At 50.8% G+C, this 70,332-nt stretch overlaps 2 protein-coding genes across 2 annotated transcripts; one reads left to right on the top strand and one right to left on the bottom strand.

The window, feature by feature from the left end:
* Positions 1-13,099: 13,099 nt before the first annotated feature.
* Positions 13,100-39,377, top strand: LOC149522220 (killer cell lectin-like receptor subfamily F member 1). Its single transcript, XM_089770628.1, has 6 exons — positions 13,100-13,407; positions 24,196-24,294; positions 25,312-25,473; positions 32,385-32,539; positions 33,530-33,642; positions 37,358-39,377. The coding sequence occupies exons 1-6, from the start codon at positions 13,323-13,325 to the stop codon at positions 37,479-37,481; spliced, it is 738 nt and encodes a 245-aa protein (XP_089626754.1). The 5' UTR covers positions 13,100-13,322; the 3' UTR covers positions 37,482-39,377.
* Positions 39,378-47,021: 7,644 nt separating this feature from the next.
* On the bottom strand, positions 47,022-58,991 carry LOC149522219 (uncharacterized). Its single transcript, XM_089770627.1, has 6 exons — positions 58,836-58,991; positions 57,801-58,463; positions 57,242-57,325; positions 53,828-54,003; positions 53,081-53,184; positions 47,022-48,182 (listed from the first exon to the last, which is right to left on the bottom strand). The coding sequence occupies exons 2-6, from the start codon at positions 58,306-58,308 to the stop codon at positions 48,032-48,034; spliced, it is 1,023 nt and encodes a 340-aa protein (XP_089626753.1). The 5' UTR covers positions 58,309-58,463; positions 58,836-58,991; the 3' UTR covers positions 47,022-48,031.
* Between the last annotated feature and the right edge of the window lie 11,341 nt (positions 58,992-70,332).

Here is a 70,332-nt window from a genome sequence, read left to right as displayed (position 1 = left end):
GACAATCTAATGTAAAATCATCAGTGCTTTTCCAGAAAAACTATGCTGCTCCCGTTCGGGCAAAAGTCTTTTTCCAGAAAACTGTTCCGGAAAAGGGCCAGTGTAGACAGCACAGTAGTGTTTTCCGCAAAAAAGCCCCGATCGCAAAAATGACGATCTGGGCTTTTTTGCGGAAAAGCGCATCTAAATTGGCCACGGATGCTTTTCCACAAAAAGTGCTTTTCCAGAAAAGCATCCTGCCAATCTAGACGCGCTTTTCCAGAAATACTTTTAACGGAAAACCTTTTCCGTTAAAAGCATTTCCGGAAAATCATGCCAGTGTAGACGTAGCCAAAGTGTTTAATGCCGGTATTCTTAATCTTGCTTATTTGCTTGCTTGGAAGTTTACCCTTGTCTGGACAAGATAAAGGCCAATACATTTTCCATTGCTAATATTCAGGACTAGAATCTCAGAGGGGTAGCCCTGTTAGTCTATAACTTTAAAAATAAATAGTCCTCTGGCACCTTCGAGACTAATGAATACATAGGATCATGAGCTTTCATAGGTAAAACTCACTTCATCAGATGAGCTGGAGTGAAGATAACAGAATTCAGGGTATATATAACTGCAAACAGAGTTTCCTGTCAATTATGGGACCCATGTGATATCTTTATTGAAGGCCAGGTTGATAATGTGAAACTTGTAAATGAATTCCAGTTCTGCAGTCTCTCTCTAACTGGGCAGCAAAATTCTTTGTAGAATGACTACTTTTAAATCCGTTATTGAATGTCCAAGCAGGAGAAAATGTTCCCTTACAGGTTTGTGCGTGTTATCATTTCTGAGATCTGATTTGTGTCCATTTATTCGTTGTCACAGAGACTGTCTGGTTTGGTTAATATACATGGCAGAGGGGCATTGCTGTCATTAGAGTTGATCACATAGATCGCATTAGAGGTTGTGCAGTTATAAGGGCCACTGATGATGTGACTCTAGTACATGGGTTCCCAAACTGTGGGGGCATGCCCCCCTGGGGGGCATAAAGAAATTCCGGGGGGGCACAAGGCATCCCCACCCCCTTTTTCTCCCATTAAGTTTTGCTGCTATTTTGGGGGATGGGAGGGCATGAGGGTTTTTCAAAACTCAAAAAGGGGGGCGTGATGCCGAAAAGTTTGGGAACCACTGCTCTAGTAGTTAGATCCTAAGTTGTGTCACTCGTATAGATGTGTGGGCAGAATTGGCAACCGGGTTTTTTGCAGAGGTAGTTTCCTGGGTGAGTATATCTGAGATGTGGTGTGTGCCTGTCGGAAGTATTTGCTTCAGTCTGGGGGGGTTGTCTGTAGGTGAATATTGTCTGTCTCCCAATATTCAGAATGGTGATTCTTAGCTTTGTTAGTAACTCACTTCACCTTAGCTATAACAAGTTGCTTAGAAATAGAACTATTACAAATCGGAAGCTTAACAGCAATTTGAGGCCTCATGTTCATGTAAAGGGATTATAATTCTCCTAAATCCTGCTGAGCAATCCAAAAGTAACAACATCTAAATAAGTGATGTTAAGTGTTCGCTACCTGCCCTCCAAAGGCCAGGTCTACATTAGAAACTTCTGTCAGTGTAGTAGTGTATCAGTGGTGCAACTTCTGGTGATCTCTACACAGTGTACAGGCAAAAGCCAAGATACAGATGCAGTTATCAACACACATGTACTTTTGAGTGTACAGGTTGGACCTCCCTGTTCTGGCATTCTTGGGACCTGACTGGTCTAAACTTTCCATTCTTTAAGCCCTGAGAATTTTTGAAATTCCCCTTTCTGTTTGCTTGGTGTGGAGGGCTTATGTCACATCTTCCTGATGACCATGGTGGCTCTATGCACAAAACACTCTCCTGCTTGGAGCACTGCAGAGCTTCTGGATCTGATCAGTATTTGGGGAGAGGAGGCTATGCAGTCCCAACTGGGCTCAAGCCACGGGAATTTTGATCGCTATGGGCAGAGTTTATGCAGCTTCTTAGGACAGAGCTATGGCTGGGACATCCTGCAGTGCAGAGCCAAAGTGAAACAAACATTACTGGTCTCCTTTTTCAAAGTGTTACCTCAAAGCCTTTCTGATTCCTGTTGCCCCAGGTTGTGCCCCTCTAGTAGCTCGGGTTCTGGCTGCTCAAAATCAGCAGCCAGGCAGTCATTGCCTTCATAAATGAAAGAATAACTCTACTGTCATTTGTGATGTGCTGAGTGACAGCTAGCAGAGCAGTGGAGAGTGCTGCAGGATCCATTCCTGCGGTGAAAGATGGTGGGGTGAGCTGAAAACAAAGGATGTTGAAAAATGCTGCAGACTGAAGAAGGAAACACATGAATTGCTGGGATAGAAGGCAATGCATCAGGGGACAGTGAATGTGGACTCATGAATTGTGGCGAGCTACTCTCAGGGTCAGAGCACTGCTGTCATATTGATTGACCACCCACGTGTGTACACACCAGGTTGGCAGAGGGAGACAGCCAAAGCACGCAACAATGATTTTCTTTCAACACTTTTTGACCATCAAACTTTATTGAAAAATATTCTGCTAGGTCTGAGTCCATTCTCTCATCCTGTAACTTCCACCCAAGTGGGTGTTACAACCTGTTCATTTAAACTTAGCTCTGCAATGCTTTCTGTGGTTTACTTTTCAACTAAAGGACATGCAAGGTGCCCAATTTCTTCCTGCTCGTACCCTGCACTGCATTAAATGGCCGTGACATCATCATCGGGTGCCCCGGGTCGGCGGTGCCCTAGCGACTGCCAAGTCTGCCTAGGCTTACGGACTGCCCCTGAACACGGAGGATCCACACCTCAACCACATTCTTGTGGAAGAAAATCTAAAGAAGAGAGGAGTTTTTGTGCAATAATTAATCCTCTTTCTACAAGGAATAACTCCTTTTTGTGCAAGAGTTCTTGCGCAAAAAGGTGTGTGTGGACGGGGAACTGCCTCTTTTTGTGCAAAAGCCCCTAACGAAAAAAGCACAGGTGCCCTGGTGGCCATTCTGTAGATAGCTATCAGTGCTATCTTTCGAGAGAACATCCATGCAGTCCACTTTTTCGATGCACTTTTGTAGTGTGGATGCGCTCTTGCACAAGAAGTTTTTGCAGAAGATCTCTTTGGCAAAAAGCTTTTTGTGCAAGAAGCCTGTAGTGTAGACATAGCCTATGTGACCAGATCCTTCCCCCACCTCTCCATGTGCAGTCTGGGGCTCTAGGGCCCACTGTGCACCCCTGGTTTGGGTGACCCTTCTTCCAGGAGTCCTGCGTTTTAAAAAAAAAAGGGCAAATTGTCCAGTCTTTTTTTCTCCCCCACTGGCCAGCCAGCAGTGAGTGCAAACTCTGATCCTGGGAGCTGCAGGGTTGAATACACAAGCCCTGGGGATCACTGTGGGGCTTAAGACAGGACCGTAGGGCTGAAGCCCTGATCCCCAGGGTCTCTCCCACTCCTGCTGAAACCCCAGTCCCTGGTGCTTCCCTTCCCCCTGGGCTAATGCCAGGGCCAATTAAGACATGCTGAAGCTCTAAACCAGGGGTGGGGAACTTCAGGCGCAGGGGCCGGATGTGACCCTTGGCTTGCCAGGATCGAGCCCCCTGAAGTTCAGAGCCCACCCAACATTAGGAAGCCTGCACTGGTGTTTCAACTCCCCTGCTGCCCCACTGCAGGGCTGGAGCACTCAAAATCTACTAGGCTGGGCCCTCCTAGGCTCTGGTGGGCAAGGGGAATGTGGGGAGTGTCTTACTCCTCAGTTGGGGGCCATGTCCGTGAAGGGCCAGGAGGATGGAAAAGCGGCAGGTGGCTCAGCTGGGACGGGGGTGTGGGGCAAAAAGCAGAGCACTGCTCAGCTGTGTGTGTGTGTGTGCAGAAAAGTGGCCTGCATATCTCAGGTGGGCACGGGGGGCAAAAAAGCAGTGTGTGGCTCAGCTGGGCTGGGGGTGAGCTCAGGAAACTGATACACCACTCAGCTGGGCTTTGGGGGAAGGGGGCTGCCAGGAAGTCCAATATGGTGGGTGGCAGCAAGGGTGCCTGAAATTACCTCTCCTGATCTGGAAAAATTCCTCAACTGGGACCAGTCAGGTCCAGAGGGTACCAGACCAGGGAGGTCCAATCTCTACTCCCTGTCTGCTCCTGCATTCACCACTGCTCCTGCACCCTCCCTCTTACCCACACACTGCACCCTTCCTTGCTCTTGCTTCCTTCCCCTGGCCAGAACCCTCCCACCCAGACCTTGCAACCTCTCCCTCTTCTGTTCCCCACCTCCCTTCCAGATCCTATACCACATCCTTATCCCACTCACCGGCAGCCTTGTCACACACACTGAACCCCTCTTTTTTGTCCCCACCCCAGAACCTAAGGGGGTTCTATAAAATTCACCAGAAAAGTAAATCTGACCTATGGGAAGCCATGAACCTCAGTCTTCCCTGTCTCTTCCCCTTGCCCTTAGGGCTGGAATGCCAGAAAAGTGAGATGTCTCAGTTGAGGACCACCTGAGTGGGGTTTGGGGGTTTTGGGAGGAGTTCTTTTGCTTCTTACTGGTGTGGTCCCCAACTGATTTCTCTGTAGCTCAATGGCCCTTGTCCCAAAAAAGGTTCCCCATTGTTGCCATCAAAAAAGAATTTGATCTGAGGAAGTGGGTCTGGCCCACGAATACTCATCATCTAATAAACCATCTTGTTAGTCTTTAAAGTGCTACATTGTCCTACATTTTGCTTCAGCTACCCCAGACTAACACGGGTACATTTCTATTACTATCAAAAAAGAAAACACTGAAACCTTTTATGTTGACATAAATTAATATTTTATTTTATCTAAAATGAAGTTTGATAAACTAACTGTGATGTAGTGGGCAGGCAGTATACTCTGTTTGGGCATTCACTGGTTGCTGTGTATGGGCTGTGGGTGACCCCTACTGGCCTGTATCGGTAAGCACTGCCCAGCAGGGAGAACCGCCTGAGGTCAAGTAGACAGTAACCCAACTGGATACTACCTGTTGAGGGCAGGGACTGAACAAAGGGAGTGAGTGTTTGGGGGAAGGGTCAGTTTCGGCTGGGGGAAACCATGAAGGAACAGACTAAGCAGACGGTTAGGAGTCTAGGGGCCTAAGCTGAGGCATCCTGGGGTCTGAGGCATCCTGGCCCTGACTCCTATAGCCACATCATGTCTATGCTGTGTTGTATCCTGCGGTATGTCTACACTACAGAGTTAATTCAAACTAACGCACGTTAGTTTGAATTAACTTTGATAGGCGCTACACTAGCGCTCCGTTAGCTCGAACTTAATTCGAACTAGCGGAGCGCTTAGTTCGAACTAGGTAAACCTCATTCCACGAGGATTAAGCCTAGTTCGAACTTGCTAGTTCGAATTAAGGGCTGTGTAGCCCCTTAATTCGAACTAGCGGGAGGCTAGCCCTCCCCAGGTTTCCCTGGTGGCCACTCTGGCCAACACCAGGGAAACTCGTCTGCCCCCCTCCCAGCCCCGGAGCCCTTAAAGGGGCACGGGCTGGCTACGGTGCCCGTACCAGGTGCAAGCCTGCCAGCACCCAGCCAGCAGACCCTGCACCTGGCACGGCTCGAGCCAGCCACCCACTGCCCCCCAGCCCTTCCCCTCTTCCCGGGACCAGGCTGGCGGCTCTCGGGAGCCTGCCCAGGACCGCAAGAGGCGGGCGTCCGCCTGGTCTAGTGCAGACATCGTGGACCTCGTCCATGACCTCCGCACTAGGCACAGGAAAGTGGCCGTCTAGGGCAGGAGAGCTGCCAGCCTGGCCACCCAGGAGCAGGTGTGCATGAAAATCAGGGTGGTCCACTGAGACCCCCGACCCTGAGTCCTGAGCTTAGAATGGCCGTACTGGGTCAGACCAAAGGGACATCTAGCCCAGTAGCCTGCCTGCCAACAGCAGCCAACACTAGGGACCCTGGAGGGGATGGACCAAAGACAGTGACCAAGCCATTTGTCTCGTGCCATCCATCTCCAGCGTTCCACAAACCTTGGCCAGGGACACCATTCCTACCCCCTGGCTAATACCACTCCATGGACCCAACCTCCATGAATTGATCTAACTCCCCTTTAAGCTCTGTTCTAGTTGTAGCCTTCACAGCCTCCTGCAGCAAGGAGTTCCACAGGTTGACTCTTTGCTTTGTGAAGAACAACTTTCTCTTACTAGTTTGAAGCCTGCTACCCATTCCTTTCTTTTGGTGTCCTCTAGTCCTTCTTTATGGGAACTAATGGAGAACTTTTCCTTATGCACCCTCTCCAAACCACTCATACTTTTAGAGACCTCTTTCATATCCCCCCTCTGTCTCCTCTTCTCTAAGCTGAGAAGTCCCAGTCTCTTTAGCCTCTCTTCATATGGGACCTGTTCCAAACCCCTGATCATTTTAGTTGCCCTCCCCTGTCCCACCCTCTCTCTTCTCCTCTCCCACCTCCTTTTCCCAGTCTCCCCGAGTTTTGTTCAATAAAGAGAGTTTCTATTTTTGACCACACGTTTTCTTTATTTTGTACATCAGGAAGGGGGGCTAGGGAAGGGTAAGTGGAAGGAGGTGAGGGAGGAATGGGACACGAGCCCCCGATGGGGAGGACTGGGGTGGTTCTGTGGGCTACTCGGAGTGGAATCTCTCCTGCAGCCCCCCGATTACCCCCCCCCCCCAGATGGCAGCCTGTGGCAAGTGCAGCCGGGCTGATGGCCGAGTGCTGTGATGTGCCCAGTGTGGGCACTCAGGGCACTCCAAGCCAGGACTGCTTTGCAAGCGGGGAACCCTGAGAACTGTCTGTCCGGGGTGGGGGTCGGGTCCCTTTAAGCACAGCCCTCGGCTAGCCTGAGACAGCAGCTCCACGCTCTAAGTCCTACCCTGATGCCCTGTCGGCACTGCTTCCGCTAATTCAAACTAGTTTTTAAGTCTAGCTGCGCTAATTCGAATTAGCTTAGTTCGAATTAACTAATTCGAACTAAGTTAGTTCGAATTAGCGCTGTAGTGTAGACATACCCCTGGAGAAGCAATAAACACTCTCTATTCTACTGGCCGGTAGAGTTTGTTCTTGCCATTACAGGGGTGCAGGATCGGAGGGTCCCTAATGCACCGTCACACTAACAAAGTTAAAATGCTTAGTGTGTTTAATAATTTAAATTAAACCATTCTTCCTAGCTGTATCACTAAAAAACTGGAATAATTGTGTAATAAACTGTGAGTTTCTATTAGCAACTGGTGGTCCATGGGCCAAAAAAGGTTGCGAATAACTTTTGAAATAAAGGTATCCCTATCCTCTCCCCCCAGAGACGGCTCCAGGCTCCCTATTACTCCAGAAGAGCCCACAGAGAGATCGAGTCTGTTACCATGGTGGTGAAATCACTCTGTCACTCTGGTGCAGATGATGAACAGACACTTTGAGTCTTCGTCATCCAAGCAGTTGGTGATTTAAATGCTTTACGATGCCACCTGAAAACACATGGGCTGTGTCTAGACTGCACCCCTTTTGTGGAAAAGAGATGCAGATTAGACACAGCGCAATTGCAAATGAAGCGGGAATTTAAATCTTCCCCGCTACATTTGCATGAACATGGCTGCCGCTTTTTTCCGGCAATTATAATTAGGTATTATTTACATAACATAGGCATTGCCATCATGGTATTGACACATAAATTTCTCAATAGCTTTCCATATAAAATAGCCCAGCCCCATTGATATCTATGAGAAATTTAAGTTGCAAGCAGTGGTGGTGAAAGTTAGTGACGTGGTCTTCTCCACCCTGCAATTGTCATGGGTAGTTCAGTATTGTCATTTGGTTGTGGAAACAGAGGACAGTTGATAGTTTTGCCATAACTTCTAAAAATGCAGTTGCAGTCCATCTCATTAAGCATGCAAATTCCCATGCAGTGGTTAACCAGTTAATGTTAGGTCACACTGGGGCTCACGCCAACTTCCAGCCCCCTCTGGAGCAGCCCCTGTCCACAGCAAGCTTGACTCCCCAGCTGCTCTGGACACTGGCGCAGTCCCTGCCTGCAGGGCCCCCTGGTTTCCCAGATAGGGACTGCTTCCAACATGAACCACCTCTGTCTGCTTCAGCCCCCCTCTGATTACCAGTTAATTGGAACCAATAAGCATCATCTGTTAAGATGACTAAGCAAGTTGTCCCATGAATTGTGAGATACAGTAATTACTTGTTTAACATGTGCCCACTTAACACATTTTCGCAATAGCATGATTTTTTTTTTAGGGAACATTTTACGAATAACATGACCGTCCCTGAAATAATACGAAAATAATCAAGTGGCAGACTGCTTTGTGTGGTGGTATAAGTTGGTGAACACAGTGGTAATACACATGAGCGGATGAATACACATGGTCACAGCGCTCCTCCGCTCCCTCACGTGTTTATCTTTGTGTTTTAACAAACCACAGCGACTTGTGTTGCTAGAGATCTAATACTGACAACCCAGCACCAACAAAAAATTGACTTTGCCACCACCACCTGAAACGCAACCCCCACCTTTTCCATTGTTTTTAATGGGAAAATTGACTCCACATAGCACGTTTTCGCTTAGCATGAACATTTTTAGAAACGCATCTATAGTGTTAAATGAGGAATTACTCTAATTCTGGATGAGTCCCAGATCCCAGGCTAAATGGGGCTGCATCTACACTGCAAAGTAATAGGATCTCCTCTTGAATCGAGGTTGGACCCTAGTGCCACAGTGTCATGGGACCGTAGGTCTGGGGCCTGGGTTAATGTAATTGCTGTATAGTTATACGGGGGGCTCCTATGAGGCCCAAGCCCATCCCTATTGGTAGAGGATGGATGGAGAAGTTCTTAGAGAGGGTGACATGACACTCTTCTGATCATGTGTCCATCTTGATCCTGGAAGTACTGCCCCAGGGGTGGGATTTCCTGTGGCAGGTGGGTGGGCCTAAGGGGTTCAAGCCACATCTCCTGTGGAGACTGGGATCAGCTGGGGATAGTTGACCAGCTAGCGATGGCAGGGGCTAATGTGTCCCTGTTTTTGGTTCTGAAAATATGGTCACCGTAAGCATGGGGGGCACACACACAGGGCTCTGGGAAGGGGGATTTTAGTAGCCAGTTTCCAACACTACCTGCACCCCAGGCACTGCTATGCCATTCACTAAGGAACTTACGCCGGGCAGTTCCTGCCTCTCTATGCAAACAGCGCGCTCCACTGGGGTCTGCGCTACCTGCACAAACTTCCCACAGCTCTGTCCTCACCCTGGGGTGGAGCAAACGCTAGAACACTTTCTTTCCATTGGATGAGACACAATCCCATTCCAGGAACATCTCATTTTCCTGACGCAACCAAACCCTGACCTGGCTTTAAATTAAAAAGGAAGCTGCCTGCCAAATTTGGTGGCCCTATCTCTTACCATCTAGATAAACCATCCCAGTCCTGTCTAGACATGATAGCAGTTTTCAGGTATCTGAAAGGGTGTCACAGGGAGGAGAGGGGGAAATTGTTCTCTTTGATCTCTGGTGATAGGACAAGAAGCAATGGGCTTAAAATGTAGCAAAGGAGGTTTCAGATGGACATTAGGAAAAACTTCCTACCTGTCAGGGTGGTTAACCACTGGAATAAATTGCCCAGGGAGGTTGTGGAATCTCCATCATGGGAGATGTTTAAGAGCAGGTTAGACAGAGACACCCGTCAGGGATGGTCTAGACCAGGGGTGGACAACCTACGGCTCGCGAGCCGCATGTGGCTCACAAAGAAAATGTTGTTGCTCTTGACAGAACCAGGACAGAACCTGGAGCCACTCAGGTCAGCCGCTCTCATGGCCGGGTCGCTGTGAGAAGCATGCAAACTCATGGCCTGTGCCATTCTGCCCATGGCCTCCAGCGCACTACGTCATATCCTGCATGTGCAGGCCAGGTCATGCACAGCGTCTCAGCCTGCATGTGCTAGTAGCTGAGGGCAGGCAGCAGCTCCGGGTGCGGTGGCTCCAGGACTTGGACATAAGGTTAGTGTGGGAGGGGAACTGGATTAGAGCTGGCGGCGGGGAGATGCCTGGTTCGAGGGGAGGAGAGGGTGGAGGGTGCGCATGGTGTCCCAGATACAGTGGCGGTGGCACGGTTCTGGCTCTGGGACCCGAGCATAAGGCTGCGAGGGGAGGGTGTGCATGGTGAGCCGGCCGCTCAGCGCGCGTGCGTCACCTGAAGGGAGACGCACGTCTGTAGTGGCAACTATAGGACCCGAGAATTAGGTTGGGGATGGGGATTGGGTTGTGGGGGTGCCTGGCTCTGGGAAAGGGGATTGGGTTGCAGGGGTGTGTGCCTGGCTCTGGGGAAGGAGATTGGGTTGGGAGGGGGGTGCCTGGCTCTGGGGGAGGCAAGGGGGATTGGGTTAGAGCGGGGGGTGCCTGATGGAGGGGAGGGGAAGAGCAGGCAGCGCGCTTCCAGAGACCCAGGATCCTCAGGTACTGGGCCCAGCTGTCTTGAGACCCTGCCCCCACCAGCACAGGTGGGGCCACACTAGTGAGGCTTGGGTTTTTTTGTTTTTTGCATCTCATCTGTGTGGCCCCCACAGACTTTTTTGTGGGTCAGTAACCCCTGACTCAAAACAGGTTCCCCGCCCCGCTCATAAATAAAGACAATGTTGAAACATTTTGGCTGTGTCTACACTGGACCCCTTTTCCAGAAAAGGGATGCAGATTAGACAAGTCGCAATTGCAAATGAAGCGGGGATTTAAATTTTCCCCGCTTCATTTGTATAAACATGGCTGCCGCTTTTTTCCGGCTCAGGGCTTTGCCAGCAAAAAGCACCAGTCTAGACGGTGATCTTTCGGAAAATAAAGCCTTTTCCGAAAGGTCCCTTATTCCTCTTAAAATCAGGAATAATGGATCTTTCGGAAAAGGCTTTATTTTCTGAAAGATCCCCGTCTAGACTGGCGCTTTAACCCTAACCCCCTCCAATCCCAAACCTGAGCCTATCATGCACTGGAAGCCCCTGTCCTGAGCCTCTCACATCCCCAAATTCTTGCACCCCCACATACCCAGTCTTCTGCCACAACACTCCTGCACCAGCCACACACCGTAAATCTGTGTCCTAAGCCCATCAAACTCTCAGCCTTCCTGCCCTGAGCCCTTCAGGCATCCCAGCCCAAACTCCTGCACCCTCAGAGCCACAAGCCTGAGGCTTGCTCAGCACCCCAACCCTCTCCAGCCTGGATCCCCCACCCTGAGCCAGCATCCTCTTCTCTACTTCCTCCTGCACCCAGACTGACATTTTTGATTCACTATTTGGCTCTTCCATTTTCTAACCCATGCCCATCCCACCCCCATTTCCTGTAACTGCACTGGTCCCGGCAGAATCTTCTGCCCCCCCCCCCCACCCCACTGTCCCTAATAAACTGCCAGGCTCTGCCCCCAAAGACAGAGCCCCAGTCTTGTAGATCCCCCACATCCCTGACTGCCGGTTTGTTCCCACACAGAGCCCCATTATTCTAGCCCCCCCCATCCCTAACTTTCTCTGTTATAATCAGCTGTAATAAAGGAAAGAACAAGTGATTTGATTCCCCCCTCCCGCCCCGCCCCCAGACCCTCTTCCTGTTAGTGCCAGGGAGATCCCAGCAGATCCTTGCTCCCTGATGATTGCTTTACACACTTGAGCCCCAATGCCCCCAGCTGAAGTCTGCCCCTTCCTTCTGCTGCAACCTCTGCTCTGTTGGCAGAGCCCTGGAGTCCTTTCCCCCCAAGCTTAGAGAGATTTAACCCTGACCCCTCCCCTGAGACTCCCCCAGCATTAGGAGCCAGGCACTGAGCAGTGTGTGTACGTGGAGTGATGCCAGGGGAGATGGTCCCACCGATTAGATCAGTCACAGCTGGTGTGGTGAGGTAACCCAACCCACTCAGCCACAGTCAGCACTGCAGGCTGTTTTGCCTCTAACACTCCTCCCTTTCCTCTCTCTTCATCTCCAGCACCTGCAGTGCTAGACAGGCCTGCCAGCCTGACCTGTGTCCATGGGCCTCTCTGATGCTTCCACAGAAACCAGACTTAAGAAAATCCCTCTGTGCCTTGACTAACCACCCCCCTATGGAAACCCAGGTCCGGCTCATTCTCTACAGCCCTTCCTCCAAAGCTCTGACCTGCCTTGTCCTACGTGTGCCCAGCCACAGGAGCTCAGCTCTCCCACCTATGGGAGAGTATTGCACAGCCCAACAAGGCCCATCAGTCACTGAGTCTTTCCTCAGCCACCCCTGTAGGGACAGACCCCGACCCACATGGGAATAGGAGGAAAAGCTCAGACCCTGCAGAGAAAAATGGTTCCCAGGAGCAGTCCTAGACTAGCTGCCAGCAATTGGCGCCCTAGGTGAACCGTGCAATCGGCGGCCCCACCTCCAAACCCCTCAATGATATTGCGCTTGAATTTGGCGCCCCATTTACCTTGGTGCCCTAGGTGACTGCCTAGTTCACCTATGTGGATGGGCCACCCCTGAAGGTTCCCCCAGATGTGGGAAAGGGCAGGAAGAAAGGCAAAGACACCACCAGACAGACAGGGCCCCAGAGCCTAGTTCCCATGGGGGAGGGTCAGACCCTGGTTGGAGTAGCAGAGGCTCCCCAGATCCAAGTCAAACATGGGAGGTTATGGAGAGGAGCTCAGGAACCCCAGAAGGAAAGGCCCCCTGGACTCTGGCTCACAGAAGAGGCGGGAGAAACACCCCAGTCTTAGCACAGACATTGGGGGATGCTGGTAGAACCTCTGACATAATAGGTGGTATAATTGACCAAATTCATGGGGCACTGTAGCACCTGATTGTAAACAACACAGGAAGGAAACATTAGATTTGAGAGTCACATTATGATGGGTTTGCCCTTCAGATCCTGGCAAACCCATGAGAGGGGAGAACATGGGGGTGATAGATGCTCCACCTCTGTTCTCCTCCAACCCCCTGCCACTCACCCTCATGCCTTCTCTTCCATTGTCCCACTCCTCTATGCCCCACCTGTTCTCCCTTACCTGTATCCCACCAGCCAGTTCTCTTCATTTCTCTAGCACCCAACCCCATTTACCCTCTTCCCCATAACTCCTCCCCCCTCCTCCCAGCAAGCATTGGCTCATACAGTTTATTTTCTTTTCAAACCTAATTTAAGCACTTTCATGAGAGAAGCAAGCAGGATCTAGTGATGGGCTCAGACGTGTGTGGGGAAGGTGGAAGAGCTGACTGTCACTTATGTTCAGAGTCTTCCCTTCCTGTGGTTTCTCATGGGGAGAGTCCGTGCTGCATTAGCATGTGAACTCTGAGCGGCAGAGCCTGGGGGTCAGTCAGTAGCTTTTCTGCTCCCTCCTGAGTACTTGCTGAAAAGGATTCACAGCCGGGACTAGCCTGGCCAATGGAGGATGAAGAGGGTTATACGGCATTAAACCTTCGCCCGAAGGTGAGAACAGCAGAGCGCTCACGTCAACCTGAGACCCAAGGTAAGTGACTCTCTGTCTCCCTGGGTGTCCATTCCTGATGGTACCTTGCAGGGAGGGGACAAGGAAAAACATCTCTTATGAATGGAAATTCTGGATGTGTTAGTGTGTGTGCAGCGAACTGCAGGGGCCGGTGGCTACAGAGGACAAAGTGAGGGTGGTGTTGTCTGGTGGAGGAGAGATTGCACAGAAAGGCTGGGCTCTGTCTTAATTAGAGTGGGAGCAGACTCTTGCCACATGCAGTAAGTAGGAGTTGGGATGATTATTTCATGTAGGAGCCGGGGGAAAGCTAACGATTGTGGAGGAGTCTTCTCTAAGGTCAGACATCCATCTACTGGGGATGTTAGTAATATCAAGGGAGTGGGATCCAATAAAGAACAGGATGTACAGTGCTGCTTCTCAGGAGGCTGGGCAGGGTAAGATCAAAAAAGTAAATTATACAAATGGGGATCAAAGGATTTAAATAAAAATAAACAGATGGTCAAAAGTAAAAATAAACAGATGGTCAAAAGTAAAACTTGTACAAGTCAATCCACAAAGGCGAAAAGTATCAAAGCAACAAGCTGGTGAATTGGAATGGATGCTGGCAGAACCCCAGATATAATATGTGGGAACATTTACTAAATTGAGAGGACACTGTAGTGCCTGATGCAAGCAATTCAAGAAGAACACCTCAGATTTGGTAGTCAAATTACAACTGTGTAATCCCAAGTACTCATAATACAGATACACTTATATGCACACAAGTGCACCAGATTCCTGACTTTCAAGGAGCTTTTGATAAAGTCCCTCACAACTCACAAGGAGCTATTAAGGAAAATAAGGACTCATCTACATGGCTAAACTGACCAGGATAGTGATTTTTAAAGTGATTTTTTTCAGAAATAATTACTTTGCTTTGAAAGCACATTGATTGTTCTGGAATAAAGTGAATTTAATTGGGATAGAGCAGCCACATGGAGAGCAATTTGAGAATAACCATCTGGTCAATTTTCCTGTGTAGACGAGCCCTAGGTATTCATGAGCTGAACAGTAAATTTCTAGTTAGGAACTGAGACTTGCAAGAGACACGAAAGAAGCGGTAGGACTTAATGGTCAGTTTTGTCATGACAAAAAGTTAGCAGGGCGCTGCCACAAGTTTCTGCATTAGGCTGGTGTATAATATACTCATGATCTGGAAAGGAGATAGGTCATGAGGCTACAAAGCTGAAGCATGTCACTAGATTAGTTAGATTAGACTGAATTTACTGCATCTGTTCAGGAGCAAGGTCTGTGCTCCAACTCCAGATAGAATTGAGCTGGTTCTCCTCGCCCCTGTGAGTACACAGGGCTTCAGAGTCTTGTCTCCCATCTATATTTAAACCCTCTGGTTTAGCTCCCCTACAGAAACATCACTCCAGCCTCAGAGCTATAAAATCAGACACCAGCGAATTCCTCATGGTCATGTTCTAAAATGAAACATTTGGCAGTGCAATACGAACAGGTCTCATGGACGGAACTCACCATCACTAGGGACAGGAGGCCACATGCAGTGGTAGCTGAGGTTGAAAGGGCCTGATTCTGCATGTCCTGTGATGGCAGTTCTGGGAGTCAGGAATCACATAAGTGGGCTCTAACTTGTTTCAAGCTGCCAGACAAGGCTTGGAGCTAGTGGGAAGTGTCAGAATCTTGCATTACATCTACACCAGGGTTACAGAAGTGAGTTCAGCTTGGGCAGATATATCCTCAATAGATTAGATGAGCTAGTGCACTAAATATAGCAGCGGCGCCTGGTTGAGCCACCTGCAATGAAATCTCATCCATAGTGCTACGTACATTCTCACGCAATTACAATAACAGGAAACTCAGAAATGGCAGAAGTGCTTAACAACTTCTTTCTTTTGGTTTTCACCAAGATGATTGATGGTGACAGGATGCCTAACATAGTAAATGCTAGTGGAAATGGGGTAGGTTTAGAAGTTAAAATAGGAAAAGAGCAAGTTAAAGGTTACTTAGAAAAGTTAAATCTCTGCAAGTCACTAGGGCCTGATGAAATGCATCCTAGAATACTCAAGGCGCTGATAAAGCAGGAATCTTAGCCTTTAGCTACCATAATTGAAAAGCCATGGAAGTCAAGAGAGATTCCAGAAGACTGGAAAAGTGCAAATATAGTATCCACCAATAAACAGGGAAATAAGAACATCCGAGGAAACTATAGGCCAATCAGTTTAACCTCCGTGCCAGGGATGATAATGGAGCAAGATAAGGAATTCATCTGCAAATATGCAGAAGAAAATAAGGTGATAAGTAACCACCAGCATGGATTTGTAAGGAACAAATCATGTCAAACTAATCTTATAGTGTTCTTTGATAGGGTAACAAGTCTTGTGGATAAGCAGGAAATGGTGGAAGTGGTATACTTAGACTTTAGTAAAGCATTTGATACAATCTTGCATGACCTTCTCTTTCATAAACTAGGGAAATACAACTTAGATGGCTCTGCTATATGGTGGGTGCATAACTGGTTTGATAACCATTCTCAGGGTATGTCTACAGTGCCACCCTAGTTCGAACTAGGGTGGCTAATGTAGTCATTCGAACTTGCAAATGAAGCCTGGGATTTAAATATCCCCGGCTTTATATGTATGTTCCTGGGCGCCGCCATTTTTAAATGCCCTGTATTTCAAACTCCCTGCCCGCAGCTACACACGGCACGGACTAGGTAGTTCGAATTAAAGCTCCTAATTCGAACTACCATTACTCCTCCTGCAAGGAGGTTTAACGGTAGTTTGAATTAGGAGCTTTAATTCGAACTACCTACTCCGTGCTGCGTACAGCCATGGGCAGGGAGTTTGAACTACAGGGCATTTAAAAATGGCTGCGCCCAGGAACATGCAAAAAAAGCCCAGGATATTTAAATCCTGGGCTTCATTTGCAAGTTCGAATGACTACATTAGCCACCCTAGTTCGAACTAGGGTGGCAGTGTAGACATACCCTCAGAGAGTAGTTATTAATGGTTCACAGTCATGCTGGAAGGGTATAACAAATAGGGCTTCGCAGGGGTCTGTTTTGGGACCAGTCCTGTTCAGTATCTTAATTATCTATTTTAATATTTCATAGAGAATATGCTTATTAAGTTTGCAGATGATACCCAGCTGGAAGGGGTTGAAAGTGCTTTGGAGAATGTGCAAACAATAATTTACACTGGGTTTATTAATAAACAAAAGTGATTTTATTTATTAAGTATAAAATGTAGGGTGTGAGTATTTGCGAGTAATAGCACACAGTGCATTAAGCCTAACTACTGTGTTTTATTTTGCTTAATAATTTATTTTGCTCTAAGAAACTTATTACATGCAAATTCTTACCTTAACATAGTTCTAATCGCCTTTTCTCACAAGCGAGAAAATCTCACAGTTTTGGCCTGATCCTTCCCCTGTTCAGTTTTAGATGCTTCCTGGAGTCATCTTGGGCGGTAATCGGGTGAAGGTGGGGGTGTGGTGGTGGTGTTCCTGGCATATCTCAGGAGCCCCTATTTTTTGGTTTCATGCCTTGATGTAGATTTTGCCCCATGGAGGAATCCTTTGTGTTCAGTTCAAACTTTTCTCATTCTGAGTGAAAAAAATATCGTGTTGGTTTCCAGTAGCCAACTATAGTTGAGGCTTACAGGAGAAGCAAGACTATTCACAACTCATTGTCCCTAAGACCTGGCATTAAGGGTATGTCTACAAAGCCATGTAGTCTAGACATACCCTAAGATCCCTAAATACCACTAATGGTCCTCACATCACAGGTCTAAATCAGTGTACAGGTTTATGCTTCATATTTCTAACTTCAAATAAGGGCATGATTCATGGACACAAACAGGACAGGCTCAGCATTTTTAAATGATCTTACCTACAATATTTTGCATAAAGCATATTTGAGCTAGGAATATTCCTGTTCCTAAGCATATTTCTGTGAGGAATAAGGGATGCAGTGTCACAAATGTGTTACAATTTAGCTTAAAGCATATAAACATATCATAGAGAATTTGTGAGTCCCCTTAAAAATTATATTAAATGAGTTTAAAATCTTGGTACTTCGGAAATTGGGGGGAAATAATCTAACTATTAAATAGCTATTGTTAGAATACATTTTTTCACGAGTACAGTGAGGCTACAGATTTACATGAAGATAAAATTTTCAAAGGTGCCTTAGTACAGTAGACGTCCGATAATCTGGAAACTATGGGACCTAGGTGGTGCCGGATTATCAGATATGCCGGACTATCAGAAGGTACTATAAAATGGTTATATATATGCTGTATACATTATATACTGAATATAAAGTGTTCTTAACCCTTTTTATTGTACATACTGTATACAGTATACTGTAATGTTTTCGTTTTTTTAAGCCTTTTTTACCCTTTTTGCTCAGTTCAGCTGCTGCCGCTGTTACCTTGTCACTCGTTTTTTGCCGAAGCTCTCTCACTAGGCTCTTGCCATTTTGATGCTGGACTATCAGCAGTGCCGGACTATTGGATGCTGGACTATTGGAGTTTTCCTGTAACAGGTGTTTCTAAAAACCTCACTGTAATAGCCCAGGGTATGTCTACACTACAAAGTTCATTCGAACTAACAGCCGTTACTTCGAATTAACTTACACAGGTGCTACACATGCAAACCGCTAGTTCGAACTTAATTCGAACTAGCGGAGCGCTTAATTCGAACTAGGTAAACCTCATTCCACGAGGACTAACGCCTAGTTCGAATTAAGTAGTTCGAATTAAGGGCTGTGTAGCCACTTAATTCGAACTAGAGGGAGACTAGCCCTCCCCAGCTTGCCCTGGTGGCCACTCTGGGCACAGCCAGGGAAACTCTTCTGCCCCCTTCTGGGCCCTGGAGCCCTTAAAGGGGCACGGTCTGGCTACGGTGCCCATGCCAGGTGCAAGCCTGCCAGCACCCAACCAGAAGACCCTGCACCTGGCATGGCACGAGCCAGCCACCCGCTGCCACCCAGCCCTCCGCCTCTTCCCGGGACCAGGCTGGCAGCTCCCAGGAGCCTGCCCGGGGCCGCAAGAGGCAGGCACCCACCTGGTCTAGTGCGGAGATCGTGGACCTCATCCAGGTTTGGGGGGAGGCCTCCAATGTCCACAACCTCTGCACTAGGCACAGAAAAGTGGTCGTCTAGGGCAGGAGAGCTGCCAGCCTGGCCACCAAAGGCCACATGCAAATCCAGGAGCAGGTTTGCATGAAAATCAAGGTGGTCCAGTGAGACCCCCGACCCTGAGCCCTGAGCTTAGAACATAAGAACATAAGAATGGCCATACTGGGTCAAACCAAAGGGCCATCTAGCCCAGTAGCCTGTCTGCCAACAGCGGCCAACACTAGGGACCATGGAGGGGATGGACCAAAGACAATGACCAAGCAATTTGTCTCATGCCATCCATCTCCAACCTTCCACAAACAGAGGCCAGGGACACCATTTCTACCCCCTGGCTAATACCACTCCAGGGACCCAACCTCCATGACTTTATCTAACTTCTCTTTAAACTCTGTTATAGTTCTAGCCTTCACAGCCTTCTGCGGCAAGGAGTTCCACAGGTTGACTATGTGCTGTGTGAAGAAGAACTTTCTTTTATTAGTTTGAAGCCTGCTACCCATTCATTTCATTTGGTGTCCTCTAGTCCTTCTGTTTCGGGAACTAATGAAGAACTTTTCTTTATGCACCCTCTCCACACCACTCATGCTTTTATAGACCTCTCTCATATCCCCCTTCAGTCTCCTCTTTTCTAGACTGAAAAGTCCCAGTCTCTTTAGCCTCTCTTCATATGGGACCTGTTCCAAACCCCTGATCATTTTAGTTGTCCTTTTCCAAGGCCAAAATATCTTTTCTGGGGCGAGGAGATCACATCCGTACACAGTACTGAATATATGGCGTACCATAGTTTGATTCTTCCGCTCCTCTTTCTTCCCCTGGCTTCCCTCCTCCCAGGTTTCCCCGTCCCCTCTCCCACCTCCTTTTCCCAGTCTCCCCGGAGGTTAATCCCCCCCACCCCAGTTTTGTTAAATAAAGAGAGTTTCTATTTTTGAACACACGTGTCCTTTATTTTGTACATCAGGAAAGGGGCTAAGGAGGGGTAAGTGGGAGGAGGTGAGGGAGGAATGGGGTACGAGCCCCTGATGGGGAGGAATAGGGTGGCTCTGCGAGCTTCTCTGGGTGGAAACTCTCCTGCAGCCTCCCGATTGATCGCCTCCGATGGCAGCCTGTGGCAAGTGCAGCCGGTCTGATGGCCGAATGCTGTGATGTGCCGAGTGTGGGCACTCAGGGCACTGCACGTCAGGACTGCTTTGCTGTCCCTCATCAAGGTTGACAAGCAAACGGGGAACCATGAGAATTGTCTGTCCGGGGTGGGGGTTTGGTCCCTTTAAGCACAGCCCTCGGCTAGCCTGAGACAGCAGCTCCACGCTCTAAGTCCTAACCTGATGCCCTGCCAGCACAGCTTCCAGCCAGCCTTAACTTCGGTTTAGGATCCACTCAATGTGGACATGCTAGTTTGAATTAGCAAAATGCTAATTCGAACTAGTTTTTAGGTCTAGATGCACTAGTTCGAATTAGCTTAGTTTGAATTAACTAATTTGAATTAAGTTAGTTCGAATTAGTGCTGTAGTGTAGACATACCCCCAGATATTTAATGAAGCTACTTATCAAATGGGCTTCCTTCATTTTAAAAGTTTCCCTTCTTGATATACACTTACATCTTGTGAACATAACTGAATTACTGTACAGCTTGTTGAACTTCTTACTGAAATGCTTTATAGAGTTTTATTAATGGTCGATGTTTACATCACAGCAATATGTAGCTTAGTATGTGGCTGTTTAGTTAAATTTAATTCTTGTCGTGAAATGGCATGAAGTTGTTTCCAGGCACTTTAGATATTATTTTCAGATAGGATCTGATCTGCTTTTGAGAAACACGTTAGGACTTAGATTCTGCTGGTTACATCAGTGTAAATCCACAGAGACTTCATAGAGGTCAGTGAAGTTGCTCCAAACACACATCACTGTACCTAAGAGCTGAATTTGACTTTACATGGTTTATTTAGTCTTCAGTTATATTATTAATAAATGGAAATTTAATCCCCAATCCTGTGATTTTATCTGATCCTTTATAGGTCAGACCCGAACAGAATCCCATTGAAGTGAATGGACACTTGGATGCAGCTGCAGGACTGGAACCTTTATTCACAAAGTCCAAGGCCAGACAGGACCAGTGCGATCATCTAGTCTGATGTCCTGTGTAATAGAATTTCCCCAGAACAATTCCTAGAGCAAATCTAGAAAGAACCTCCAGTCTTGATTTTAAACTTGTCAGTGATAACGAATCACAATATTTCCTGTCTTACAACTAAGGGCCTCATTCTCCAAATGCTTTTGACCAGGGTGCAGAACTTTGTGTTGGAGAAAACCTCAGGGGGAAGCCATGTGAGTCTGTAACAGAACAAACTTTAAAAAACAACCACTAGTCCTGCAGCATCTTAGAAACCAACAAAAAATGTAGATGTATCATGAGCTTTTGTGGTCAGAAACCACTTCCTCAGATGAATGAAGTGTCTAGGGTACAAATAAATAGAAGAGAAAGAAAAGGGGTGGGAAAGGAGAGAGAAGGAAAAAAATAGAGGGAAAAATTGTCAAGTCGATCATCCATGCTAACTGAGGCTAACAGAGTGGGCTGTAAGTACCCTGGGGCTTAGCCTTTTATTTCCTCAGGGTGTGGAATGTAGCGGCCCATCTAGGTCAGGTCTTTGTTCAAACCTTGATTGCAGGTGTCAAACTTGTATGTGAAACCAAGTTCTGCAGCGTCTCTCTCCAACTGACTTTTGAAATTGCTTGATAATTAGGATAGTCCCTTTCTGATCCACTAAGGAAGGGGTGGAGAACAGTTTTTGAGTGGAGGCGGGCACTAACCCGCAGAGATCTCAGTCAGGGCCCGTGCGAGAATGAGAATCAAAAAACAAAACAGACCAAAACAAAAACCACACACACACACACAGGCTGTGTCTACACTGGCCCCTTCTTCAGAATAGCATGCTAATTTATAACTTTGGAATAGGGAAATCCGCGGGGGATTTAAATATCCCCCACGGGATTTAAATAAACATGGATGCCGCTTTTTTCTGGCTTGGGAAAAAGCCGGAAAAAAAGCGTCCAGACTGGCGCAATCCTCGGGAATAAAGCCCTATTCCGGAGGATCTCTTATTCCTATTCCGAAGAAGGGGCCAGTGTAGACACAGCCACCGAGACAGAAATTACCCCCTTGATGTGGTGTGATTTTTTTAAAAAAAAATTTAATTTAGTATTTTTGTGTGATGGCTGAGTTTGCTTTTCCTTGCCCAGCTGTGACCACCCCTTCCTCCCTTCAAGGCACCCCATGCAGGGTAGGGGATTTCCCTTCTCTCCTGTTCCTAGAAGGGATTCCCCCCTTCTCCACACACCTCCTTAACTGTTAAAGAGACACTGCTGGCGGCATGTGGCTACCCCGTGCAAGGGAAAGAGTCGGGGGAGGGGGAAGAAACTGGCCCACAGTGGCCTCCCTCATGCAGGACAGGTACTCAGGGACATCACTTCCCTCCCACTCTGGGATGGATTTCCTGCTCCTCCTTCCCTCCCAGTCCCTGACTGTCTCCTTAACAGCTCCAGCCTCTTTGCAGCTGCCTGGTGCAGGGGAAGAGCAGCAAGCACAGAAACCCCAGAGCTCATGTTTATGCAGGAGGTCCAGCATGTGGAGCTTTCCCACTCCAGCCAGGCCTCCTGCACGCACCTCCTGTGTGCAAAAGAGCAACCGGGAGTATCTGGCCGCGCTGCAGGAGAGGCTGAGGGAAGTTTTTAACGTAGCCCCCAGGACCTCCCACAGCATTTCACAGCTCCTGGACCCTCCAGAGAGCTGGATTAAATTGCTTTGTGGGCTGGATCAGGCCCACAGTCTGGAGGTTCCCCACTCCTGCATTAGTGAGTACCTGGGCAAGTTACAATGTTCCTCAGCAGATTTCTACGTGTTACCTTTTTGGTTATCTGATTTGTGTCCTTTAGGCCTTTGTCATAGAGACTGTCCAGTTTGGCCAATATCCATGGCAGAGGGGCATGACTGGCACTTGATGGCATAGAGCACATTAGTGGATGTGCAGTTGTGTGAGTCTCTGCTGTGGTGGCTGATGTGGTTAGGCTCTGTGATGGTGTCGCTTGTGTAGATGTGAGGACAGAGTTGGCATCAAGGTTGATTGCAGGGTTGGGTTCCTGGGTGAGTGTATCTGAGACGCGCTGCATGGTTGTTGGAAATAATTTGTTCAGGTTTGGGGGTTGTCTGTAGGTGAGGATTGGCCTGTCTATTGTGAGAGTGAGGGGTCATTTTCCAGGATGGGCTGTAGATAGTCAATGATGCACTGGAGGAGTTTAAATTGGGTGCTGTTGGGTTCTGTTGTTTTGTTTATTGGGCCTGTCTTGAAGAAACTGATACCTGGGTACTCGTCTGCCTCTGTCGATCCGTTGTTTCACTTCTCTGGGTGGGTATCTCAGTTTTAAGAACGCCTGATAGAGATCCATCAGGTGTTTGTCTCTGTCTGTGGGATCGGAGCAAATCCAGTTGTATCTTAGGGCCTGGCTATAAACAATCGATTGAGAAATGTGTCTGGGATGGAAACTAGAGACATGTAGGTAAGTGTAATGGGCAGTAGGTTTCTGGTATAAGGTGGTGAAAATGTGGCCATCTTGTAATTGTACTGTAGAGTCAAGGAAGTAGATCTCTTGTGTGGACTGGTCCAGGCTGAGGTTGATGATGGGGTGGAAGTTGTTGAAATCCCTGTGGAATTCTTCAAGGGTCTCCTTCCCATGGGTCCATACGATTAAGATGTCATCAATGTAATGGAAGTAGAGGAACGGTATTAGTGGGAGAGAGCTGAGGAAATGTTGTTCAAAGTCAGCCATAGAGATGTAGGTGTATTGGGGGACCATGCGAGTGCCCATGACTGTGCCGCTGACTTGAAGATATAAATTGTCCCCAAATCGGAAGTAGTTGTGAGTAAGGACAAAGTCGCAGAGCTCTGTAACCAGGTGTGCAGTACTGTCATTGGGAATGGTGTTCCTGCCAGCCTGTAATCCATCTTCATGTGGGAAGTTAGTGTAAAGAGCTTCTACTTCCATGGTGGCAAGGATGGTGTTTTCAGGAAGATTACTGATGTTCTGTAATTCCTTCAGAAAGTCGTGGTGTCTTGAAGGAAGGTAGGGGCTGAGGAGAGAGTCAATAGAACCGGATAATCCTGCTGTGAGTGTGCCAATGCTTGAGATAACAGTTGTCTGGGTTCTCCAGGTTTGTGGATCTTGTGTAGCAGATACAAAACTCCTGGTTGGAGATGTGGAAGGGGGTGTGTGTTTGTGTAGCTTTAGTCCTGAGTTGCAACAGGGAGTTTCATGAGCTGGTGGTTTAGGAGTTTTTCGGGGGTGGGGATGGCGGTGGGCAGTTTGGTATTATTTAGTGGGATCAGAGGAGAAAAGCCTGTAGAATCTGGTGAGTTGTCTGGCAGACTCCTGTTCATAGTCTGTTCTCTTCATGATGACTAGAGCACCCCCTTTGTGGAGGTGGTGAGGAGGAGGCTGGGCTGGAGCCAGCAGGCCACAGTGTGTGGGGGAGGAGCAAGGGCTCCAGTGAGGCTGCGGGGGATTTACCTCCCCAAGTCATGGGGTCACCCAGTGCTCATGAAGGCAGAGTAGCGGCTGTACAGCATGATTTCCATCTGTTCATAAGGGACAGTTTCACCAAACAATGTCTCTTACAGGTTCCCCTCCATGTCCCTGGTGGCATCGCATCGCTGTAGGGGTCGGATGGGCTTGGATCATCGTCTTGACAGTAGCTGTGATAGCGCTGGTAGCTTGGGGTAAGTAGCACCCACCTATTGACCCACTTGGGTTTCATGTTGCCCCATGAATTCTCTTCTCATCCCCAAAATCTGAATGGCGTTCCCGTCCCGATTCCAGTCGGTTTGGGAATGAACTCGCAGGCATCACCTCGCCACCAGGGGGAAATGACCCAGAAACAAGATTAAGGGCTGGATGCATGAAATGTGTGGGCCGGCTCAGGCAGGTTCACTCTGACATGTGAGTGGGAGACAGGAATGCACCTGTATGGTCAGTGAATGGGATTCCCTGTCTGCACCCCAGCTGTGATGGGTGCCCGGACTGGATTCACTCTCCCTTGGACCCAAATCCACAACCTGTTAGATTTTGCAGGGACCCTGGATACCTCAGGTGTCTCTTGGTCTGCAGCACAGCAGGGCTCGGGCAGGCTGCCTGCGTGTCATAACCCCACACTTCTCCCAGAAGCATCTGGCTGATGGCACATCTCAGTGTGCCCCTGGGAGGAGAGGGATAGCATATCTCTGTGCACAGCCTGTGCCTCCAACTGCTGCCCCTGCAGCTCCAATGGCCAATTTCCCAGATAGTGGGAGCTGTGGGGATAATGCTGGGGGCAGGGCAGCATGCAGAGCCGCCTCCCTCCTTCCCCGCTAGGGGCCACAGAGATGTCCATCATCTGACCACTTCCGGGTGTAGCGTGAGGCCCTGACAAGGTGGCACACGGCTGAGCCCTGCTGTGCTGCTGGACTTTTCGCAGCCCAGAACTGGGGAGATTGCAGCAGATTGACTGGCAGATGAAACAGGATTGACCAGTCGATCGCAGTCGGCGGCTTGGAGACCACTTGGATTTATTTTTGCTCCCCTTAGCCCAAGGCCCTAGGCTGCAGCCCCTAAGACTGCTCCTGCATTAATCCAGCACTGGCTGGATGCTGCACTGTGTGATGATTTTACACCCCTCCCCCAGTCCACGCAGTTGTTTTATTACTTTCTAATTAGCTGCAATAGAAGTGATTGTCTTTGACATTGTTGCTGTTTTGAAGTTTCCCAGTTACAGGGCTCTGGAGAAGGACAGAGCAGAACAGCTCAGAATACACCCAAGAAAACTGAAATCATCAATCGCATTGAAGGCAGCTCCAGCCTGGAAGATTTCCGGTCTCACTTGAAATCAATTCTATGTGAAACCCAACATGGCAGCTTGGCAGGTACTGACAGCACCTACTGCCCCAGAGCCGTGACTCACTCTCCCTTAATGAGTTTGCAGCTCTCGCTGTGACTGCAAACCAGCCACTGTAAGAAAGGGACACTGAGCTTGAAATACAATGGACCAAATTCTCATTCATACTGAGACCCCTTTGCCAAGCATTCACAAACCCTGAGTGAGGCCCTAAAAAGCCTGAGAATGGTTTATTTTAGGAAAATAATACAGTTTGGGTTTTTTTCTCTTTGCCTTCTGAGCTACTAGGGTCCTGCATTCAGGCTTTGCTCTGTAATTTTGAGGCAAGGAGCTTTCTTTAATGAAACCTATTACCCTGACTCCAGGAGCTGGGGCACAAAAAAACCCACCAATTGTCACAGGACACATGATAAAAAAATGACAGGTGGCAACACAGCGAACTTGACAGCGTGAAGGGGGCTAACGACAGGAGTAGACTTTCATTTTTCAGTCAAAGTGCTTGGGAGGCAGATGACTATTTCAGCAACACCTAGCTCCAATTGCTCCAATGCAAAAAGCGTTCTGTGAAGAAGTTCATTGTGAAAAAACCCCTTTTTTAGTCAGTCAGCTCCCATTGTAACTGCAGCAGGAAAACAATGTCCAGACAAAAGGGGGACTAATTAAAGTAGATACAGAACTTTTCAATATGCTCTAATGCTTGAGATGCAGTTGCAATGATGTAGTATTCATCCCAAACTCCTCAGTTTTAATTTTTGTCTGTCTTAGTTGGTGGGGGCAAGGTAAATGCTGTGGAATGTCATTCTGTTATTTCACTCTCACATGCCTGCCCCAGAGAGCTTGTAATCTTGAAGTAAAATTACTTTCAACTGTGTGTGCAAAGGAGCAGCAGTGACAGCTAGTGGTTAGAGTAATCCCCCTTGCTAGAGCACAGACAGTTTTAATAATTGCAATAATGCAATTTCTATCGAAGTTGGATCACCAAGGGTTTACAAACTATATTGTACTAACAGGGATAATTTCCCCACTACTGAAATGCAGCCACCTCTGGGGTGAAACGCAAGAGCTGTCCAGCAGCGCATGACACCACCATACACTGCAATAGGGAAATGACTGAAGAAGAATCCCAGGGCCGGTTGGAATTGCAGGAGGTGTTTTGGAAGGGCACATTGTATCCCCCCAGGCTGGAATTTGAAGAGGTTCAGACTCCCAAGTATTCGAGAAGAGTTCTATGCCTGGCAGGTCGCTCATGATGCAATGCTCCTATTTACAATGGGCTCCAGTCGGGACCCTGGCAATTACAGGCTGGTGAGCCTGACTTCAATATTGGGCAAAGTCACTGGAGTTTCTACCATGGACAGTATAACACTCTGCACCCCATTTTCTTCACAGTGAGATTAGGTAGGATTATGACATAGGTATGAGACGATATCATTGGAAAGGTTCTGATTGCTGAATATAATGATCCTATTTGTAAGCATTTTAGTAGCTGAAGTTATGAATATTAACTATCTATTTGAATATTCAGATGAGTTACACTGGGGAACGCCCCCACTAGACAAGTTGTTTTCAGTCTAGAAGTGAGAAAAGAAGGGCGGGTTGGAGGCAATGGGCCATTAGGAATAAAACAATAGGCCTTGGAAGATGCTGATCTCCCACCTGGGGACATTCCTGAGACTGCTACAGACAGCCCGTGGCTGTGAGTGATGGCTGCTATAGCTCTATGACAGGGGTGGGAAACCTTTTTATGGTTTGGGCCACACACAAGTGAAAAGCAAAAAAACTCCCACCCTTTTAGTGATACTGTTCATAACTTCAACTACAAAAATGATAAATGTCTATCAATAAGGTAATTACATTCAGCAGATCAGAGCCTTTCCAATGACATCTCACATGACCAATCTCGCATAAAATACACCCTGTGTCATAAAATCACTCTGAAGAAATGAGGGGCAGGGTCATATCCCTCTGGAGCCTGTGGGACACAGGGACAGAAACCGGAATGACCAGACACACAGAGAAACATGATTTGTTTGGAAACAGTCAACATGGGTTTTTAAAAGGGAATTCCTCAGGGGAGTCAACAGGTGTGTGAATGTGGCGATTCACTGGCTATTACACACTTGGATTTTCTGAATGTCTTCTAAAAAGGTCCCTCACCCAAAGCTCTACGGGTAACTAAATACCCTGGGGTAAGAGGGAAGGTCCCTTCATGGATCAGTAACTGGTTGCAAGACAGGAAACAAAGGGTAAGAATAAATGCTCAGTTTTCACAGTGGAGAGACGTAACTAGCAGCATCCCCCCAAGGCTCTGTACCCCAGTACAGGTGCTGTTGAACATGCTAATGATTTGGGAAAAGGGGGTGAACAGTGACATGGTGAAGTTTGCAGAGGATACAAAATTATGGAAGATAATTAACTCTCAAGCTGACTGCGAGGAGTTACTCAGGGATCACTCACAACCGGGTGACTTGGCCACAAAATGGCCGATGAAAATCAACAGTTGGGGCTGCAGAAATCAGGGCTCCTGGGGGGAAGGTGGACATACACACTCTTGCTCTAGCTGGAGAGCAGGAGGGACCTGGTTGCCAAGGAAGCTGGAGGCTGCCAGACTTAAAGCAGGGCTGGGGAAAGGAAGGCAGAGCTGGGGAGCTCTGGCCAAGCAAGCTCCCAGGCTACAGGGCCTGAGGCTACTAGGGCTGCAGAGAGGCAGCCAGGGCAGGCAAAGGCAGCAGGTCCACACCCCTTGCCAATGCTGAGTGGCCATTTCAGGCTGCAGTTTGCTCCTGTGGCACGGTCTAGATGATGACTGGCAGTGGGTCACTGAGCCAGGGTGGGCATAGGGGGCTGGTGATTCCCTGAAGGGGAAGACCCCAGAGCGAGGGGGGCCCTGCAGCAGGTCAGTACACAGAGGTTAGAACTCCATGGTCTGGAAGGGACTTGGGTCCTAACAGAGAGGTGGAGGAAAAATCGGTAACAGTGGGTGAGACACCAGAAGAAAGGGGTCATAGTGGACCACAAGCTAAAAGCAAAAAAAAAGCAAACCTGATTCCGGGCTTCATTAACAGGAATATGGTGAGCAAGACACGAGAAGTCATTCTTCTGCTCTACTTTGTGCTAATTAGGCCTTAACTGGAGTATTGTGTCCAGTTCTGGGCACCGCATTTCAAGAAAGATGTGGAGAAATTAGAGAAGGTCCAGAGAAGACCCACAAAAATGATTAAAGTTCAGGAAAACATGAGCTATGAGGGAAGATTGAAAGAACTGTAAACTGCAGCAAGGGAGGTTTAGGCTGGTGTGACGACGCGTTGGGGTTTTCCCATCTCCTGCACCCCTGAAATGGCACGAACAGACTCCACCAGCCAGTAGAAGAGAGGGAGTTTATTTCTTCTCCAGGATACAGCACAGCACAGATGTAATCTGGTTACAGGGCAGGCCTAGGATGCCTCAGCCCCCCCTTGATATGGGGGGGCTCCTAAATCCCAACCTGTTTCCTAGGCTGCTTCCTCCATGAAACCAGACAGAGACTAACCAACCCTCTTCCAGCCCTGCCCCCCTGCCAGGGGCGGCATTCCACCTTCCTTTGTTTCTCTCCCTGAGAGGTAGCTGGTCAGACAGGTTTGGAGCCCCCTTTGCATAATGACTCACCCCCTGCCCTGCTGGGGCGTGCTACAGTCAGCAGAAGTCGCCCACAGCCCCAGCAAGGTACCCCCACTACATCACAGCTGGACAATAGGAAACATTTCCTGTCAGGCTGGTCAAACATTGGAATAAATTGCCTAGGGAGGTTGTAGAATCTCCATCATTAGAGATATTGAAGAGCAGGTGAGACAGACATCTCACAAGGATGATCTAGATGGTGTTTGGTCCTGCTATGAATACAAGGGACAGGAATTGATGACCTCTCGAGGGCTCTTCGAGTTTTAATGTTCTATGTTTCTATAGGCTTTAATTCATGCTGCTAACCTCTCTCTCTTGCACAAACCTATATACTTGTATGTAGCCTGCATGTAGACACAGGCAATAACCAGCCTGTGGTTCAGACACAGTTTGCCAGAGTTAGCCCTTGGCTGGCAGCACACTGTATTTACCCACGCCTCCACAATTATGGGTTCTTGTAGCACCTGTTGGTTGCAGATTGCTGTACTTTCCCAGTCTGTGATGCTGTCTGTGACTCCCATTAGCTGGGAACAGTAATCTGTGGCCAAAAAGGGCTAAAAGCACCCGTACCTGCAGAAGCGCAGGTGAATAAAGTGGCTGCAGCCAACCAGGAGCTAATCCTGGTGAACCGCCGCTGTCTTATTGCCCACCCTGATTTACACTGTGATGGGCAGAGCACCAGCAGCAACCAGCTTAAAACAAGGAATCTTATCTTCCTTCGGGAAACCCTGGGTCTTGAAAGAACTACAGTTCTTCTCCCCTCTGCTCATTCTCTCCATTTTACCCTTTGTCTCTCCCATTGCAACTTAATCAGGTACCCAGCTTCAATTAAATACCTGTTCCTAGATTGCCAACTCTCCCCTCCCCCCACACACTTCTATTTCTCAGGATGCTGCCTTGGACTGCCATAATCAAGTGCCGGTACAAGAGGTAGGAGAGTTTCTTAAAATGAGAAGGTGGGATCAGTCAGCTGACTCCAGACAAAAGTCCCACCTGCTCATAACCCACCCTGAGCCCTAGACAAGTGCTCCTTATCCATTCAGCTTCCCATGCCATTAGAAGAACCCAGTGTCCCGAGAGTTAGCAGGTTTTCCATTCGACTGTGTCACCCTTCAGATGGGAGGTTTCTGGTAGGTTGCTAATGTTAGTATGGACATATATAGGCTAGGTCTAGACTACAATGCTATTTTGGGATACCAGAGTATCCCGAAATAGCTATTCCACGTCTTAACAGCAAACCTGTTATTTCAGGCTCTCTATTCCGACATCCCTGTAAAGCTCATTCCATGAGGAGTTAAGGGCTGTTTTGGAATAGCGGATTATATTGAAATTTGGCGCTGTGGATCGGGGGCAGCCAGTCCTCTGTGCCATCCAGAGCTCTGTGCCCCTCCTCAGTGCTGAACTGCCATTGCTGCTACGATAGCAGTGACAGCAGCCAGGAGCCCCAAGTCCCTTTGAACCACCGGGCCTTGAGGCAGCTGCCTGCTTTTCCTCCTCTTTTGGCGGGCCTGCACCCAACCCGTCAGAATTATATGTGGTGAGAGATCAGCTCAAAAATTTTGAAAACCAGTCAGGGTTCAGAGCTGTGTGCAGGCAAAGGGTAGCTAGGGCTGTGTGTGGGTGGAAGACGGGGGGTGACTAAGAGCTGTGTGCTCCCAGGAACCAGTGCCCTACACCAGCAGCTCCTTCCGGCCATGTGTCCATACCATCCCCAGCCTTACTGCCAGTGGGGCTGTACAACCCCACAGAGGAGATACTTTGCAAGGGTATCAGAGTATGGACATCCAGGTGGATGGGGGTTGGGTGGATGGGGAAGCAGGTCCCTGTACAGAGACTCCTCCCCATCCCTCTATCACAGCTGAGGATCCATGAAGGGGCCGGAAGCAGGGGAGGATGCTGAGCTACCTGCAGCTAAGAGAGGTTTCTGGGAGTAGCTCTGACACAGCCTCAGCAACTCCCCTCAGGGAAGAGGAATTCCCTTCCTCTCCTGCCTCTGGCCCAGTCTGGGCTAGCAGATGATCCTGGCTCTAGGTAGGAACCACTGGCAGGTGTAGCCTTAACCTCTCTGCCGGCTGCTCCTAGTGCCTGAAGTGATGTACCTGCACCACTAGGGAGTGGGGCGTGACTGCTCTTACAGTTTCCCTGACAGTCATTTTTCCACAGGGAAGCAAAGTTATCTGTGGGGGACATGAATTCTGCACACATGCAGTGATGCAGAATTCCTTAATGACCCCCAGGGAGCCTTTCAGATCTCCTCTGAACCAAGGCAGTAGCAGTGGCAAAGCAGCCCCTATTTCTAAAATGGGGCACTGGGTGCAGCTCTGCCTCAGCCGATGGTGTCCCTCTCTCTCAGTTGTCAGTGCTGTTTCTTTCAACACTGAGTTTCCCTTGAGCTCAGCCATTGGGCACAGGCTGGGCCTGTCTTTGGTCAGCTTTTGTGATCTGACGTGGCCAAACCCCAAGGAGCCACATTTGATTGTGCCAACCCAGAGATTCCCAGCCAGAGACTCCTACACAGAGCCCAGAACTTGCGACTGAGTGACAGCAAAGCGTGAGCAAGCGAGCAACTCTGTGTCAAGGCACCAAGGGAATTCTCTCCTCTCTAGCTGCCAGCGCTGCCAGGCTACAGTCTGCCTGGCTGTGTGTGTGCTGACCCCTGAGAAAAGCCCTCGCTAGCACACTCAAGCTGAAGGGTTTTGATGGCTCTGTAAGGGCAATGTTAGCAATATCCAGAATTTTATTTCCCCTCCAAAACAGAATGAGACCTTCCCCCTCACCTCTAGTTGCTATTTCCATTTTGAGTCCCTTCCCCCATCAGACAGGAACAATGGCACCCAAGGTATTTCGGTCTGCTAAAAATGGCATTTTCCATTGAAATAAGGAGCCCAGATCTCTCAAAGGGGAACTGTGAACTAGCCCAAAACCTGCAGCCTCTCTCAGGGCAGGGCTGGTGTCACTGCTCAATTGAACCATGCCTGGCCCCTGCCCAAGCCCTTACCTGCCTCCCTGGCATGACTCCTCCCATCCCATGTTCCTCTGCACCCCACTTTTTGGAAGATTGGTCTCGTTTGCTGCTGATGACTGATCAGGTTGGAAAGAGGAAATGGGATAAATGGGCACTTTTGCCCAAAAAGTTGGTACAACAGGACCAGGCTTAGAAAAAGGGCTGTCCCAGCCACAACGGGACGTCTGGTCACCCTAATTAAAAAGGGCAGCCAGCCCTTTTAGCCAGCTTCAGTCTGACTGTTCAGAACTGACTCCACTTCCTCTCTCTCCCTGCAGGGGGCGCCAGGTGCAAACTCTGCCCCAGGGACTGGCTGCTGCGTGGGGACAAGTGCTACTGGCTGTCGAAAGGGAGTAAAAACTGGAACTGGAGCCAGGACGACTGCTGGGGGAAGCGCTCGCAGCTGTTGGTGCTCCAGAGCCAGGATGAGCTGGTAACACCCAACACAGGGATAGATACTAATATTTTTCTGTGGGTGTTGCACTCACAGAGCCAGCACCTCTGCCTTGACTGGCCTCCGGCTGCCCTTGTGCCCCACCAGGCCTGGCTCCGGGTCACCTGCTCCCCTCACCTGAACCACTCAGTCCAGGGGCACCTACTCACTGAGGACTCCCTTAAAGGGCCAGCTCAGTCTATGACACCAAGGACTGGTGCTAGTGTTAGCAGGTCTGCACAGAGAGTCACATTCCCCCACCCCTGCGCTGGGACCCTGCCTGCCCAGGGGTGAGAGTAAGAGTATGTCTCTACTAGCCCCCTAGTTCGAACTAGGGAGGCTAATGTAGGCATTCGAAGTTGCAAATGAAGCCCGGGATTTAAATATCCCGTGCTTGATTTGCATCTTCCCGGCTGGTCGCCATTTTTTGAAATTTACAAGTCTGGACTAACTGCCCGCGTCTACATGCGGCAAGGAAATAGGCATTCGAAATAAAGCCCCTAAATCAAACTACCTGTTGAACCTCATTCCAGGAGTAATAACAGGTAGTTCGAACTAGGGCTTTATTTCAAACTACCGGGTCCCTGCCTCATGTTGATGCGGGCAGTTAGTCCGGACTTGTAAATTTCAAAAAATGGTGACCGGCCGGGAAGATGCAAATCAAGCGTGGGATATTTAAATCCCGGGCTTGATTTGCAACTTCGAATGCCTACATTAGCCACCCTAGTTCAAATTAGGGGGATAGTGTAGACATATCCTGAATTAGCTCAGTGCTGATGAGTCCCTCTGCTGGCAAATAACAGATCCAGAGCAAAAAAAAAAAAAAAAAAACCCAGCAAGCAAATAGTCTGGTAGCACTTTATAGACTAACCAACCATGTAGCAGGGATCATGAGCTTTCGTGGGCACAGTCCACTTCTTCAGATGACCGCTGAGAGAATTCCAGCCTCCTACATCCAATTCACCCTCCCACACTGCTTGCTCCTCACAGGACTCCTTACAGGATGTTACACAAGGTGCAAGCTCTGTCTGGATCGGACTTAAAGCGACACCCCCCGGGGGGAAGTGGACCTGGGTGGATGGCTCCCCGTTAGATCCAGCACGGTGAGTGCTGCCTGACGCTTACCGTTTGAGAGATGTTTGGGAAATGCTTCCACTGTACAGCATGCTGCTGTTAAATATGCATCTGTCTAAAGGCCTACAAGTTTGTGTGCATTACCATTTCTAATATGTTACCCCTGTTTTTCCTCCCTGGGTTACTTGGAAGCAGGTCACACTCACCTGTGTGTTTGGGCACCTGATTTTTTAACAGAAAAGGAGACCCAGTGTACCCCAGAGGTGATATTGTGTAGTTGGGGATTCCCTTTCCACCCCCTTGCTGCAGTCCCTTGCTCCTAAAGAATATACAATGGTGGTGCTTGCAGCTTGCTAGCCCTGTACACACTTAACGGTGTGCCTTGGGAGCCTCCAGCAATAAAATTATTCTAGTAATAATCTGGATCTAACTCCAAAACAATTATAAATAATATAGATCTAATGGATTAAATTAGAACTAACCCACCTTTACTTAACTTAAAGAAACAGCCGGCTTTCAAGCCAGTTCCCCATGTGGACGGGCACACAGAAGCTGTTTGGCCCCTGCGTTGCTGCCTCTCTATAGGACAGTTCCCCACAAGCACCAGCTCCATGGAGCTGCCTCTCTCCCCTCCCTCCCTCCCTGTGTTTTTGCCTTGCAGCTTGAGGCTTAGCTCCATCCATCCACACGGGGGAGCCCAGGAGCCTACACTGGTGCTCTAGCCCCATGGCCACCCTCCCACCCCCAGAGGCTGGAGCACAGACTATCCCCTCTCCCCTGAAGGGCTCGAGCACAGTTTCCAGAGGGGAGCATGTAAAGCACTAATGGGTGGGCAGCAGAGGAAACACAACTGGCTGCTGCTCGCCTCAACTCACCAGCCACTGCAGCTCCCAGCCAGCAGCCAGAGACAGCCACAGATGGGATGGGGGAGCCTGGCTAACAGAGCCGGCAAGCAGCAGGGGGAGCAGCCATGCTGCACACTGCAGCTTTGCTCTCCACCTCACCCCCCAGGCTTACACACCTACCCTGATCCACTCTGTGGATGGTGAGCTGGTGAGCAGGAATCTGGTCAGCAGCAGGATCTGCCAGTACTAATGAGGGCGAGAGAGAAAATATAAAATATGGGACAATTTGCACAGTGTTAAGAAAAAGGACACCTGCAGGAAGGCTTATATACAGCCCTGACTCTTTAACAACAGGACATCTGGTCACCCTGCCTCCAGCATGTTTGAGCATGAGACCGTCCCAATAGATGAGATTTTGTAACTCTCCCAGACAGCTGGTATCCCCGGTGTAGGAAGGGGTTTCCTTCCCAAACTGCCTAATAGGCCACATCTATGCACCATCTCGGTCCCCTCCTCCCTGCTCCCAGATGCTGGGGGCCACTCTGGCTGCCCAGCCCTGGACCTGGATGCCCAGTTGGGGGGGGGGAGATGTTTCAGGGGTGGCTGGGGACCCACTGTCCCCATGGCCTGACTCTCAGGTGCTCTGGGGCAGCTGGGACCAGGGGCATCAGAAGCCACACTGCCTGACAACTCTGGACTAGAGGGTGGGAAGCAGGGGCCAGTGGCCATGTGAAGGGTCTGGTAGATGAAAAAGGGGTGGGGAAATGGGGTAGCCTGTCTCCCCAAGCCAGGGGTTCACCCACTGCCCATGATAATTCTACATGCAAAGTTGCCGCACATTTTAACAGGACAATGATGATCAGCAAATTATGAATTTTCAAATGACACCTCAGAAGGCAGGTTTATACAGGCGTTAGCATAGTCCTGTGAAAGGGGTAAGCCTAGGGATACAGGCTCACACATGCCAACCCACTCAGGGCCTACAGGTGAGTTTGGCAGAGGTACAACATCACCCTGGTTTGTGCATCACACTGGAGTTTAGGCAGGCAGCAGTCTAGGGCAAGGTAACAGCACGTGCTGAAGGGCAGATACATGGGTACTCAGGAAAATTTCACACTGAAAACTGAGGTACTGAGTGAGTTCTGGAGCCTCCAAAATGCCCCATATTTGCACACCCCCTCTTGGTGCTTAAGTTCTCCAGCAGCCTTCTCCTGAAGTCCAGCCTTTTAGAAATATGCCCTGAAGCCCTGACCACTGAAGCTCTGACCACTGGTGCCCCCCAATTGGGGTTAAACACTTTTTTCCAGCACCCCCCTCCCACCACTGGCTGCAGCCCCATTCCCAGTGGGCCTCCACATGCCACAGGGCTCATCCCTGATTCCTGGGAGGCCTCCACCCACCATGGGGCTCAAGCCTGATTCCCAGGCAGCCTCCACCCACCGTGGCACTCAAGCCTATTCCTGGGTGGCCCCTGCCCGCAGCGGGGCTTGGCCCCCACTCCTGTCCCATTTCCACCACCCTGCACACACACTGTGGGGCTGGAGCCCTGACCACCATCAGCCCACCCCCTTGGTGTCCCATATTGGGTATAGGGAAATATGGTCACCCTACCTTGGGCTCTTGAGTCCCTTTGTGAATCCAGCCCTCACCGTTCATCTGTACAAGTCCCCAGGCTCTCTGAAGCCACCCTTCACCCAGGTCACAGGGGGCAGGTTCCTTTCACCCCCGACTTGGTTTTTAAAGGAAAGTCAGGATGCAGGAGCTCAGGGTGGCCACTTACAATGGCAGAGCAACAGGGCACCGGCCCCCAGAGATTTAGCCTAGTCTGCTCCTTGCCTGAGACCTGCTAACTCCTCTCCCCTCCTGGGCTGTCGGCTTGGCTGGTGCTCCTCAGGGAGGGGACAGATGAAGGACAACAGCAGAGTCAAACATCCCAGCAGCACAAGGGGGAGGAAAGGCCCATCCTGGAGGCTCTGTCTCTCCACCCGCACTGCGGGGCGGGGCTGCTGCTCACATGCTGCTGCTGCTGCCATCTCTGTGGGGCAACGGGGTCCCACCCAACCACAGCCAGACCTAGCCAAGTCTGGGGCAGCAGCGCGCAGAGCCAAGTGTGCAGGCCAGCTGCACCCCGCGTTCCAGCCTGTCCTCAACCATGGCTACTGTGCATGCTCCACTTGGGGGCAACTGTGCAGTGCTTCCTGAGGCGCGAACTTTGAGACCAGCTGCTGGTGCTGCTGCAGCCCACTGCATGCAGGGCGGGGTCTGCTCAAGGCCAAACTGACTGCGTTGGCGGGTATCACATGGGGCAGGGGAACCCAGGCTGGGAGAGGCAGGGGGGATAGAAGTGACGGGGATGGGGGAGGGGAGAAGTCATCTTTGGTGTTTGCAAACTGGCTCGTGGGGTAGATGCAGGTGATTCCCATTCCGGGGGCGGGGGCAGAGGGTGTGTATCTCAGGCCCTTCCCAGGTCTGGGATCTGACTGGCACAATGTGCCCTGGGGAATGACCAAGGCACTGCTTCCCTGCCTGATAAGGGGCACTCACCTGCTAATGGGGCTGGATGCAGGGAAATGTTTTAATCTCTGTAGTCATGCCCGCCCAAGCTATTTGCATATACATTTGCATAAATGCTTGCATATATATGCAGCCATGCTTAAATTGCAGCCCTTGGCAAGTGCTGTGGGTATCTTTTGTGGGCCCTGGGACTTCCAAAGTTGAGTAGCCCTGTCCTAATTCCTCTTACCTCCTGGGTTGTCAGCTTGACTGACATGTGGCAGGGAGGTGACAGATGAAGGGCGACAGTAGAGCCAAGCTTCCCAGCAGCTCGAGGGGATGGAAGGACCCACCCTGGGGCCTTTCCTTGTGACCACAGTGGCACTGACTCATTTTCATTCTGCAGCTTCCCCATCACAGGCCCTGTGGATGGGAACAGCTGCGGTCGGACCAAAGGCAGCCGGATTCAGTTGGATACGTGTGATGCTGAGTTCAAATGGCTCTGCCAGAAAGATGCTGCAGTGATCTAACCAGCGGGACAAAGGAGCCGTGTTTGTATCCCTGTCATGTTAAGTCTCTGGGGTGAGATTTGTACCTGCAGTGAGTTACTGCCTTGTGCTGGGAGGCACCTTAGCACCCCCTGCCTTTTGCCCAAGGGAGCCTTGTCTGTGCTTGTCCGGGGGGTCATCTCCCCAACCCCACTGACTCCACATGCTCCACACAGACCAGCTGAGGCACTGCTAACTCCTGAGCCTCTTGAGCATCCCCAGGCAGTGACCAGTCTTGACTAGTCTTTGGGCCACAGGTCACTCACACCAAAGTCGTATGCCCCCCCTCCCCTGCTGTGTGAGCACCACCTTGTTGCAAAGCAGGCTTCTTCTGACCATGGCCTTCGCGTATAGCCCATCCAGCCACACAAAGCAGCTCACAGAAAATGTAGGCCTCTGACACTTTGAGAAAGCATAACTTGTAAGCGCACAATGCAGTTGTCTGTGAACGGAATTTGACCTTACAGGCATTCTGAGACTCACAGGCACCAGAAAACAGGGAGGTGAGCATGACTAGATAGCGCCTAGCTGCACTTACAGATAAGCCTCGTATGACCATAGCTTGACCAGTCTTAGAGGCAAGAGAAAAAGAAAACATAAGGTAATAAAACACAACTGTCTCACACTAACCATGTCCTATCTAGTCCTGTCCACGAGGGGATCACGCATACATCATGAAAACTCCTAGGCTGTGTCTAGACTGGCAAGTTTTTCAGCAAAAGCAGATGTCTACACTGGCCGCTTGAATTTCCACAAAAACACTGACGATCTCATGTAAGATCATCAGTGTTCTTGCGGAAATACTGTGCTGCTCCCGTTCAGGCAAAAGCCCTCTTGTGCAAGTCATTTGTGCAAGAGGGCCAGTGTAGACAGCACAGTACTGCTTTCCACAAAAAAGCCCTGATTGTGAAAATGGCGATCGGGGCTTTTTTGTGGAAAACCACATCTAGATTGAACATGGATGCTTTTCCGCAAAAAGTGCTTTTGCGGAAAAGTGTCCTGCTAATCTAGACGCGCTTTTCCGAAAATGCTTTTAACGGAAAACTTTTCCATTAAAAGCATTTCCAGAAAATCATGCCAGTGTAGACGTAGCCCTATAGGGCAGTATTGTCATACTACCTCATCACTAGCCTATTAGGCCCTGCCAAATGCAGACCCTAGCATGGCATTAGACATCGAATTTTTGTATAAGAGACCCTCAACCCCTTTGTTCGACAGAGGTTCCATGTACCGTGTCTTTTTTTGCCTGGCTAAAGGATTGATCACCCTGAGGCTGCCTCCCCACCCTTCGAGTCAAATATAGGGATGCGCAAGTCCTGAGCATGCTCCGAGTTCTAGTGTGTCTTTGTGTTGTTGTCATTGCTGGATTTGTAAGTATTGCTTAAATGTATTGGTTAAATTAATAGTTAAATTGTGTTAATTTCATTGTGTAATTCTGTAAAGTGAATCTAAGTTCTGTTAACCACACTGTGTAAATTGTATAATCTTGTGTTGTGTAGTAATGTTGTATTTAGGCTAAGTATAAGTGTTAGAAATAGAAGCCCAGAAGTTGTAAAAGTAGATTTATGACTAACTCCACCAGCTGCCCTAAAATAACCATAGAGGGACTGGCTGTGGACGGAGTTTTTAATCATTATATTGGCTTTGTTTTTGTATTTTTCGTTCGCATGCTGCACTGCCTTAAGCAAATTAGAGTCAGTGATTTGGTATAGTTGAATTGTAATCAAAGACGTTTGTAATTAGTTAAGTTCAGGGTTTTCTACCCTGTAAAAGCATTGGGCAATCGCTAGTTTAAAAAGCCATTTGCTAATTGTTAGTTTTGATAAAAAAAAATCATTCCACTTAATAAAAATAATTTGTTTCACCATCATCCAGTAGTTTTCACTGGGTAGACAGCTTTAACCCCTGAGGCTCCCAACACACCTCAGCTCCTCACTCCAATCTAACTCACTGAGCTTAGATTGAATGTCCCTGGTGCCATTGAATGACCATTCATTTAGCCCACCACAGAGAGTCAAGTACCAGCAAGTAGAAACCCTGGAAACAAATGGCTCCATAGAAAATAAAACCTTACCACGCACTCTGGGGCTGTGTTTTGTTAACAAGATACTCTCCTGCCCAGCCAAGCCCTGCTCAGCCTAAACCCTGGCAGTGTTTTACAGCTAGGGTTGCCAGGTGTCTGGTATTCTACCGGACAGTCAGGTTTTTGGGCCCTGTCTGGTAAAAAAAAAAAAAATACAGAAAATAGCGACATGTGCAATGTCTGGTATTTCCTGGTTTTTTGGCTGGGTGCCTGAGGGAATCCTGGCAGGGAGGGGGGCACGATTGGCTCTGGGAGCCTCGGATTGCATGTGATGCCTTGTGGGGAGGGGAAGTCCTGTCCGTGCTCCTGAGCGCTGGGCAAGCGCGTGGTGAAGCTGCAGCCGGACTCACTTGCACTTCACCAGGACCGTGTGTGGGACGGGCAGTGCTCTGGGATCTGCATGTGCCCGGGTCAGTCCCGCTCCCTGCCAGCCGATTCACTCCTCCCCCCCCCCCTCCCGGGCACTCCTGGCCAGCCCCACTCCGTCCGATCCCCTCCTGACCAGCCCTGCTTTCTGCCGATGGTTCTCCTCCTCCTGATCTCCCCTGGCCAGTCCCGCTGCCCCCGACCCCTCCACCAACTCTGCTTCCTGCCAGCTGCCTCTCCCCTGGCCAGTCCTGCTGCCCCCAACCCTCCCTTCCACCAGCTCTGCTTCCCAGCCCCCCTTCCTTCTGGCCATCTCCACCCCCCCTCCCAGCTGGTCCCTCCCCTCACCCCTGATCAAGTGTGTCTGGTATTTTTTTATACTACGTGGTAACCCTATTTACTGCCCCTCATGCTGTGACCCTGGTTTCAGTTTGCCTCTGAGGTAGAAGATCCACAGTGTTTCTTTGCACCCCCAACCCAGAGCAGACCAACCCTTTGTTGTTCTCCTTAAACAGGCCATCACCTGCTCTTTGTTTCTTCCTGTAGAGTCTCCTGTTCAGATTTCACAGTCTCTCAGTAGGAAAATACACATCCAGCCTGAGCTGTACAATGTACGTGTGGTCAGAGAGGGCGACTGGTATCTGTTCTCTCCTACCTGAACAGAGCATGTCCAAGCTGTGTCACCCCTGGGGACCTGCCTGGACTCTAGGACCTTACGGGCACAATTGTCAGTCTGGGCACAGAATGCCCTGCATGTGCTCTTACAGTGATTGTGATGACCAGGGGGCTACTGGATGTCAGTGCAAACCTTACATGCCGTCTTTGCGGAACTATTCTATAGAAATCAGCACCAGGGGATCCCTGTAAAGCCCCTGCACCCCCGTGACCTCTGTCAGCTGGCACCAAAGGTTCCCTGGGTCACATACACAAAGCCCTCCAACTTCTGCCCTGGGTTGGCTCTGCTCAATTATCCTGCAAACAGGGGAACTGGAGACAAGACCTTGCTCTAGAGCAGGCTGCAGTGTCTTGAGAGGATACATGTCAACCTCAGCGCAGCCTGCTGGGAACCAGGGCACAGTCCCAACTGGCTGAGAGATTGGGGAAATCAGAGTGTCAATCTCTCAGCCAGTGTAAAGCTCCTCCAGTGCTGCACAGCCTAACCCTGCAGTCACAGACAGACCCTGGGGTGCTCCGGTCTCAGTCACCACCCAGCTGAGCCTGCCTCTGTGATAGATGGCCCCTTACAGCCAGAATCACAGTAGTCTTCGTTATTGCCCATCCCAGAGGTCCTGTCACTTATCCCAGGTGAACATCACCTTTGCTTTCACATCAAGAAGAGTGTGTGGCCAGTCTTGTGATGAACCACATGAAGTTTTAATTAAAAGGAAATAAGGTTTGAAAGGGTTAAAGCAGGTAAAACAGACATACACGAATTACAATGGGAAGTTTCAAAAGGTACTAACAGCAACTGTAACAAACTCTGGGGCAAACTCATCTGATTTTCCGGAAAAAAACTTTCCAGGTGCCTACACTGGCCGCTTGAATTTCCGGAAAAGCGCTGACGATCTCATGTAAAATCATCAGTACTTTTCCGGAAATACTATGCTGCTCCCGTTCGGGCAAAAGTCTTTCCGAAAGACTTTTGCGCAAAAGGGCCAGTGTAGACAGCACAGTAGTGTCTTCCACAAAAAAGCCCCGATTGCGCAAATGGCGATCGGGGCTTTTTTGCGGAAAACCGCATCTAGATTGGCCATGGACGCTTTTCTGCAAAAAAGTGCTTTTGCGGAAAAGCATCCTGCCAATCTAGACGCGCTTTCAAAAAATGCTTTTAACAGAACTCTTTTCCGTTAAAAGCATTTTCGGAAAACCATGCCAGTGTAGACGTAGCCTGGGTGTCCTTTGGGGCTACCCAGGCTAAGCCGCCAGGGATCTCTTGCTTACAGCTAGAAACATCTTGTCCCCGCCCCAAGGCCAAGCAGCACAGAGAGACTCAGACCGGCCTTTGTGTCCCACCTCCTCCCTTGTGCTCTAGGCTGCTGCTGTTTAAAAAAAAAAAAAACCACACAGGTCAGCCATCCTGGCCCAGATGGGTATTTCTCAGGGTCCTATTGAGACCTGGAACCAGGTGTGAGCTGGTATCTGGCCTGCCTGTGACACCTGCCCATTCCCTGCCCCCTTACAACTCACTGGGCTCCAGGAAAAGAGTGAGCAGACCCATTCCCCAATCTCGCCCACGTACCAGGCCCCGGGCATCTGACATCCCAGGGTACAATACAGACCAGCAAGAGGCTACATCAGCCCTGCCCTGTAATGTTGGGTACTGTACGGTGCCTTGCTGCTGTGGCTCCCACTTGGGCTGCTCACAATTGGCCAGAATGCCAGACACCTCCCATGTCTGTAACTGCAGTCTGCCAGCCACCCCGGGTCACTCTCTGGCTTTTCCCAGCCTTGGTTACATGGCAATGTGACCTGGGGTGATCCTGGGTTTATATTACCTGAGCAGTAGAAACACAGGATTGGATTAAACAAACCAAGTTTACTAACAAAGGGTATGTCTACACTGCCACCCTTGTTCGAACTACGGTGGCAGTGTAGGCATACCCAAAGACAGTATTTTAAGTGAATGTAGGCACAGACCATAAATAAAGCAAGTGCTTTATCTACTACTCAGACAAACTATACCGAACTCTGTCCTTCCAACAACACCAAACAAACCTTTTGGGTGAAAACCCTGCCCCAAAGTCCAATGGCCATTTCTTTTGTCTTCATCAGTCAGGAGAGGGAGGGTGACACCTTGGGATGTTTGTCCCTTACTTTTATAGATCATTCCCTCTCAAAGTTCTATGCAGCTGAGCAGAAGATGACATGGAGTCTGGTGGTGAAAGAGGTTCCGGCTGTTTCTTCTCACCTGTTTGCTGAGAGGTAGGCTGGTTTGTTTCTCCCTCATGCCAAAGAATGGCCACTTAATGGTCCATCAACGTAATGACATCTGGCCAGAGATATCAGCTTGTCCTTGGTCTTTGAAAAACAGGTTTACCTACTCCTTAGACTTCTCTGGTAAGTTACACCCAGTCATGATATGAGTGTATATTCAGAACATCACTCAGAATATTGTTACACACATTTCACCATGTGAGTGTTGACCAGCAAGCTATGAGTTTTCAAATGATACTTCACAAGGCAGAGGGTGTACAAAAATCACTACATCTGTGTGTAGGGAAGGGATCAGCAACATATGACTTGAGTCAAACATGACTTTGTATGAAGTTCATACATATATGGTTCACAGCTTAAGCTCAGCCCCCCCTCCCCTTGCTCCATCCGCAATGGGGAGCTCATGCTGGCACTCCAGCCTCTTGGGCCCTCTCCCACTCCGAAGTTGGAGCAACAGCAAGAGCTTCCCTTCCTCCAACCCACATCATGCCTAGATCAATCACTCCCCACCCATCAATCATGCCCCAAGCTAAGATCCTGCACCCCCACCCTGCCCCTGCACCCTCCCCCAAGCCAGACACCCCGTTACCCACACAAATTTCTCATTCCTTTCTGTACTTGGGGACACACACCTTTACCCAGTTCCTAGGGCTCAAAGTGCAACCACGTTAATTTAATCACCCACCCTTACCCAATTCCTAGGGGCCAGGGAGTAATTTCTGCACGTTCTTTTGCCACCGAAAGAGCCTCACACAGTAATATTCTTAGTCTCTATTTTTTGACTATTCCCAAGCAAGCACTCTAGCTACATCTACACGGCTTCCCTCTTCTGCCAAATCCTATGCAAATGAAGCACAGATTAGCATATAGCCAGGCTTCATTTGCATAATTATTAGGAGTCGCTTTTGTGCAAGAGATTTTTGCGCAAAAATGAGCCCTCTACACAGTGCCTTTTAGCGCAAAAACCCCCTCTTGCACAAGAGCTGTTCTTCCTGATTTTAAGAGGGATAAGAGATCTTTCAGAAAAGGCTTTATTTTCCAAAAGATCCCCATCTAGACTGGCACTTTTTGCCAGCAAAGCCCCGAGCCGGAAAAAAGCAGCAGTCATGTTCATGCAAATGAAGCTGGGAAGATTTAAATCCCTGCTTCATTTGCAATTGCGCTGTGTCTAATCTGCATCCTTTTCCCGCAAAAGGGGTGCAGTCTAGACACAGCCTACCAGAGAAAGAACACAGTTTCATTGTTCCCTGTGACAGTAACTCTTACTTGTTTTCCCCCAAACTCTAGGTATGTCTACACTGCATTCCTCTTCCAAGAGAGGAATGCAAATGCAGACACCCAACATTGCAAATGAAGCATGGATTTGAATTTCCCACACTTCATTTGCATAATCACATTATGGCGCTTTTGCAGACTAGCGCTATTTTGAGAAAAATGGGGTTATTTCCAGATAAAACCCTTCCTTTGAAATAGTCCTTACTGAGGAGTAAGGGTTGGCTCAGCTCCTCATCCAGCCACTTGCTGCCAGGGTGTAGGATCTGGCCAGGTAAGGTAATCCAGCCCTAGGACCCCTTCCCCACATACTCCCCACCTCCAGCCTCCTGCCCTGCCTCCAGCACTGCCACACACCCCAGATCCCTGCTCTGAGACCCTGCTGTGTCTACACTGGGCCACTTATTCCAGAAAAGCAGTCACTTTTCCAGAATAAGCTGCGAGCTGTCTGCACTGGCCCCTTGACTTTCCGGAAAAGCACTGACAATTTACTGTAAGAAATCAGCTGCTTTTCTGGAAAAGCTATGCTGCTCCTGCTCGGGCAAAAGTCCTTTTTCCGGAAAACTGTTCCAGAAATGGGCCAGTGTAGACAGCCCAATAGTCTTTTCTGCAAAAAAGCCCCAATCGCGAAAATGACAATCAGGGCTTTTTTTCCAGAAAAGCGCATCTACATTGGCACGGACACTTTTCCAGAAAAAGGGCTTTTCGGGAAAAGCATCCTGCCAATGTAGACGCTCTTTTTCCAGAAATACTTATAACAGAAAACTGTTCAGTTTTAAGCATTTCCAGAAAAGGGTACCAGTGTAAACGTAGCCCCTCTGTCAGGTTGCCAGCCCCCACTGTGCCTCAGTGCCCCCTGACTATCCTCATATAGCCCCTCTCAGGGCAAGTTACAGTCTGTATGGGTTGCTCATCATTGGCGTTGGGATTATCTCCGCAGCCCCGCTTACCTAAGCTGCACTGTGATCCACCTCCAAAACCTGGGCCTTGCCTCCGGCCCCTAGCCAGGGGAGCCTTAGCTGGCCTTCTCTCAGCCCTTGCTGGCTATCCCCAGCCGGTCTCCCTCCCGGGAGCTCCTGCTTCCTCTGCAGTCAGCCCCTCACTGGCTTTCTCCTCCTAAGCACTGTGCTTCTCTATATATAGCTGTCAGCTGGGCTCTCACTCGCCCTAACGGCTTCAGCTGGGCTCTCCAAGCTAACCAGGCTTCTCTGTATAGCTGCCAGCTGGGCTCTCGCTAGCCTAACAGCTTCAGCTGGGCTCTCTGCTCCCCATCCCGGCTCAGGGCCTGCATCTTGGTCTTAAAGGGCCAGTGCAGGGCAGGCGCCCTGTCACAATCTTAAAGGGCCAGTGCAGGGCAGGCGCCCTGTCACACCCTCATACATCCCTACCCCTATTCCTGCACCCCCACATCCACAAACTGCACCCTCAGTAGCAGCAAAAGTGCCATTAAATATAAAATTCCTGTGAGTACAATGTTTCATTGATGCTACTATTAGTCATCATGTCAAGTATCAATAATATCAAGTGGTATATTTTCAGTCAGGCAGTGGGCATTCGTATACAGCTCTTTGGTGACCACTTGTTCTGGATTTGGATGTAGTTTGGCTCTTTGGTTTGAAAAGGTTGCCCACGCCTGGTGTAGGGTGGGAACACTGCCTATCACAGTGTCCCACTAGCCCCAAATCAGAAATTGGAGGTTTAAACTACAAACTTCAAAGTCACCTCAGTTTTCAACACTATTCCAAATGACCCAGAAGGATTCATGTTGAAAAATGTCTTAGAAGGGAGGGAAACACCATGTCCCACTCAGCTCTATCTCACTATAGAATGGGAATGGCGAGTATTTTAAAAGGCTCAAGCAGGGAACACTGAGACTGGTTCTGTGGCTCTCGGCTCAGGGAAGATCCCGACTCCCTGCGCCAGGTGAGGTAAGTGGGAAAGGCCGATCTGAGCAGTTCCACTGGCAGGGAAAACAGGCAGCTGTGGGGAGAGGACGAAATGTACAAATGGCTTTTTTGGCTTTCACCCAGGGTATGTCTTCACAGCAAAGTTATTTTGAAATAACTTTCCTAGTGTCTACACAAGCCAACTGCTATTTCGAAATTAATTTGAAATAGCGGAGGGCTTCTTTCAAAATTGGTAAACCTCATTTGACAAGGAATAACACCAAAGTGGAAATAGCTATTTTGAAATAAGTGCTATGTAGACACTTATTTTGAAATAGGGGGCCTCCAGCCCTTCCCAAGGTGCCCTGGTGGCCACTCTGGCCTCAACTAAGAACACTTCTTTTCCTCCCCCCTTCCCGGAGCCCTTAAAGGGGTAGACTCTGGCCACAGTGCCTGTGCCAGCTCCAAGCCTGCCAGCCCACAGCCAGCAGTCACTGCCTCCACCCAGTGGCCCCAAAACATGAGCCAGCAAGCCACTGGCAGCCAGCCCTCCACTGCCAGCTCCTAGAAGGCTGCCAGGGCCAGGAGAAGGTGGGCATTTTCCTGGTCCAGGGCAGAGATCATGGACCTTATTCAGTTTTGGGGGGAATGCCCCCAACGTCCATGATCTCCGCAATAGACAGAGGAACGCAGCCGTCTATGGCAGGATAGCTGCCAGCCTGGCCACTAAAGGCCCCATGCGAACCCAGGGGCAGGTTAGCATGAAAATCAAGTTGGTCCGGCGAGACCCCCAACTCTGAGCCCTCAGCTTCCCCTCCCCCTTCTTTCCCTTCCTTCCCCCTTCTAGCTCCCTCCTCCCAGGTTTCCCCCTCCCCTCTCCCACCCTCTCTCTTCCCCTCTCCCACCTCCTTTCCCCAGTCTCCCCAGAGTTTCATTCCCTCCCCCCAGTTTTGTTAAATAAAGAGAGTTTATGTTCATGAAAATATGTGTATTTTATTTTACTTCAGGAAGGGGGGTTAGGGAGGGGTAAGTGGAAGGACGTGAGGGAGGAATGAGGCACAAGCCTCCAGTGGGGCAGACCAGGGAGGCTCTTAGTGCTCCTCAGGGTGGAAGCTCTCCCCGCAGGGCCTCCTGGATACTGACAGCCCCCGATGGACCCCCCGGATGGCAACCTGCAGAAAGTGCAGCCAGGCTCGCAGCAACACATCCACAAGAAGCACCAGAGTGTTCTGGGGCAGCTCTGGCTCCATGTTGCAGAGTGCTGTGGTGTCCCAAGTGAGGGCAACCAGAGCACGCAGAGACAAAATGCTTTGCTGTCCCTCACAGAGGTAGGCAAGCAAGCAGGGAAACCTGAGAACCCGCTGTCCAGGGGATCCCTTTAAGCACAGGCCTCAGATAGCCTCAGGCAGCAGCCACACAAAGTAACTCCTGACCTGATGCCCTGCTAGACCTGGTTCTGGCCAGCCTTAAATGCAATTCAGCATCCACTCAGTGTAGACGCGCTAGTTCGAAATAGCAAAACACCATTTTGAAATGCATTTTGTGTGTAGACGTGTCATTTTTAAATATCTGATTTCGAATTAACTATTTTGAAATAAGATATTTCAAAATAACGCTGTCGTGTAGACGTACCTCCCAGAGAGGCTCAGACCAGCCCCTGACACTCTGGATAGTCTCAGGCATGATGCTGAAGGAAGACCAGTCCAGCTTTCCCAGGCCTAATTGTACAATACAGGCCATCCTCACTGTCAGTCCAAGATAAGTTCCAAAAAATTGGCTTATAGCAAAACAACTTAAAATAGGGATTTTTTTCCCCACAGCTGACTTCCATTTGTTTGGATTGGGATATATATATATATATATATATTGGTGGGATTTAAGAGCAGGAATGGGAGGACTTGTAATGCAGCAGGTGCTACAAGCGTCAATGAGGTTAGTGCGGAATCGATGTACATTGGGGCGACTTACAGCAGGGGAGCCCATCACTCCTGTTATGAGCTTCCTTCTGCTGGAGTCTTCTTTGCTGCTGTAAATGTATCGGGTTTGCTGCAGATCCAGCGTTCCTCACTGGTGCACCGTGAGCTGCCGACCCCGTTCTCATCATTCAGGAAGGCGCAGTCACCACCTCCTCTTATGTTAGACCTGCAGGGCAGAAGCCAGGGAGCGGGTGTGAGGCAGGAGCCGGGTGTTTCCTGTCGGTCACAGACAGGGGGCGACACTCGCACAGTGCAGGGAGCTCCTGCATTCCCAGCCCCTCGGTTTCCTTCCTGCACCAGCACCAGGCTCCATACCCCCAGCCGAAGGGGACAGTTCTACAGGGGGCAGTGGGGCCAGGCGAGGTTCTAAGAGGAACTGGCCTCCCTGGAGCATTTACACTAAGGGGATGTTTTAACCCCAGTTCCTGCTCCCCACCCCCACCCAGCTGCCCCAGCACTCAAACTGCCCCAGGTGCAGGTTCTAGGGGAGCAGCAGTGACACCGCACAGAAGAGCTGGGGCCAGGGCTCCCTGGGCACTTGCCATCAGCTCTCAGGCCGGGCGCCCGGCTGACCAGGCAGCGCTGGGGAGGCTGGAGCTAAACAGCAGCAGCACAGACCCAGGGGCCGTGGTGTGACCCAGCCGCTCACACCCAGCTTCATGCCAGAGCTGGACCCAGCATGACCCACCTGGGCGCAGGGCGGGATCCTGACCCATAGGCACACCCTCCCCCATGGTTCCAGGCTGGCTCAGTAGCCGGGTGCCGGGCTGGGAGGAGGCCCAGCGCCACTCTGGGCAGGCTGGGATCTCCCCACCCCCAGACCTCCAGCCTCTGGCTCTGGGTGGGCCAAGACGTGTCCCAGAGCCGGGCTAACCCAGCCCCCACCTGCCTGATCACATGGCTGAGGGGAAGGGGGTAGGGGAGGCACCAGCATCCTGCCATCAGAGCACTGCTGGGATAGCAGTGATGCACCCAGACCCTTCTGCTCAGATGGGCCCCCAAAGGCAGGTTGCAGGGTTAACACCCCATTGAGATGCCTGGGACAGCTCCCCTCAGTGCTACTGGCTCAGGCTTTCAGCAGACTCAGGCAGGCGTCATTCACTAGGAGAAGAGGGTTTCAGCCCAGAAGTCTGCACTGCTAGTTTGAGCCCCACAGCCTGAGCCGGAGCCTCTAGACCCAAGCGCCGAGGCTCAGTGCAGTGAGTATTTTGTGCAGTGTAGACGCATCCTGAGCGCTCAGGACATGTGCCCTATGTCTGCAGCGCAGCAGGGAGCGCGGCTCCCAGCTCAGGGGCACAGACTCGTGCTCGCTCGGCCTGAGCTGCTCACAGCAGCAGCAGTGGGGACGTAGTGGCAGAAATGGTGGCTCAAGCCAGCCAGCCAGATGCCTGCGGATACCATGCCCCCCAGCTAGCTCCTGCCTGTCTGCTCCGGGCTGGGAGGCCGGGTGCCAGCTGCAGCGCAGACATGTCCCATGCAGGTTGCTAACAGACAGCGTGTGCCATAGGCACAAAGGCAGGCTGCTGCCTAGCCCAGGTCAATATTCCAGCAAGAATGCCACCTGATCAGCTCCCTAAGTCCTCCTGGGGCATTTCCCAGCTTCCCATCCATCACAAAGGGATTTTTTCCCCAATGCACTTGCGTGTCTGAGGATCCCTTGGTGGGAGAAGGTCTCTGTGCACTGCCCATAGCCACAAGTACTACCCCTGCAGCTCCCATTGGCTGGCTTCTGTCCAATGGGAACTGTGAAGACAGTGCTGGGGGTGGGGGCAGTGCATAGCGCCAACTCCATCCATCTTGGCCATGGGAGTGCTATGCACAGAGACATGCCAGCCACAGCCAGCTGCTTCCAGGAGAGATGTAGGACCATGGCAGCCAGCCAGCCTTGACCTCCCACTGCATTACAGGACTTTTAGCAGGACAGACAGAAATGTTAGGCAGGCCGGATCTGGCTGTGGACCATATTTTGCCCACCACTGGTTCCCTGGTTTCATCATGACAGGACTTTCCCTCTTATCACCTGAGAGATTTACTTTGCTCAACAGCCTCTTCTGAGAAAGCTTGCCAAAAGCTTTCTTTCAGAAAGTCTAAGTACACCCTATCCGCCCAATCCCACATTTGTTTATACCCTCACAGAATTCTAACAGACTGATGAACCACAATTTCCCTTTTCAAAAGTTCTATATTGGCAAGATTTTGCGCAAATACTCTAAACGCAAGAGTTTTTGCGTTAGAGTGTTTGAGTAAGAGAGCATCTACACTGGCATGTGCCTTTGCGCAAAAGCATCCATGCCAGTGTAGACGCTCTCTTGTGCAAGAAAGCTCCGATGGCCATTTTAGCCATAGGGCTTTCTTGCGCAAGAAATTGATGTTACCTGTCTACACTGGCCTCTTGCACAAGAACAGTTGCACAAGAGGACTTATCCCTGAGTGGGAGCGTAAGAGTATTTGCACAAGAAGCCCTGATTTCACACATTAGAATGTCAGTGTTCTTGCACAAGTACTCGCGGCCAGTGTAGACAGGTGGCAAGATTTTGCGCAAAAGCGGGTGCTTTTGCGCAAAATCTTGCCAATATAGATGTAGCCAAGATGTTCACCTGTGTCTGGTAATGCTGATCTTTAGTACCGTTTCAATGAATTTGCCTGATATTGAAGTCAGGTCTAACAGTCTAATATTAATGAGTGCCTCATCAGTATTAGTTTTTATTAAAAAAAGTTAGCTACCCTCCGCTCATGTGTATGCAGAGGTACATGTAAGCAATGGGTTACACACTGTTAGCAGTTCTGCAACTTCATTATAGAGTTCCTTCAGAACTCACAGGTGAAGAGCATCTGGATTTCATGCCTTATTGCTGGTCAGCTTGCTCTGTTCCTCAGGTTTCTCATCTAACAAGAATGGTTCAGGAAGTGAGACCTTCCTCACATCCTCTGCAGACATGATGCATGCAAAGAATTCACTCAGCTTCTGTGCAATGGCTGTGTCCTCTGAGTGCTCCTTTGGCACCTCAAAGGTCCAGTGGTTCCCCTGACCGTTCAGCAGGCTTCCTGCTTCTGATACACAGAAGAAAAGCACTTCACTGTCAGTGCGTCTCTCTTTAGGTCGGTGGTCCCCAACCATTTGACGTCGCTGGGCGCCAGGGGGCGTGGCCGTTTGCCTGCTGGGCACCTGAGGGCGGGGACACTTGTGCTCCAGGAGGCAGGGCCGCGCATATGCCACACCCCCATGAGCCACGTGCCTGGGGCCAGCACCCCCCCATAGCTGCACACCAGGGGCCGGCGCTCCCCATGCGCCGCGTGCCTGGAGCATGGACGGCTAGTTTGCCGCGTGCTCAGGGATGGCACCCCTATCTCCCCATAGCCGCACACCTGGGGCCGGCGCTCCCCATGCGCTGTGCGCCTGGAGTGCGGGCGGCCACTTCGCCGCGCGCCCGGGGCTGGCACCCCCCCCACACATAGCCGCGCGCCCGAGGCTGGTGTCCCCCCGCCATAGCCGTGCACCTGGGGCCGGTGTCCCCACTCCAGAGCCGTGCACCCGGGGCCGGCCATTTCGCGGCGCTCCCAGGGCCGGCGCTCACCATGTGCCATGCGCCTGAGGCTGGCTCCAGCACAGCCTCAAGCACTTGGCGGGGGCACAGAAATGCCCCCATGGGCACCATGGCGCCCGCAGGCACTGTGTTGGGGACCACTGCTTTAGGTGGTTGTACTTCTAATGGTCTCTGAGCCTGTCATCTTACAAATTATTATTATAATGTTAACATTCTATTTTCCTCATTAGGATTTGTCTTCCAATTTGTAAAGCAATCCCTCCTCCCCTCCCCCCAAATACCTCTTTTTCTGCTGCTTAGCCAAAATGTCTTTTTTTACATGGGGGGGGGGGGGGGAAGGGGCAGTAAGGTGATAGCACACATTTAGTATAAGCCTCTATTATAGTGATTCTAATAGTCTCCATGCAGTTTGCAGGCATTTCACTGTGACTATTCCTTTTAATTCCCATTTAAGTAGTTTCTGTTTTGTAAGCAGTTCCCCTTTTTAAAGTAAATGCTGCTGTGGGGGGTTTCTTTGATATCTGCCCCACCACAGTGAGGTTAAATGTAATTACTTATGATCACTGTTACCAAGCAAATGTGATGAGGAGTCCTGTGGCACCTTATAGACTAACAGATTTATTGGAGCACAAGCTTTCTTGGGCAAAGATCCACTTCGTCATCTGATAAAGTGGGTCTTTGCCCATGAAAGCTTATGCTCCAATAAATCTGTTAGTCTATAAGGTGCCACAGGACTCCTCGTTGCTTTTGCAGATTCAGACTAACACGGCTACCCCTCTGATACTATTACCAAGCAGTTTAGCTACAATCACCACTTAGGATTAGACCAAGAATGGTCCCTCCCCTTGTGACTTCCAGGAAAAGCTACTCCAAGAAGGAGTCATTGATGGTATCTAGGAATTTGATCTCTGCCTCCCATCCCGAAATGCTACACACCCAGGCAATTTGGGGAGAGCTGAAACCTTCCAGTATTACTGGGTTTTCTACCTTTGCAGCCTCTCTCATCTCGCTGAGCTTTTCACACTCACCAGGCTGGTCAGGTGCTTGGATTTCAAGCAGGGAATTTGTATTCATAGTGATTCCACGAGGCAGTGTCAGATTTTTACTGTAGGTGACTCTGCTTTCTTCCACATACAGCACCCCTGCCCCACCAGAGTGACCTACTGATGGTCCAGGGTCAAACCCTGATGCCGGCTCTAGTGGGGTTGGTTATCTGATCCCATCCAGTTCCAGTGGCAGCCCCAGGCACTCAGTATGTGTGACCAGGCACCAGCTTGAATGCAGATGCAGCATTTCAGATTCAGGGGCTGCATTAGAGCCAGCCAGACAAGTTGGTTTTTGGCCCATCTCCCAGCAGGCAACACCAGCTGGCACCCATCACTAACACACTGAGCACACATGCCCTGGAGCGCTCTCTGGCTGTTCTCTCAGCACTGGCTATGGACTCGTCCTGAACTGGGTACCTCAGACACTGGGGACCCAAAGCCCAGGATGGTCACAGAAGGGGGAAAAGACTCACGGGCTGTTGAATTTGGTGCCGTTGCTCCATTTCCAAGGCTGCCCCGGGTCCCTCCGGAGGCCGATCCAGTGGTCGAATTTGCCCTTATGGCGCATCATGAAAGCCTAGAGCAGCGGAGGGGGAGGGGTGTCAGGGCCGGGCCGTGCTGCTCCCTGGCTCTGGACAGGGAATCTCAGGGGTGCACAGAGGGGTCTGAGTGTTCCCAGGGGGTGGCTGGGGATTTCCCCCTCCTCCTTGCCCAGCTCTGGGTAATTCAGTATTACCCCCCCCAAACCCAGCTCCCCCCACCCCGACCTCCCCAGGGCTGGGTCCCGCCCCCCAGGCCAGGCCAGGCTCTGTGTGAAACCCTCCCCTGACAGGGCAGCCGGGCTCCTTCCAGCCCTCCCCGGGGAAGGAGAGAGATGATCAGCACAGGGGATGCTGGGAGGGACCAGGCCTAAGGGGACCCCTCCCCCATCCTCAGCTGGCTGCTCTTCCCCTACCCAGGGGCACTGGCCCTTCCAGCCGCACTGGGGTCTCAGCCCCCTCCAGCCCCAGGCAGCCCAGCCCCAGAGGGGCATCTCCTGCTGAGAGGCCTGACAGTGGCTGATCCCCCTGTTACTGACACCAGAGGGGCCTGGGCCCAGCCCCGCCGGGCATTCAGCGTCTGGAAAGTCCATTAGCTCTGGGCTCCCAGCACAAGGGCTCCAAGCTGCTCCTGGCCCACAGGGCAGAGCCCAGGCCAGACCAGTGCGACGAGTCTCTCACCATTTCCTGCGGGGTGTCAATCCCAGCCAGGGAGGCCCCCAGGGCAGAGCAGTGGCTCCAGCTGTCGGTCCAGTTCCCTTCGCCCTCGGAGAAATAGTAGCATTTCCCCTGGTACCCGACCCAGCTGTCCGGGCACGCGGGGCCCAGCACAGCTGGAGAGCGCCCAGATAACAACACTGAAATGAGACAGAAGGGATGAAGTGAGAGGGGACCTGCCTGTGGATGGGCAGGAATGATCCTGGCGCCCCAGGCTGCTGAGACTCCTCTGACCCTGGCAGGTGCTGAGGAGGGAGGGGTGTGAAGGAGCCAGGGGGACACTGGGAATCCAGCCTCCGAGGTGGGTTACTTGCCTCTGATCCCACTGGACCACTGTCTCAGTTCACATTCAACAGGGAGGCAGCTGACAAAGGGCTTGTGTTTCTAAGCCCATAGGGCTGGGACCAGGCACCGTGCCAGAGTGGGGGGGAGGGCAAGGGAGCAGCAGTGGGAGGGGGAAGGTATCAGGGCTGGCAGGAGAGCGACGCTGGGTAAGAGGCGGGTTCAGCAGGGTGGCCAGGCCGGTTCCCCGAGGAGCTCTGCTCACCTGGGCCACTGCCCCTCCCTGCTCTGCTCTGGGCTGCTCAGGAGGGGGCCGAGGGGCAGGGGGGAACAAACTCCCTGCCCTTCGCCAGGCCGAGCGCCCGCTGCCCGGAGCTCCCAGCGCAGCCAGACGCAGGGCGAAGGAGACGCCTGGCGGAAGACGTTTGCCGAGCGGGAAGGGACATGCCCAGCCCAGATGCAGGGACAGCTCAGAGCAGCCCAGCCACAAGAGCAACAGCCAGATGTTCGACAGAGCCACACCAGGCAGGCCAGTAAGGGAGCGAAGTGCAGTCACTGACAGTCAGGGACAGGACATGGCCACAGGGTGGCTGCAGCCTGATGCATTCCCTATGCAGAGAGATTGCTGCCTGTTAACTCAGCATTCACAGGGAATCTGAGGCCTCCCTGCAGTGCCAGAGGAAGAGATCCACTGGGGGGACCCCATAACTCACCCCCAGGTGCTACTGGCAGGGTCAGAGCAGCAGGTGAGGAGCCAGGGGCAGGTTATTGGAGTCACTAGGGAGGAGTTGCTAAGTTCTAGACCATTCTTAGCGCCATGTGGGTTCACAGAATCCTAGAGCACTAGCACTGGAAGGGACCTCGAGAAGTCATCAAGTTCAGCCCCCTGCCCTTATGGCAGGACCCGGCATCATCTAGATCATCCCTGACAGGTGTCTGCCCAATCCGTTCTATAATATCTCCAGGGATGGAGACTCCACAACCCCCTAAGCAATTTATTTGGGATTTCCCTCCCCCACACCTCCTGCCCCCTCCCCTGAATCACTTCTACCCACTCTCAGCCTCCAGCACTTGGCACAGGGAGGAGTCTGCCGCAAACTCCTCCAACCACGTTGTGCGCTTGCTCCTTTGCACCACTGTGACCCTGTAGCTGGTTTTGAAGCCTTCCCCTGTGGCTGGGACACACTCGGGTTTGGGAGCCTCTGGCAGAAGAGGCAGCAGGGATCAAAGAACGAATAGGCCGTGCACCCGCCTGCATGTCCCTGGAGATGTCACAGTGCCGGGTGCTGTACGCACTGGCACTCACATGCAGACAGAGCAGGGTGGGCAGTGCAGACACTGCTCCCTGGTGCAGCTCAGTGTGGGATTTGTGTCCCTCGTTCCAGGGAGAGACTGCAGCTGCGCAGGGCCCTTTATTCGGCATTGGTGAAGCCACATCTGGAGTATTGTGTCCAGTTCTGGGCCCCCCACTACAAAAAGGATGCAGACGCACTGGAGAGGGTCCAGCGGAGGGCAACCAAAATGATTAGGGGGCTGAAGCATATGACTTATGAGGAGAGGCTGAGGGACTTGGGTCTGTTTAGTCTGCAGAAGAGAAGAGTGAAGGGGGATTTGACAGCAGCCTTCAACTTCCTGAAGGGAGGTTCCAAAGAGGATGGAGAGAGGCTGTTCTCAGTAGTGACAGATGGTGGAACAAGGAGCAATGGTCTCAAGTTGCGGTGGGAGAGGTCCAGGTTGGATATTAGGAAAAACTATTTCACTAGGAGGGTGGTGAAGCACTGGGATGGGTTCCCTAGGGAAGTAGTGGAGTCTCCATCCCTAGAGGTGTTTAAGTCTTGGCTTGACAAAGCCCTGGCCGGGTTGATTTAGTTGGGATTGGTCCTGCCTAGAGCAGGGGGCTGGACTTGATGACCTTCTAAGGTCTCTTCCAGCTCTATGGTTCTATGATTCTATGATTCACATTTCACACCCTGCACCGAGCTGCACAGGAGCGTATACAGGCCTCCAGGAGAAAGGCTGTGGGCCCCTTCCCATACTGCCTGGGAGGGCCTGGGCACAGCAAAGCCCAACTGGTGTCATTTCTACCATCTGGCCCCACTGCGCTCTGGAGCAGCCTGCACAGGTAAGGGAGAGTAACCCCAAGCTCACAGATCCCACCTTACGCTGTGTGAGCTGACACTGCAATAGGGCAGCTGGCTCTGGTGTAAGGTTGCTGAGGCAGATACATTGGAGCAAACCCCTTGCACACACCTGCCAGAGCAGCACATCCCACTCTGGTCACTTGCTGCAGTGACCAGCAGCGGGGCATGCCCCGTTCTGCACCACAGCCGGGCACTTACAGCTGAATTGATACAAGTTGGTAACTCATCAGTCAGGGGAATCAGCACAGAGGATTCCCAGTGCAGAGAGACCTGGAGTCACCCCCCGCCAGCTGCTAAACCGTCCAGGGATCCTGGGATCTGATCACAGGACACGAGCTAAACCCCAGCCTTTCCCCAGACTAGGGGCAGACACAGCCGGGCTCACCAGGAACAGTCGCTCTCAGCACAACGTGCTGCCTGTGCAGGTGGAGGAGTCACTAGTGCTGCAGGGCCTTGCCCACGTCACTCACTGGTGGGTGTCACACGGGATCAATGGGGGTGTCTGTGCTGCGCCTCACAGTTCATTTCAGGGACAGGCAGCACCTGCCAACTGGGCCCTGGGCACGATGTGGGGACGCAGGGAGGCCAGGTTGGTACCTCAGAGCAACAGGCTGCAGGCAGAGGGTCCATCTCACTGCTGCCCTGCACCCACCCTGTCAATCATCCCTCCACTGCACGGGAGTCAGTGACAGTGTCTGGGGCCCAGCAGTAATCACTGGGACCCCCCATGCTCAGAGACGGGCAGGTGGGCTATTGTCAGTCAGTCCCTCCCCCCAGCGAGTGCCCAGGGCAGGGCCTGGGAGGGGGCAGGAGGCAGCTCTGGGAGGAGCATCCCCCAGGAAGCCTCTGTCGCAGGGGCAGGAGCCAGACAGGCCAGGAGGAGACGCTGTGACTGGGGCAGCCCCAGGGGGGTGGGACGTGCAGGGAGCGGGGGCAGAGAGGGCTGAGAACTCACCTGCCAGGACAGCAACAGCGACGAGGAGACCAAAGATCAAGACTCCGCGGGTGACTGTACGTATCCTGCCGTTGCAGCGATGCCCTGAAACAGAGGGACCTGTCAGGCAGGGCCACGAGGCTGTGTCTCACTGACAGCATCGGGATGGGGCTGCCCTAGAACACGCCCCGTTCTGCCCCTCGCGCCTCCCGCCAGACGCTCTGGGAGAGATGCCCAAGGGCTCAGGCAAGCTGGGGCTGGCAGAACAGCCCCTCCCCGCTCAGCCCAGGCTCCCACCCCCACCCCTGAACTGCTGTTTTAGTGTTTTGCAATAACAGTTTCTTACACTGTAGACTGTGGGCCTGCTCCCTCCATGACTGTGCTACTTCTAGTAGCAGTTTCTCATAGGAGCAGGTCTGTACTCCTGCACATCAGAAACCACCACCAGTAGCACATTCCTACAGGGAGCAGATCTACACACAGCACTGTATGGAACAGCCCTCGGTAGGGCTGCGCTACTTCTGGCAGCAGTTTCCTATTGGAGCATTCCCTTATGATCCAATGAATAAAAAAATACTACCGTGGCACTTTCCGACAAGGCAGCAGCTCTTTACATTACACCGGCACCAGGCTGGTGGTCTCAGGGCACAGAGATAAGGACCCACATGTTCCGGTGGCAGGAGCCTCCCCTGCTCAGCGTCTGTCCCTGCACATGGGGTCTCATCCGGGCACCTCGCAGCAGAAGGGAAGAAGGAACGGGGCTGAGAGGCGCTCGGGCTCTCACAGGGGCGAGGGGTCTCACAGGGGGTCTGGCCCATCAGCACATACCGCAACTGTCCATTGCTGTGCACGCCAGCCTGCTGCTTGGAGTTACGGTTCTGTTCACTATGAGCTCTGCGGGGGCAGGAAAATTCATCCCTGGCTGCCGACCGTGGGGGATCAGTCAGTCGCCTGACCACCGTCAATCTGCATCCCTCCAGCCCAGTACCAGACAGCCGTGGCCTATGAGGTGACTTTGATTTAGTTCCCTGGCTTTTATCAAACTCCGAGTTCGGCACCAGCTTTTGCCTCTCATCTGCTGGCCCCATGGTGTCTCCGCCGCACTCAGGCTGGGGGGTGCTGCCGCAGGCGCTGGGATGGGCTCGGCTCCTCTCTGGGTGGCGAGTCTGATGCAGTAGCAGTAAAGCACAGCCGGGCGGGTCCTGGCCCCGGTGCCCTCCCTGCTCCGAGCGCCTTGGCTGGGCTGGAACCAAGACAGGACAAGCAGGACAGAGTCGGTGCTACGGTGGTTAAATCTCTTCAACCAAGGACTGCAGAGGCCTGGGTCTGCTCTGGGACCCCCCTCCCTGGGACATGCCACTAGCAACAGGAGGAAGCTGGGACCAGAGGGGGCAGCAGGCTGCAGGTGGGATATTGGCACAGAAGCTGCACACGTCCTGGTGCAGCTCGTCCCCAAACCGGGCCCAGGGTGGTACTTGGGCTCTGCCCTCACCCAGGGACCTTCCCTCCCCCCTCCAACTCCTCTGCTCTCTCTAGCTTCAGCCCAGCACCTTCCCCCCTCTGCCTCTCCTTCTCTCCAGCCTCCCAGCCACTGCGCTCCAGCAGCACCTCTTACCCAAGCGTCTCACGGGCTACGGGCGGGATCAGGCCCCTGGATCAAGGGCAGAAAGAGCAGCCCCATGCCCGGCCCGGCTGCAGACATGGAAACAGGCACCCGCACCTCTTCTCGGAATTCATCAAAGTATCACAAAGTCCTGGGCCCACTCAGCCCCGCCCGGCTCCTCCTTCCCCAGCTCCGTCACCCTCCCAGCCGCAGCCCCTCCCAGGGTGCAGGGAGTAACTCCGACTTGCTGGGAAACGTTTCTTTGCTTGAAGCCAGGACTGCAGGGCTGAGAAATTAAACTGAAGACACATGGTGAAGCTGGATGAAAGAGAAAAAGAAACGGTAACTTAAAACCCTCCCTCCATCATAGAAACTCTAGTCCAAATTCCCTACTCTGTCAGGCTATGTCTAGACTGCCGCCTTCTTTCAGAAGAAGCTTTTTCAGAAGAAATCTGAAAAAACTTCTTCCATAGAGAGTGTCCCCACTGCCAAAGCGCATCAGAAAAGTGATCTGCTTTTTTGACAGATAGCATCCACACTGAATGGACACTCTCTCACATGCAAGCTGTGATTACTATGGACTGAATGGCCACCAGGGCACCTGTGCTTTTTCCTCTTCCCTCTTCTTCTGAAAGAACTCCCTCTTCCCCTTTCACTCATGCCTTTTTCCAAAAGAGCTCTTTTGCCAAAAGGCTTCTTCCTTGTAGAGTGAGGATTACCAATTGCACAAAAACCCTCTGTTCTTTCAACTTACTGTTGAAAGACATAACGAATGTGGACGTAACTGGAGTTTTTCCGAAAAAATGGCCATTTTTCAAAAAACCTCTAGGCTACATCTACACTGGCGCCCTTTTCCGGAAATGCTTAAAACAGAACAGTTTTCCGTTCTAAGTATTTCCGGAAAAAGAGCGTCTACATTGGCAGGATGCTGTTCCAGAAAAGCCCTTTTACCGGAAAAGCGTCCATGGTGTGAAAGTAGAAAGTATTATACTGTAAGAGAAAGATGAATTGTACTGTAATAATTGAATAAGTTGAAGGAATTCTGTTTGTCTTTTAAGAGGAAGAAGAAAAGTATGTTAATGTTGATTGTAGGTATGCAGATCAAGGTGCTAGCCAATTTGGGCCTGAGTTTAACAGGAAAAGAAACATTAGGGCTACGTCTACACTGGCCCCCCTTCCGGAAGGGGCATGTAAATTTCACGAGTCGTCGTAGGGAAATCCGCGGGGGATTTAAATATCCCCCGCGGCATTTAAATAAAAATGTCCGCCGCTTTTTTCCGGCTTTTAAAAAAGCCGGAAAAGAGCGTCTAGACTGGCCCCGATCCTCCGGAAAAAGGGCCCTTTTCCGGAGGCTCTTATTCTTACTTTGAAGTAAGAATAAGAGCCTCCGGAAAAGGGCACTTTTTCCGGAGGATCGGGGCCAGTCTAGACGCTCTTTTCCGGCTTTTTTAAAAGCCGGAAAAAAGCGGCGGACATTTTTATTTAAATGCCGCGGGGGATATTTAAATCCCCCGCGGATTTCCCTACGACGACTCGTGAAATTTACATGCCCCTTCCGGAAGAGGGGCCAGTGTAGACGTAGCCTAGGTGTTAGACAGAAAGCAATTCTAGATAATCAGGGAGATATAGCCAGGAGATTGCTGTGTGCTTGATATTGAAATGAAGATACTTAACCACACTAATAATGTGAAGTTTTGCCACACCCTTTGATCTTGTTAACTTGGCCTTTTGACTGTATAAAATCAAGAGGTTTGAACCTTGTATGGTACTCACATTTTCTGAATGCATTTTAGCAAAGCTTTGCTGAAATAAACAGAAGCGGTCTAACAGATCTGTGAGTCCTGTCTAACTTTGACAATGGCCAATGTAGACTCACTTTTCCGGAAAAAAGCCCTGATCGTCATTTTTGCGATTGAGGCTTTTTTCCAGAAAAGACTACTGTGCTGTCTACATGGGCCCTTTTCCAGAACAGTTTTCCGGAAAAAGGACTTTTGCCCGAGTGGGAGCAGCATAGTTTTTCCGGAAAAGCAACTGATTTCTTACAGTAGATCGTCACTGCTTTTCCAGAAATTCAGGGAGCCAGTGTAGACAGCTCACTCCGGAAAAGCGGCTGCTTTTCCAGAATAAGTGGCCCAGTGTAGAAACAGCCATGCAGTGTAGACACAGCTTCAGACTGACAGACACTGCTTTTAATTTATCGTTTCTAAGTCAGCAGGAAGCAAAAGTGACTGTATCTATGACTAGCAGCTAACAGATTGCCTAACTAAGGGTATGTCTACACTACAAAGTTAATTCGAACTAACAGAAGTTAGTTCGAATTAACTTTGATAGGCGCTACACTAGCGCTCCGCTAGTTCGAACTTAATTCGAACTCGCGGAGCGCTTAGCTCGAACTAGGTAAACCTCATTGTACGAGGACTAAGCCTAGTTCGAACTTACTAGTTTGAATTAAGGGGTGTGTAGCCCATTAATTCGAACTAGTGGGAGGCTAGCCCTCCCCAGGTTTCCCTGGTGGCCACTCTGGCCAACACCAGGGAAACTCTATTGCCCCCCTCCCGGCCCCGGACCCCTTAAAGGGGAACGGGCTGGCTACGGTGCCCGTGCCAGGTGCAAGCCTGCCAGCACCCAGCCAGCAGACCCTGCATCTGGCACGGCTCGAGCCAGCCACCCGATGCCCCCCAGCCCTCCTCCTCTTCCCGGAACCAGGCTGGCGGCTCCCGGGAGCTTGCCCGGGACCGAAAGAGGCGGGCACCTTCCTGGGCTAGTGCAGACATCGTGGACCTTGTCCACGACCTCCACACTAGGCACAGGAAAGTGGCTGTCTAGGGCAGAAGAGCTGCCAGCCTGGCCACCCAGGAGCAGGTGTGCATGAATATCAAGGGACCCTGAGCCCTGAGCTTACAATGGCCGTACTGGGTCAGACCAAAGGTCCATCTAGCCCAGTAGCCTGTCTGCCGACAGCGGCCAACCCTAGGGACTCTGGAGGGGTTGGACCGAAGACAGTGACCAAGCCATTTGTCTCGTGCCATCCCTCTCCAGCCTTCCACAAACTTTGGGCAGGGACACCACTCCTACCCCCTGGCTAATAGCACTCCATGGACCCAACCTCCATGACTTGACCTCACTTCTTTTTAAACTCTGTTCTAGTTCTAGCCTTCACAGCCTCCTGCAGCAAGGAGTTCCACAGGTTGACTCTTTGCTTTGTGAAGAACAACTTTCTGTTACTAGTTTGAAGCCTGCTACCCATTCCTTTCCTTTGGTGTCCTCTAGTCCTTCTATTATGGGAACTAATGAAGACCTTTTCTTTATGCACCCTCTCCACCCCACTCATGCTTTTATAGACCTCTATCCTATCCCCCCCTCAGTCTCCTCTTTTCTAAACTGAAAAATCCCAGTCTCTTTAGCCTCTCTTCATATGGGACCTGTTCCAAACCTCTGATCATTGTAGTTGTCCTCCCCTCTCCCACCCTCTCTCTTCCCCTCTCCCACCTCCTTTTCCCAGTCTCCCCGAGTTTTGTTCAATAAAGAGAGATTCTATTTTTGACCACACGTTTTCTTTATTTTGTACATCAGGAAGGGGGCTAGGGAAGGGTAAGTGGAAGGAGGTGAGGGAGGAATGGGGTACAATCCCCCGATGGGGAGGACTGGGCTGGCTCTGCGGGCTTTTGGGGTGGAAGTTCTCCTGCAGCCCCCCAATTGCCCCCTCTCCCCAGATGGCAGCCTGTGGCAAGTCCAGCCGGTCTGATGGCCGAGTGCTGTGATGTGCCCAGTGTGGGCACTCAGGGCACTCCAAGACAGGACTGCTTTGCAAGCGGGGAACCCCTGAGAACTGTCTGTCTGGGGTGGGGGTCGGGTCCCTTTAAGCACAGCCCTCGGCTAGCCTGAGGCAGCAGCTCCACGCTCTACGTCCTCATCTGATGCCCTGCCAGCACTGCTTCCGGCCAGCCTTAACCCCGGTTCAGGGTCCACTTAATGTGGACATGCTAGTTCGAATTAGCAAAACGCTAATTCGAACTAGTTTTTTAGTCTGGATGCGTTAGTTCGAATTAGCTTAGTTCAATTTAACTAATTCGAACTAAGTTAATTCAAATTAACCCTGTAGTGTAGACATACCCTAACTAACTAAATATATAAATCCCACAGGGAAAACACACTGGCTGTGTCTAGACTAGCAAGTTTTTCTGCAAAATCATATGGTTTTGTGGAAAAACTTTCCAGCTGTTGTGACGGACCGGGCTGTGTCTGGGCACAGCTGAGGGCATCCGCTCAGGGAGAATTGCTCAACTTCGGGGCTCCTTACCGTCCCCAGACTGGTGACCTTTCCAAACAGGCCACAAACCAGTCCCACAGAGCGCTTCAGCTGCCTGCCTGAAGCCTCCCGAGCAAAACCCCTCCAACACCCCAGCAATATCTGTGCCCCAGATGGCCCCGGGCCTCATACACAGGTGGGGGGCGGTCTTAGCACCCATTCCTACCTACCCCGAACAAGTTCTGTCCGGTTCCAAGAAACCAGCCGCAGATCCCCGGTCAATTTACCCTCTGGACTTTACCCACAAATCACGCTGAGCCAATCCTTTAGCATCTAACAACTAAAGGTTTATTACCACGAGAAAGAAAAGCATGAGAGTGAGGTTGTTAAAGTTCTCGATGCAGGCTCTAGCAGAGATGTTACAGCTGCTGGTTTAAAAGTCCTTGTTGCACATCCTAGAATCGGGATGGGTTCACAGGTCTTTCTGGCTCTTCGATCCCTGCACTACTGCCTCTGGGATGAAGTGCTGAGCTGAGAACCAAGATGGAGACCACCACATGGCCTATTTATCCCTCCTTCCTGGTCTCTTCTTGGCTACAGCAGGTCACCTGGTCCACGGCTTATTCCTCTGTGTTCCCTGCTGGTAGCCCTTAGGTATGAGTCACCACTCATTCTTTAGGTGTGGCCTTGGCCCATCGAGTGCCATTGTCCCACAGGGCCTCCCTAATTAGCATGTCCATAGGCCGGGCTCTGCCCACTGCTCAGTTACATGCAGAGAAATATTCAGTATGTACACAGATTCCTAACTACACACACAGACTTTATACAATCACATGACTAGTGTACATAGGATCAGCAGACAGTAAGCTCCTATTCAATACCTCACATGGCCCCCTTCTATACCATTTTTGGGGCCAACACCCCCACCTATGGGTGCAGCAGTGATCTGGTTGCTTCCCTCAAATTCAGAAACGTGACAGCTGTCTACACTGGCCGCTTGAATTTCCGGAAAAGCACTGACAATCTCATGTAAGATCGTCAGTGCTTTTCCGGAAATACTATGCTGCTCCCGTTCGGGCAAAAGTCTTTTTCCGAAAGACTTTTGTGCAAAAGGGCCAGTGTAGACAGCACAGTAGTGTTTTTGGCAAAAAAGCCCCGATCACGAAAATGGCAATCGGGGCTTTTTTGCAGAAAACTGTCTAGATTGGCCACAGATGCTTTTCCACAAAAAGTGCTTTTGCAGAAAAGCATCCTGCCAATCTAGACGTGCTTTTCCGAAAATGCTTTTAACGGAAAAGTTTTCCGTTAAAAGCATTTTCGGAAAATCATGCCAGTGTAGACGTAGCCATTTTGTGGAGGAAAGAGAAAGTGACCAAAGCAAATTGCTTTTACCAAAATATTGAAGTTAAGAACTAATCCTTTAACAAAGATAAAATCAATTTTTTTAAGTCATCATTCTGCCTCTAGTGCTACTGTAGAAGGGAAGGCAAATTCTTGCTTACCAGTGGACCCCGCTCCCACGAACTTGTAAGTAAGAAGTGGTCGAAAAAGAAACCAGAGTAACACCCATCTGTGAAGTTCAAGTATTAAAGTAGCCTCCATGTTTGTTTTAACCAAGCACAGTCACAAACTGTGGGGTCTGAATCAGTTGCTGTGCCTTGTGGTTCCAAAAGTAGGCCTCAGGTTAGTTGTGATTTCAAACATACTCAGCAAAGTAATGTACGTTCTTTCTGCTTTACACAAGAAGTGTCTTAGGAAAATTATTTTCAGGCAGAACAGCTCTTACGCAAGTGGGGGGGGGGGTTGTGCAAGAAGGAGCAGTGTAGATGGCTCCTTTTTGCGCAAAAGCCTCTTGAGCAAAATGGTGGCTCATTAAGTATGCAGATTAGGTGCGGCAATATTCACTGCTTCGCCTCATTTGCATATGTTCTTGCACAAGACTGGGCAGTGTAGATGTAGCTAAGGAGCTGATAGAGGAGGTATCTGAGCCTTTAGTTACCTTCTTTGAAAAGTCATGGAAGTTGGGAAGAATTCCAGACGACTGGAAAAGGGCAAATCTAGTGCCCATCTATAAAAAAGGAAATAAGAATAACCCAGGAAACTACAGACCAGTCAGTTCAACTTCTGTGCTAGGAAAGATAACGGAGCAGGTAATTAAGGAATTCATCTGCAAACATCTGGAAGAAAATAAGGTGACAGGTAGCAGCCAGCATGGATTTGTAAAGAACAAATCATGTCAAATCAATCTGATAGCTTTCTTTGATAGATACCAAGTCTTGTGGACAAGGGAGAAACAGTAGACATAGTATACCTAGACTTTAGTAAGGCATTTGATATGGTCTCGCAACACCTTCTTATCATTAAACTAGGCAGATACCACTTAGATGAGGTTATTATAAGGTAAGTGCATAACTGGCTGGATAACCGTTCTCAGGGAATAGTTACTAACGGTTCACAGTCATGCTGAAAGGGCATAACAAGTGGGATTCCACAGAGGTCTGTTTTGGGACAGGTTATGTTGTGTTTCTTCGTCAATGATTTAGATGATGACACAGAGTACATTTATTATGTTTGCAGATGGTACCAGGCTAAGAGGGGTGGCTTTGGAGGACAGGGTCATAATTAAAAAAAGCTCAGGACAACTGGAGAAATGGTCTGAGGTAAATAGGATCAAGTTTAATAAGGACAAATGCAAAGTGCTGCACTTAGGAAGGAACAATCAGTCTCACACATACAGAATGGGAAGCGACTGTCTAGGAAGGAGTCCTGCAGAAAGGGATCTAGGGGTCAGAGTGGACCACAAGGCAAGCAGTGTGACCTTGTTGCAAAAACAAACAAACATGAATCTAGGATGCGTTAACAGGTGTGTTGTGAGCAAGACACAAGAAGTCGTTCTTCTCTACTCTGCGCTGGTTACGCCTCAGTTGGAGTACTGTGTCCAGTTTTGGGCACCACATTTCAAGAAAAATGTGGAGAAATTGAAGAGGGTCCAGAGAAGAGCAACAAAAATTGTTAAAGGCCTAAAGAACATGAGCTGTGAGGGGAAGCTGAAAGAACTGGGGTTGTTTAGTTTGGAAAAGAGAAGACTGAGAGGGGACATAGAATCATAGAACAGTAGAACTGGAAGGGACCTTGAGAGGTCATCGAGTCCAGTCCCCTGTGCTCACAGCAGGACCCAGTACCATCTAAACCATCCCAGTACTGTCTAGACATGATAACTGTTTACAGGTATCTGAAAGGGTGTCAGAGGGAGGGGAGGAGGCAGGCGTGGGGAGAGAATGGTTCTCTTTGGCCTCTGGTGATAGGACAAGAAGCCATGGGCTTAAACTGCAACAAGGGAGCTTTAGGTTGGTGTAGCCTACTGGCTTGTCCGGAGGGGTTCCTCCTCCTCCGGTTCAGTGGGTGGCCAGTCCGCCCCACTGCGCTGCCCCTTTAAGGCCGCCCAAGCTAGTTCACTGGGCGTGCCCCAGCCTTTAGTTTCGGGTGTGACAGCAAGCGAACCCGGTCAGTTTCAAGCAGGGGCCAGGCCCTCAGTTCAGGGCATGGCAACAAACAGTCAGGGAGCTCCTTGTTCAGAAGAGGTGCAGGCGGATCGCCTGGAGCAGGGGTGAGGGGGAGGCTGCCACGCAAACGGTGGGTGACGGGGGGGGCGCAGGCCCACCCACTCCTCTGCGCCCCGGCCCAGGGCCCTAGCGCAGCCGTGCAGGCTGCTTTGGCTCAGCAGGTGGCTCCGGGCCTGAAACGCGCCAGCCTAGGGGCCTTTAACAGCCCCCACTACCCCTGGGCCACTTCCGTTCTCCCCCTCAGGCGGTACCTTGGTGTCAGGCAGTGGAGCCAGGAAGTTCAGGAGAGTCTTGTTCCACCCAGGCGGCCCGGTCCGGTCTGTGGCCGCTTTCAGGTCACTGGGGTTCAGCTGGGTTCCAGGTGCGGGCAGGGTCGAGCGGTTGAGCCGGGCCTCCGCTTCCCAGGCCGGGAACTGGTAGTCGGCCTCGGGGCCCCGGCAGGCAGGCAGGCGGCCCCGGCCAGGCCTCAGTCCTCACACCCCAAGCTAGGAGCCCAGGAGAGGCCTATTGCCGCTTGGCAGGCTCAGCCCCCACTGAGGCTGCTGCCTGGGGTTTTATAGGCCTGGGCCCGCCCCTTGGCTGAGGCATCTGTCTGAACAAAAAAAGGTTTGTCAAAGTCCGGGCTAAACAAGACCGGCTCACTGCACAGGGCCTCTTTGAGTTGCTGAAAAGCAGCGTCACACTCTGGACTCCATCTCACTCTCTGGGGTTTCTCCTTCGTAAGTAGTGTAGTGAGAGGAGCGGCCAAGCTGGCGAATTGGGGAACAAATCGGAGGTAGTACCCTGCCAGTCTCAGGAATTGCCGGACCTTCCTTTTGGTTGTTGGTAGGGGAAAATTCCGTATTGTCTCCACCTTTCCCACCAGGGGTCGGACTAATCCGCGTCCTAAGCGATAACCTAAATAGGTGGTCTCCTGCCAGCCGATTTTACACTTTTTAGGGTTGGCCGTGAGACCTGCGTCCCGGAGCGTTCGTAACACCGCCGCCACTTGGTCTACGTGTTCCTCCCAGCTGCGACTGTAGATGACTACGTCATCGAGATAGGCCGCGGCATACTCCAGATGGGGCACGAGCAGGCGGTCCATCATCCGCTGAAAGGTGGCGGGTGCCCCATGGAGGCCGAATGGCATGCGCACAAAGTGGAAGAGCCCTGACGGTGTAGTGAAAGCTGTTTTCTCTCGGGACTCCTGGTCCAACGGGATTTGCCAATAGCCCTTGGTAAGGTCTAGAGTTGTTATGAAACTGGCTTTCCCCAGGCGCTCCAGGAGCTCATCCGTCTGCGGCATCGGGTAGGCATCAAACTTTGACATAGCGTTGACCTTTCGAAAATCAATGCAAAATCTAATACTTCCATCCGGTTTAGGGACCAGCATGACGGGGCTGCTCTGTTCACTCTTGGATCGTTCGATCACCCCCAACTCCAACATGGTCCAAACCTCCTGTTCCACCACGTCGCGCATCCGTCGAGGAAGAGGTCTGTTCCCTTCCCGAACGACCTGTCCGGGAGTGGTTCGGATGCTGTGGGTTACCACTGAGGTTCGGCCCGGCCTCGAGTTGAACGTATTGGGGAACGCTCCGATGAGCCACTGGGCTTGCTTCCGTTGGTCCTTGGACAGGGTATCCCCTAGCTGGGGTTCCCCTCCTTCATTGACCTCTGGTACCTGGGGACCTAGTATGGGTTCCGGGGGGTATGGCACGACCATCAGTCCTTCTCATTCTTGCCAGGGTTTGAGGAGGTTTATGTGGTAGATTTGTTTTTTCTTTCGCCAATCTGGCTGATAAATTTCGTAGGTGACCGGGCTCAGTCGGCGAGAAACCTCATAGGGTATGTCTACACTACAATGTTAGTTTGAACTAACGGACGTTAGTTCGAACTAACATTCATAGGCACTAAACTAGCGCTCCGCTAGTTCGAATTTAAATCGAACTAGCGGAGCGCTTAGTTCGAACTAGGGAAACCTCATTTTACGAGGATTAAGCCTAGTTCGAACTTACTAGTTCGAATTAAGGGGTGTGTAGCCCCTTAATTCGAACTAGTGGGAGGCTAGTCCTCCCCAGGTTTCCCTGGTGGCCACTCTGGCCAACACCAGGGAAACTCTATGCCCCCCTCCCGGCCGTCCTGGGTCAGACCAAAGGTCCATCTAGCCCAGTAGCCTGTCTGCCGACAGCGGCCAACCCTAGGGACCCTGGAGGGGATAGACCGAAGACAGTGACCAAGCCATTTGTCTCGTGCCATCCCTCTCCAGCCTTCCACTCCATGGACCCAACCTCCATGACTTGATCTCACTTCCCTTTAAACTCTGTTCTAGTTGTAGCCTTCACAGCCTCCTGCAGCAAGGAGTTCCACAGGTTGACTCTTTGCTTTGTGAAGAACAACTTTCTCTTACTAGTTTGAAGCTTGCTACCCATTTCTTTCCTTTGGTGTCCTCTAGTCCTTCTTTATGGGAACTCATGAAGAACTTTTCTGTATGCACCCTCTCCACCTAACCCCTGCTCTATCCTGTCCCCACTCCATCTCCTCTTTTCTAAGCTGAACAGTCCCAGTCTCTGTAGCCTCTCTTCATCTGGGACCTGTTCCCAACCCCTGATCATGTTAGTTGCCCTCCCCTCTCCCAGCCTTTCTCTTCCCCTCTCCCACCTCCTTTTCCCAGTCTCCCCCAGTTGTGTTCAATAAAGACAGAGTCAATGTTGGAAGAAACGTTATCTTTATTTTGTACATCAGGAAGGGGGGCTAGGGAAGGGTAAGTGGAAGGAGGTGAGGGAGGAATGGGGTACGAGCCCCTGATGGGGAGGACTGGGCTGGCTCTGCGGGCTTCTGGGGGTGGAAGCTCTCCTGCAGCCCCCCAATTGTCCCCTCTCCCCAGATGGCAGCCTGCGGCAAGTGCAGCCGGGCTGATGGCCGAGTGCTGTGATGTGCCCAGTGTGGGCACTCCGGGCACTCCAAGCCAGGACTGGTTTTCAAGCGGGGCACCCCTGAGAACTGTCTGTCCGGGGTGGGGGTCGGGTCACTTTAAGCGCAGCCCTCGGCTAGCCTGAGACAGCATCTCCACTCTCTAAGTCCTCCTCTGATGCCCTGCCGGCACTGCTTCCTGCCATCCTTAAGCCCTGTTCAGGGTCCACTCAATGTGGACTTGCTAGTTCGAATTAGCAAAACGCTAATTCGAACTAGTTTTTAGTTCTAGACGCGTTAGTTCGAATTAGCTTAGTTCGAATTAACTAATTCGAACTAAGTTAGTTCGAACTAACTCTGTAGTGTAGACATAAACATCGGGTCCCTGCCAGCGGGCCAACAATTTTGACTCCTCGGACGGGAGTAACAGCAGTACCCTATCCCCGGGTTCGAATGCTCTTTCCCGGGCTTCCCGGTTGTACCCCCGCTCCTGCGCTCTTTGGGCTGCCTGCAGGTTCGCTTGAGCCATGGCCCCCACCTGAGCGAGTCTCTCCTGGAGCCAGAGTACGTGCTGCAAGAGTCCTACCGGAGTAGAGGGGGTCAGTTCCCAGGCCTGCTTCATCAAGTCGAGGATGCTGCAAGGTCGTCTGCCGTACAGGAGCTCTAAAGGGGAAAATCGAGTGGAGGCCTGTGGCACCTCTCGCACAGCCATCAAGAGCAAAGGAACTAGCTGGTCCCAGTGCTTCATTTCAGCTGGTGGAAATTTCCTCAGCATCCCCTTTAGGGTGCGGTTAAACCGTTCTACCAG

This window comes from Pelodiscus sinensis, chromosome 19 (assembly GCF_052426305.1).
Source record: "Pelodiscus sinensis isolate ZL-2025 chromosome 19, ASM5242630v1, whole genome shotgun sequence".
Classification (NCBI taxonomy): Eukaryota; Metazoa; Chordata; order Testudines; family Trionychidae; genus Pelodiscus; species Pelodiscus sinensis.
Note: the sequence above shows the minus strand (reverse complement) of the source record. Positions and strands in the feature narration are given on the sequence as shown.

Excerpts from the sequence above, each read along its gene's own strand:
- LOC149522220 (XM_089770628.1), top strand. The coding sequence starts at position 13,323 with ATGGAGGATGAAGAGGGTTATACGGCATTAAACCTTCGCCCGAAGGTG. Across the intron at positions 24,295-25,311 it reads GATAGCGCTGGTAGCTTGGG|TTTCCCAGTTACAGGGCTCT; the intron begins GTAAGTAGCACC and ends GCTGTTTTGAAG. Across the intron at positions 33,643-37,357 it reads TCCCCGTTAGATCCAGCACG|CTTCCCCATCACAGGCCCTG; the intron begins GTGAGTGCTGCC and ends TTCATTCTGCAG.
- LOC149522219 (XM_089770627.1), bottom strand. The coding sequence starts at position 58,308 with ATGGGGCCAGCAGATGAGAGGCAAAAGCTGGTGCCGAACTCGGAGTTT. Across the intron at positions 57,326-57,800 it reads CCTTGTCGGAAAGTGCCACG|GGCATCGCTGCAACGGCAGG; the intron begins GTAGTATTTTTT and ends CCTCTGTTTCAG. Across the intron at positions 53,185-53,827 it reads TTGACACCCCGCAGGAAATG|GCTTTCATGATGCGCCATAA; the intron begins GTGAGAGACTCG and ends CCGCTGCTCTAG.